The 72,089-nt window shown below is 50.2% G+C and overlaps 1 protein-coding gene across 1 annotated transcript; it reads left to right on the plus strand.

The window, feature by feature from the left end:
• Positions 1-38,005: 38,005 nt before the first annotated feature.
• LOC102406515 (cytochrome c oxidase subunit 7B, mitochondrial-like) lies at positions 38,006-38,380 on the plus strand. Its single transcript, XM_044947221.2, has one exon. The coding sequence runs from the start codon at positions 38,006-38,008 to the stop codon at positions 38,258-38,260; it is 255 nt and encodes an 84-aa protein (XP_044803156.2). The 3' UTR covers positions 38,261-38,380.
• The last annotated feature ends 33,709 nt before the right edge of the window (positions 38,381-72,089 follow it).

Here is a 72,089-nt window from a genome sequence, read left to right on the forward strand (position 1 = left end):
CCGGTCACCCCTTCTATATGAAGTGCTGTGTGTCTGCTGATCCTAACCTCCCAGCTGGCTCTGTTTTGAGTAAAGGTGGATGACGGCCTTCCCTGAGTCATGTGAATGATCCTTCCCAGAAGTTAGGGTACATATCTGGTTCTCACTGTCATCTGCAAACGCCAAGCTTTCTGGAAGGGAGCTGAGCAAAGAACCCAGCCCACGGGATGGCCGGCACCACAATTCTGGCCTCCTCCCCAGACCAAACCCTTGAGGCTGGCTGGACCTCGGCTCCCACTTCAAGAAGCTGGGGCATGGCTATTTTCCCATCAAATTCTCAGGAAAATGTCTAGGTGATGTTGAAAGCTTTAGAAGAAAACCAATGTCTCCCCTTCAATTAACCCCAGTGCCTCAGCAGAGGTTGATGTCACCGCCGTAGAATTGTGTTAAACGTGCTGTGTAAGTGAACAGCTCGGTGACCATGAGCACGCCTCCCGATGCTCACTACCTGCCCTGGGCCAGCTGCTGTCAAAGGCTCAGGCCTGTGCACTCCTGGGCAGGGGCAGGAATGGCTGAAGCCAAGTGTAGCTCATCCAGGGCCGAGGGCTGAGACCAGCTGCCTTTCCCCGTTCCCCTCCGATTAATTCAGACAAACGTGTCCTTTCTCGGCAGACTGAGCCCCAGAGGCAGCAGGTGTAGATGATAATGACATCAAGCAATGTTTACCAGGTGCCAAAATTCACTGGACATTCACAAAATCAAGATGGCTTTGTAACTCGCCGCAGAAGTGTCCATCTGAACCAGGAAGAAGAGCACGCTCTCAGAGATGAGTCTCGTTTTGTTTGAGCCAAATGAAAAGATGGACGTGAGATGAGCTCCGACGGAACAGCCAGCTGCCTCGGAGAAGCCGGCTGCGGAATTCGAAAGGACCACAAAGGTTTGGGCACAGGCCTCACTCCCGGCTCAACATCCTCAGCAGTGGAGTGAAACGCTAAAACGTGGGGCAAAAATCACTCTTTTTCCTTCACGTGGGAAGACGTGTGAAGCACATTTACAGCAGCTCCCGTGGGAAAGACCATCTCTGATCACGTATGGTATTAACTGTGCCAAAGCTACACCGTGCTTGAAAGCTAAAGTATCTCATTATGAAGACAGCACCAAGGAATATGTCATTATATTATAAAGAAATTACCAAAAAAAAAAAAAAGAAGAAAAAGCTGTATCCTATTCTCTATCTTCTGTGCAGAATTAAATTCTCTAAGGACCACTGACCATGTTGCCATCCCTCCCCCGAACCCGCTCCACGCTGAGATCCAGCCCAAGAAAAGCCCCTCTGGGGCAGTTAGTGGGGAGCTGGTTTGCACCCTGGAGGCTGGAAGGCAGGGGTGCAGAGGTGCTGAGAACCCTCATGTAAAGCCTCTGCCCAAAAAGCCTTTTTAAAAGCTGCCACGCAGCAGAACTTAAAACGGGCGGGGGTTGCCAAGAACGAGCTCACAGCCAGACACGAACATCAGCCAGCCGTCGAGACAGCAAGTGGCTCACTGGAACCTGCCCCACCTTCCCTAAAAACCTGGGGTGTGTTTGACTGGTCGGCCCTCACGAGGAACAGCTTCCATCCCAGGGGGCACCCGCCCAGCCCACCTCGGGCTCATGCTCCTGAAAGACAAAGCGCTGGGCTCCGTGCAGCCAGAGGGAGGGGCTGCCCCGCCTCCCCCAGTGCTGGCCGGGAAGCCACACGCCCACCCGCTGCCACCAGCCTGGGCACAGAGTGCCCCGGGGAGCATCTGGCCCCGCCAGGCTGGACCCACCTGTCTGTTCCCCTGCTCTCCACCCAGGATACACAGGAACACACGCTCCTTAAAAAGAAACGCTTAGACGCTGCTTTGAAGCACAACACGATCATACAATTTTTTCCCGGTGAGCGCTGCGATTAGACGGAAGCACAAGGAAGGCTGAAGGGGTCGCCCTGCAACATCCGGCACACGCTCAAGCCCCGCGTGGGCCCCGATGGGGCCACAGTCTGGATCTAAGTTCTCAAGCAAATGAAGTGGACGGGCAACAGCGTCACAGTTCCTGGGGCAGAGCGAAGGCACCGTGGCGGCAAACAAGACGCAGTGCGTCCGGCTCCTCCAGGCCCTGAGATGGAGAAGTGCCTGCTCTGGCCTCGTCCAGACTAGGGGTGCAGATGGCACGGTGGGCAACCATCTCTCAATGCCATTCACTGGGTTTCCTCCTGGAACAGCCTCAGTGGCTAGAATGCGCGGAAAGGAGCTCTCTGTACTCGTTCAACACACACTTACGACCACCTCCCGTGCAGGCCGGCTGAGGAATGGAACAGCCTCGAGAGGCTTAGAGTCCAGCAGGGAGACGGGCAGCAGATCCGTAAGTCAGTCTACACGGGCAAAATGCACCCGCTGTGCGGAGGTGCGGCAACACATCTGTGAATGGAGAACGGCAGAGGGAGTGGGCATGAGGTCTTTCAGGAGGAAGTGTCCCCGCACAGGTCACCCACGGCCGGGCCCCACCCAAGCAGGATCGGCACCCCAGGGCAGAAATTCTTCACTGGGGACTAACAAGCCCCATAGGGGTCACGGAGAGAATTCAAGGGCATGCACACTTAGGCGGAAATTACAACTTCAGTTTGACTAACCTCTTAGGCAATCAAACTGACTACCAGTGAAATCATAGAAAAATTCACATCCCGTGACCATTGTTGGAGATTTCTCAAATACTACTGAGGCTCAGAACTACTTTAGAATGATGGTGATTACAAAATCTGCCACTAGGTCTTGTGATTTGATACAGTGCTCTAAAAGTACATATATTACTACACCACCAATTAGTTTCATATTTTTACAACATGTCTGGTTTCTTTTGAAACAACAGACTACAACATAATTTGTTTCTCTTGAAATCCTGTACATTTTATTTCATGCACCGAGAAATTTTGTTCTGTGAAGATTCCTATTGGCTTCACCAGAGGTCTATGGGAAACCCATCAATTAATCAATAAGAAAAATGACAGTAAAATTAAGAACCTCTGCCTTAAAACAATTGTTCTTACCATTCTTAAGTATTCAGTTCAGTTTAGTTGCTCAGTCATTTCCGACTCTTTGCGACCCCATGGACTGCAGCACGCCGGCTTCCCTTCCATCACCAGCTCCCGGAGCTTGCTTAAACTCATGTCATAGTGTAGTGAATGGATGAACAAAATATCTGATTTCTCCATCCATGCCATTTCTCATAAAGATCTTTCAGTAATAACTGAATCACAATGTGTTCCCAGGTAATCCACCACAAAATATAGGAAACAAGAAAAAGCATCTCTACAAAATTAAAAATGGTCAAGTTCAGTATCCACTTGTAATCCAAGCTTCTAGGAAACTATGAGCAGAACGTTTTCACCCTGATGAAAAGTAGCTTCAAGAAATCTACACCAAACCTCCCAGCTTAACTGTGACATTTTAAAGCTTCTCTACGAGGTAGGGTTGCTCCTGTGCACACCGCTTCTGCTCCGTGCTGCCCTGGAAAGCACAGGTACTTCAATAAAAAGAAATAAAAGGCATAAGGATTGGTACACAAGAAATAAAACTGCTGTTATTCACAGATGATGCAACTTTTTAAGAATAAAATCCTAGAGGCTCGATAGACAAATTATTAGATTAGTAAGTCAACTGAGGAGGGTTATGAGATTGAGATCACTGTATAAAAATCAACTGGATATCTTTCCACCAAGAGCCAACGGAACATTTTTTTTTAAATAATAATGGAGGAGATTCTGCGGTGCTCTGGGATGCAGCTTCGGGCTGGCCTGATTTCAGCACAGCTGCGGTGGACAGCTCCACGCACGCTGGGGCCCCACATCAGGCCGATGCTGCGGGCTCTGAAGCTACACAGGGCCCTGCCGCCTGTGCACAAAGACACCCAGAGGCGCAGCAGCTACACCCTGGGGCAACCTGCACCACCAGAGAACCAGGGCTGCTGGCAAATGCCCCAACCTGTTCTCTGGTGGGCAAAGCCCAGGCCCTCTCTCCTCCGTCTTCGGTGAGACTGGGTCCCAGCCATCACTAACACCCACTCTGGGGGCTCTCGTCTCTCCCCTGGCCCACTCCTGTGCCCTGACTCCTGGACCTGCCTTCTAACTAAACTGCCCACACTTGCATTCTTGCCTCAGGCTCTACTCTAGGGAAGTATACACAGACACCATCTACAATAGCATCAAACAATATCTGTAAACTGTGAATGAATCTTACAGGAGATACGCAAGGCCTCTCTGCAGAAAAATATAGAATATTATTGTAAGTAAGAGGACGGCTAAGTGGAAGCATATAAAGTATTTGTGGATTGGAAGACTAAATATGGTAAATATACTCATTCACCAAAATGGATTTGTATAGTAAATGCAATCCTAACCAAAACCCAAGAGACTATTTTTTTTATTTAGAAACTTGGCAAGCTGATCCTAAAATTTCATGAAAATTCAAAGAGCAAAGAACAGCCAAGACACTTTGGAGACAGGAGACATGCTCTACTAAATATAAGATCTTTTAAAGTTATGGTAGGTATTGATGGAACGATAAACAAATTAATGATCAGACCAGAAACAACAGCCAGAAACAGACCCTAAAGTTTACAGTCACTTTGCATAATACAATTGTTCTGCTAAAGAGTGAGAAGTTATTCTTCCTAATAAAAGAGTTCAGAACACTCAGATATATTTTTAAAAGCCTTGATTATTACTTCACACTATGCATATAAATTAATTACATGGAGTTGACAGAACTAACCACAAAAAGCAAAACAGGAAAGCTTGTTACAGATAACATAAAAAAAATTTCTACTCTTTCTACTTATAACCATATTTATTATATGTCCTTCACTATTTTACTGGGCATTAAAGATGAATGATTACTAAAACAGTGTAGTTTATTTCACGTTTATAAATATGGGACAAACTTCAGTATCACACAGTGATTTTTGCTTTTAATGATGCTTCAGTATTAACGTCATGCCTTTCCTCTGTTTGTTTTCTTGATGTGTTTGGCCTAACCCTTTCCAACGTTTTGTTTAGGTCTGTGTTTCTCATCGAGCATGGTTTTCCTTTCTGAACCAGGATAAAACGTCTGACTTTTCATTCAGAATTTTAACCCACTTGTATTTATTGTTATAACTGATATTTCACTTCTCTCATATTTATAATTTGCATTTTATGACCCCTTGTTGCTTCTTCATTTTCCGTACTCTGAAAAAATAAAATGGAAAAAAAGGTCGAACTTAACCAAAAAAGTACAACAAAATCAGAAATATCTAGAAATACACATCTTAGGAAATGTGCCAGATTCACATGAAGAAAATGTAAAGCCTAATTGAGAGACAGAAGACTTAGAGAAATGGACAGATGCAGCATTCCTATCACATTCGCTAAACTGAGGGCTCTAACACTGTCGACGTTCCTCAAATTAACTCGTGAGCGTCTTGCGATTCTACTCACAACATTAGTTTTATTTGCTTGCTTGATTGCTGTTTGTATAATTAGACAAATGAGTGTAACATCTATATGAAAGCATAATCTGGCAAAAAGAATTAATGCAGCTGAGAATTTCAAGGTAAACCTTCCACGACCAGAGCTTAAAAGAACGCCGTGAGACGACGCAAGAGGGGGCCCGCGGGAGACCACGGGCAGTCTGCAGGGGCCACCGGGGCCGCGGAGGACCACACGCGGGCGCGGGCCTGGGCGCCAGGCCGGTTTAGAACGTCGCTCCGTCCGGAAGCCGGGGGCGCAGTTTCCGGCCTGTCACCCGGGGTAACAGCCGCACGGACCTCACAGCGAGGCGGATGGCACGGCTCACACACGAGAGCGCTGAGAGCTGAGCCCGGGCACAGGAGGGTCAGGGCATTCTTGGTGGCGCCGTCCTCCGAGACGCTGAGCACGGGACAGGCTCCGACAACGCCCACAGTGCGGAAGTCTGGTGAGCGTCGACCAACCCAAGCTTCCCAAAACCAGTGGAGCGAGCATGTTTTTACAAACATCACCTTTCTTAAAACCTCTCATAACCATGGCCTGAAGAGCATGCTCTGGGCAGTGCAGTCCTCGTGGGAATAAGACTTAGGCTCTGATGGGATGGTGTCCAAAATCACCCGGAGGAGGAGGGGGGTTTAAAGATGATCCAGAGAAAGCTCATGAACTATTTGGAAAGAAATAAATTAAGCTATGCATAAAAATAAACTATAAGACACTAAAGAAACGTAAAAGTGAAAGTCACTGAGTCGTGTCCCACTCTTTGGAACACCATGGACTGACTACACCGTCCATGGCATTCCCCAGGCTGGAATACTGCAGTGGGTAGCCATTCCCTTCTCCAGGGGATCTTCCCAGCCCAGGGATTGAACCCAGGTCTCCTGAATTGCTGGTGGATTCTTTCCCAGCTGAGCCAGCAGGGAAGCCCAAGAATACTGGAGTTGGTAGCCTATCCCTTCTCCAGTGGATCTTCCCGACCCAGGAATCAAACCAGGGTATCCTGTATTACAGGCGGATTCTTTACCAGCTGAGCTACCAGGGAAACCCATAGATAAAGTAAAGGAAAAATAAACCAGAAAGAACAAGCTAAAATAATTGATATAATTAATCAATTATAATTATCATTTAAATTATATAGCTATAATTTATATAACTATAAATTATAGTTTAGTTTAATTAATTAATAAAACTATAATTAATTTTAATTAATTAATTAAAAATAAACTGAAAGAAGCCATATTCTTTAAACCTGTTTTTAACCCTGAGGTAAAGTAACTCGTATTAGCAGAGTAGCAAGATAAGACAAAGTAAGGGAAAACCGTGGTAGATGCTATGACAAGACAACTGACAACTGCAAATTGAGACTTCATAAATTCAATGAATCGAAGAATTACCAACATTTTAAAATATCTACAACTATAGTCAACAGGAAAATTAAGAAAACTGTGGTCAAAGTGGCAACTGGCACAAAGAAATACTTAACAAAAAGAGATATAATGTTCAGTCACTAAGTCCTGTCTGATTCTTTGCAACCCCATGGACTGCAGCTCACCAGGCTTCTCTGCCCTTCGCTACATCCCAGAGTTTGCTCAAACTCATGTCCACTGAGCTGGTGATGCCATCCAGTCCTCTCATCCTCTGTCTCTCCTTCTCCTCCTGCCCTCTGTCTTTCCCAGCATCAGGGTCTTCTCCAGTGACCAGGTGGCCAAATTATTGGAGCTTCAGTGTCAGCATCAGTCCTTCCAATAAATATTCAGGGCCGATCTCCTTTAGGATTGACTGGTTGGATCTCCTTTCTCTGCTTTCTCCTATCTCTGCTTTTTAATATGCTAAGTTTGTCAGGGACATGAGTTTGAGCAAGCTCTGGGAGATAAAGAAGGACAGAGAAGCCTGGCATGCTGCAGTCATGGGGCTGCAAAGAGTTGGACACGACTGAGCAACTGAACAACCACAATGGTTTGTCAGAACTCCTTCCAAGGAGCAAGCATCTTTTAATTTCGTGGCTGCAGCCACCATCCACAGTGATTTTTCAGCCCAAGAAAATAAAATCTGTCCCTGCTTCCGCTTTTTCCCCTTCTATTTGCCATGAAGTGATGGGACCAGATGCTCCAATATAATATCCAATATAAAGGTATGAGACAGGTTAATTCAGAGATAAAGACTACAAGGCTGCATTTTCCCTTTCAAGCCAGCAAAGATTAAAACCTACGTTTGCCAGGTGTTTGGGGAAACGGTGTCACATGCTGGGAGTCTGAGTATAACCTTTCTAAACGTCTCTTTGCAAACTATAGCAAAAGGTTTCAAAATATGAAGACTTCGATTTCTCAGGTGAGATGATGTTCTCCATTGGAGCCCCTCTCTCCCCAAAGCCAGGAAATAAGTCAAAAGATGTTTATAGATGCAAAGTCTAGTATAAGTGAACAGACTGAGTATCCTACATTATGGAGGCCCACCTGCCCCCGTAGAACCCGAGAGGATGCAACCGTTTCTAACACTTCTTGTTACCTTACATCATGTCGGCTACACGTTTTACTTTTGATGCGACGCTAGCTAAGTCTTTCTTGTGTTTATTTGATGTTTCTCGGCATGACACTCAGTAGTTTGCCTAAATGGACTAAATAAGACAAACGAAATCACATGCAAATTTCTAAACTGTCCGTTTAGAGAGCAGGGCCATTTCTCTCTGGACCGCCCTGCCCCTTGACGGGTTCTCAGGGACAGTGTATGGGAAACAGAAGGGCTGCCTGTGCTGCGCGGGTCTGACTCGAGTCTCTCCTGCTGCAGTGACGGATCTGGTGAAAGCTCGGGAGCTGTCCCCACAGGAGTATAAGATGACAGGAGACAGCTGAACTGACACCAGAAAGCCTAACAGAGAGGTTATGATGGGGGTTTTGGCAGCAGCGTGGGTTCCATAATGCCTCTAAAATCCAACAGCGAATTTGTAAATCAAATCAAAAGTATTTGAACTGAGCCCGAGTGGCAGGGATAAGTGGGGATGAAACAGAAGAAGCAGTGACGTGTCGCGTCGTGATGCTGAATTTAAAAACGAGAGGCCTTCCTGGAGCCGGCGAGGCCCTCTTTGGCAGAATCGCTTCCTCCCGTGGACGTTCCCAAGTGGACTATCCAGTGTTATTTCAAATGGTTTTGGCCTCATGTCACCTTTCTTGTGATCTTTTTAAAACCTGCCATTAGGTTGAGTTCAGCTCTTACCCCTTTTCTGCAAAGTCACACCCAGAATATGTCACGAGAGGCAATGCCAGTGGAATGCAGTGTGTGGGCTGGGGTCCCAGCCCCTTCCCCAGGCTTGCCCCAGTCCCCTTCTCCCCACAAAACCTTGAAGGGCACATAACACAGCCACACAGACCACTGCAAACGTGGCCTGCTCGGGGCCCCAAACACGCTGCACAGATGCTCCTCTCGACAGCCGACCTCACAGAGGCCAACAAGGGACCGACCGCACAGCGCTCGGGGGCTGTCTGAGCAAGGCACCCGCCACCTCCTCCGCCCTCCTGAGTCCTGGCCGGGCCTCAGGCTTCGTGAAGCTTCTGAGTCATGACGGCAGTCAGGTACGAGCCTGGGGGAGGAGCCCTGGGTGCCCAAGTGCCCCCCATGGTGCCCGGCCCTGACACCCCATCCATGTATACTCACAGCACACTGTCTGCCCCAAAGTGAAAGTAAGCGTGTTAATCGCTCAGTCATGTCTGACTGCGACCCCATGGACTGTAGCCTGCCAGGCTCCTCTGTCCGTGGGATTCTCCAGGCAAGAGTACTGGAGTCAGTTGTCATTTCCTCCTCCAGGGTATCTTCCCAACCCAGGGATCAAATTCGGGTGTCCAGCATTGCAGGCCCACCCAGGGGTCAGTCAAATGGATCTCAGATGCTGACAGTGTAAACTGAGCAAAGGACATGATTTTCACTTTAGTGGGACCTGTAAATGGACAGAAACAAACCGGCGCAGGTGAAATGTGACGGCGTCTGCCCGGCGGTCGGTCTTCCACGGTGCGGTCAGCTGGAGCAGCTGGTTCCCTCGGGCTGTGCCTCAGACCTGGACCCTGGTGTCTGACTTTGGGGTCCACATCTCCCCGGAGCTGAAAGGCCCATTTCCTAACTCAGAGATTCTGCGTTCCTGGAGCAAAGTCTCGGGACAAACAGAAAACACAAACCGCAACAGGACAGGAGCCCAAAGCCCCACATCTTCCTTCTTGGGAGCCCGAGAGCAGGCCCCACAGCCCCTTCTACCCGGGAGACCTTCGGGCGCCGCCCCTGATGGCCCGTCTCCCCGTCCGGGTCAGCAGCTCTCTGATCGGCTCGGCACATCGTCTCCCCCGTCCAGGGCACACAGTCGTGTCTTCTTTTATCCATCTCGCCCACCCTAGGCAAGAGAGCACGTCCTCTCATGAGCATACACTGTGATCATTTTCGTAACTGTAAGGTTTTTTTTTTGTTTTTTTTTAACTGGGAGAGTCTTGCCTCCCGGCTGAATCAAAAGCTGCTCGGGCCGCGTGGGCCCTGATTCATGCCTCGCACCCCTCGTCTCCAACTGCAGGCGAGGCACGCAGCAGGGGCTCGACGAGCGCCCGCTGATTAATGGAACTTGAGCTGTGAACGACAGCCCTCGCTGGGGAGCCCGAGCCTTCAAGTGGGCCAATTAGCGTCTCTGCCGCCATCACCGCTGATGGGGTATTGTGCGCTGCTCACGTCTACAATCAGCAGACCCAGGTACTCAGCACTGCCGACAGCTTTCCACGCTCTCAGGCGGCCAAAAATAGCTGTACGGTAAACTCTCATTATGCAGGAGGATGGTAAATTGGGGTGCTCTAATTAATTAAACATTCTGGTCAGTAAAAAAAAAAAAAAAAAGGACATATATATGCAGAAGACCGGCTTTTCCAAAATGAGAATACTTTTACAAAATAAGATATACTCGGCCCCAAAATTACCCAACCATGTACCCGCATCGTTGGAAAATGATCTAAAGGACTTCACTGTGTCTGATGCAGCGTGTGCAGAAGGCATCAGTCTGGAGGGGAAATCTGTGTTCTTCGTCGCTCAGTCGTGTCCGACTCTTTGTGACCCCATGGACTGCAGCCCACCAGGCTCTTCTGTCCATGGAATTCTCCAGGCAAGGATACTGGAGTGGGTTGCCATGCCCTCCTCCAGGGGACCTTCCCCACCAGGGACTGAGCCCACAGCTCTTTTGTCTCTTGCATTGGCAGGCAGGCTCCTTACCATTAGCACCGTCGCCTGGGAAGCCCCGAGGGAAAGTCTGTGGTCCCTCAAATACAGCAAGCCTCAGGGAGAGCCTTACATCTCCCCTGGCACCAATACCCATGAGATGCCAGTTTAGACATTCCAGTATCAGCATTATTTTCAATAACTGAGGCTTTAACTACTTACATGAACTTTCTGGTTATTGTAGTTCTGCAAAAACAATCATTTAAAGAGTATTATTTCTAGGTGTTAAAATGAATGAGAAGAAAGTTTGAGGGCAGACTTCCTGGGAGTTTGAACGTTAGGGGTCTTTTCCAGTCTCAGAATTCTGTCTTGCAATATTGTCTCTTTAAAAATCCTGCTTTTGGTCGTACGGGTTACCAGCCATTTCAACAAAGACCGAAGCAGTTAACTTTTAGTTTATGCATACAGCTTTCATGCAACTTTCAGTTGCTTGTTCCAAGACTCTCCAGTGTACAAAAACAAAGGTATCAACTGCTGTTTCCAACTTCTCTAGCTTGGGAAACTTAGGCTTCTTTATGCTTACATGCTCAGAAGTATTTGAATGATGAGCATATTTTTAAATGAATAAAATCATATTAAAACCTTGTGTAACTCAGTCAATCTGTCCTGGTCGTACATTAAGGGTGACCTGGGAGCCTTAGATAAGGCCACGCCCAGGCCTGAGAGATTATTTTTTTTTCCACTTAGGTGAATGGGGCTGGGGTCCAGGCATCCACATTTTTAAAACCTGGGGAGATTCTAACCAAAGTTAAAGCCCAAGACTGTGGTAGAGAGAAAAACTGGGCTTCTTTTTTTTTGACTTTAAACTTTTTCCTTTGTCCTGGGGTGTAGCTGAGTAACGATGTTGTGGTGGTTTCAGGAGAACAGTGAAGGGACTCAGCCACACGAATCCATGCGTCCATTCTCCCCCAAACCCCCTCCCCTCCTGGCTGCCACACAACACTGAGCAGAGAGAGGCCCCTGTGCTGCACCATAGGTCCTTGTTGATGGTCCATTTTAAAGATAGCAACGTGTACATGACCTTTCCAAAGTCCCTACCTATCCTTTTCCCCCGGCAAGCACAACATCATTTCTCTAAGTCTATGAGTCTTTTTCTGGAAAAACTGGGCTTCTTAATCAAATATTTATTAACATGAGAAATACCTGTCTCATCCAAACCGGAGAGAAAGAAGCTCACACCTCTGTGTGCAGAGATGCCGACTTGCAGGGAAGGACTATTGAAGCACGTATTTACTGCCAGATTACTGAGGGCTTGACTTACCTCGAGTTTGAGGAGTAAATAAACTCCGAGTTCTTTTATTCTCCCTCCTTAACCAGCCTCCCTTACTTGACTCGAGATGTAATTCTAAACCTTCAAGAAAAGCGTATCAACAAACTCCTCTCATCTTCCTGTTAATTCAGAAGTGGACAAATTCCTCATAAAAAGTACTGAAAGCAGAACCAGCTCGTAATTGGTTCCCACGTCCTATACTGGGCGCACAGGTTTGAGGAGGAGATAGCATCTACGGGGTGAGGCTGGGAGGTGGGGCGGTAGAAACTTCATATCACGACATCAAAGCCGGGGAGAGATGAAAAGACATCTATTTGCATCATAAACAAATTTTACATATTATGATATTCCAAGAATCTTTCATTTTAACAGGTGGAAAAACAAGGACGGAGGCCACGTGTAAAACAGAGAGCCTCATTTGTGGTCGGTGATGAAGTTTATGGGGCTTTGATAGAAGCTCTGCCATGACTGCACGGCAGGCAAGGGCTTGTCGGGCTCTGCCCAGGGCACAGTGTTTACCGATCCCTGGGTGATGCGATAAATCCATCGTCAGTTGGACACAGCTGCAAATTCATTTTTAAAAGGACCATTTTGGTCCCAGTGAACCCATTTCAGATTTTTTTTACCTCCTTTTCTGAAGGGCCGTAACTTAAAAGGGGCAACTTGGTGGGTTTCAACCGGCTTGGCACGAGTGCGGATCTGCAGGGCTGGGTGAGCAACACGGGATGTGGGCACAGTTTTCCTGCAGGTCCCGGGGCGGAGGCCGCCGGGGTGCAGACACAGGCCGGCAGCTGCTTCCCACCGCTTGGCGGTGAGCACGGGCTCGGCGAGCAGCCCCAGCGGGGAGTAGGCGGCTGCATCTGGGCCCGGCACCTGTTCCTCACCCAGGCAAGCAAGGGCACAGGGACAATGGCTTTAATCAAGGGAGAGTGATGAGCGATTAGGTGTCTTCTAATTGTACCTGGAACCTCTGAAAGAGCCCCACTCATGCTTGTTTGATTCCTTAATTACAGAAACGCCTCTCAGAAACGGCTGCCGCTTCCCAGACAAGAACGCAGTCATCTCTGGATGTGATGGTCCACTTTCCGGCGAGAAGGGCTCACATCATGGAGCCCTGAGGCTCTTCCAGCCGAAGGACACGCAGGCTAGTTCACCGAGGCAGTCTCTCCCTTCCAGACGTTATCCGTTGCTGCGAGCTCAGTTTGTCTCAGAGCTAGATTTGGGGTTTTTTCTGACTTGTTTTACTTAGTTTTAAATTTTAAATTTTGTTGACATACAGTTTTAAATTTTATTAGTTTTAGTTGTTAGTTAGCTTTAAATTTTACTGACATGCAGTTGATTTACAATGGTATGCTTAATTTCCAAAGCACTGCGAAGTGGCTTAGTTATACATAATATGCATTCTTTTCCATATTCTTTTCCATTACGGTTTATCCCAGGACATCAGAGACAGCTCCCTGTGCTGTACAGGAGGACCCTGTTTATCCGTCCCTTACATAATCCGCATCTGCTAATCTTAACTCCCTGTCCTTCCCTCCCCACAGCTGCCCCCCCCCCCTTGGCCACCACTGGTCTGTTCTCTATGTATGTGCGTTTGGTTTTGTTTCAGAGACATATTTTGCACACGAGGCACTTGGAAATTTTCAGTAAGTCAGCGACTTTGTGAAAATGAGGGGAAACACACGGCAGGTCAGCACCACGAAACACAAATTACTGTCCCTTCATCAGACAACGAGCAGTGTATGAGAGAGATCGAGGCCAGGTGCGGTGCCCTGGCTGTGCTGCGGAGAGAGCCAGGGGCCCGGCAGGAGCGGCCCTCAGTAAGATTCACCCCCGGGAGATGTGACAACGGCCCAGACCGGGGTGATGTCTTGGGCTGCCCAGGCACAGAGGGGCCCGCCCCACTGCGTGGCACGTCCATCAGCTGCTGCATCACTGGACGTTCACCCGTGTGGCATTGCAGGAGTTTCTGGGGCGGGCCGACGAGACATAAGGAAACACGGCCACCTCTGGTGGCCCCCATGTCAGGAGGACATGAGGCGACAAGACAGTCTTCTGGTGGGCGCTGCACACTCCCTCTCAATACAGCGCAGGATGATATCTCGTGACAAAGAGAAGGCAAGACGCGGGCAACCCACATGCGGACTGAATCCCAAGAAGTCAGGCTGGATGCAGAGACACGTCAGGCGCAGGCCTTTGCTCCCAGTGAATCTGCCATCCTGGGCATGGGGGGCACCTGGGTGCTAGTGGGTGGAGGGCTGGGGGTGGGAGCAGGACGGCAGATTAAAGCAGCCCAGATGTCACCCCAGCCTGAGCCGTTTCCACATCTCCCAGGGGGGACTCTTCCTGCCCCGGTGTCTGGGCCTCAGTGACCCGGTGGCGACAAGGACTAAAGGATGCTGCTCGCAGGACTGTCTCCAGACCACCCCGAGCTGCGATGCTCCAGCCTGGGCACCAGGCTGGTCACTGTTGACCCGCACTGCAACCAGGGCCATCCGGGGCCCCAGGTACGGAGCCCCCAGGCAAACAGCTCCTCTTTGTCCCAAGCCCAGGCCTCTGCCCACCCACCAGCCCAGTCCACAGCTCTGCACACCTTCGGCAGAACCCACCCGGGCTGTGGAGCCAGGCTCCATGTGGGGGAGGGGCGGACACACCTGGTTTTGTTTTTGCTCCACACGGCAGCCTTCTGGAGTCTTAGCTCTGTGGGGACTAGTTGGGATCAGATGCCTCCTGTCTGCTGTCTCCATCACCCCTGTTCACCTGTCTTCCCAGGGTCAGAGGAGCCAGCCATTCATGTCCTGGGCCTCCTTTCCTTGGACACGAGCGCTGCCCCATGGACCTCACCCTCAGCAGGACACTGGGAATAAAGGACCTCAGGAAAGGTGTCCTTTCTTGACAAAGCCTGGCATTCCTGATGACTTTGACATCATACAAATCCCGTTTGGAATGTCTCCAGTCGACAGTCAAGGTCCTTCTTCTCTTTCCTCTCCTGCTGGGACACTCCCAGTCCTCCAGTCACAAACGTACACAACCCGGGAAGGACTGGGGAGACCACACAGAGAGGGACAGCAAAGGGGAAAAGCATGGTAACTTGATTTTACAGCGTTACTGCCGTTTTATTACATCTAGAATTATTATTTGCTTTTCACCACATCACTGGTGGGGTCTGCACAGAGCAGGCAGAGTCTGAACTGGCATTTAAGAAACAACAGAACGTAGGTGAGAATGGTGGACTGGACGGGCCAAGTGGAGACAAACTAGAGCAGAGACCCAGGAAGTCAGAACAACGAGTGCCAACCGTCTGCACGCCTCCGAAGCCCAGATTTGTGCAGACACAGCATCTCCAAAGATCCACCCGAGGGTGGTGTCCAGGTAGACCTACCATCTTAACTTTCTAGCCAATAAGGTATTTTCAAAAATGATTATCACAACGCTTTGCAAGTGCTTCTGTTGCCAAACAGATATGCAACAATTACGCCAATGAACAGAAAGATTTAACTTGACAAACCACTCAGTGTTTGCTATTGGAGTTATGATGCTAAGTTGCTTCAGTCGTGTCCAACTCTTTGCAACCCTATGGACCATAGCCCGCCAGGCTCCTCTGTCCACGGGATTCTCCAGGCACGAATACTGGAGTGGGTTGCCATGCCCTCCTCCAGGGGATCTTCCCAACCCAGGAACTGAACCCACGTCTTACATCTCCTTCATTGGCAGGCAGGTTCTGGTAACTAGTGCCATCTGGGAAGCCCCTATGATGGTATCAGTAAGTACAAAAAACAAACAAACAAACAAGAAGAAAAGAACCACTAACTAGCTAATAAGCAGTGGAGTGGAACTCCAACACCATTTTCCAAACTTTGAACTTGGGATTCTTCCTATTATACAGTATTGTCTCTCTGTCAGCACCCCTAAGACTTTAGAAATCAGAAGACAATGGAGCACAGATAACCAAGAAGGACCTACTGTACAGCACATGGAGCTATACTCAATAACATGTAACAACTGAGAATGGAAGAGAATGCAAAAAAGGAACATGCATGTATAACTGAATCACTTTGCTATATACCTGAAACTGCCACAACATTGTAAATCACCTCTATTTTAATAAAAAATTTTAAAGACAACAGAGCAAATAGCCCCTTTCTGAGTGACTGGCTTTGCTCTAGGCCCACGTGCAGTGATGACCGTACACGGCCACCCTGCTGCTCGGTCCAAACCGGCCACCGCTCCCCCAGACACCACATCCACGGGTCACACCAGGGCCCTCTGGGCACAGACACCTGTGCTGCTTGCTGCCCAGGAACCCACCAGCTTTGGGCTGGTTTCATTTCCGTTTGCATGGATTGAACATGAGGGCGGTGGGAAGGAAGCTGCTAAAATCCCACCGGCTCCAGGAAGCCCCCACGCGTGGACCTCTATCCACCTTTCCACACGGCACGGATCCCCAGACCTGCGTAGAAGGCCACTGGAGATGCTGCTCTGTGGGCTGGCCCAGGGAGGGGGGTGGAGCAGAAATCACAGGGGCTCACGGTCCCCTGCAAGGGGGCTGAGGGCTGCCTCGCCTCCCACGGAGGCCTTCTCCCTCAGCTCCCCATATGAGCAGGTGCAGGCTATACTCCCACGCGCTTGGGGATCTCTTGGGACAGTTCTTAACCCCTGCCTTCACGCAGCCACCGAGCTGTGATAGTGATCAAGACTGAAGAGGAGCCAGGACAGCCAGAGGCATCCCACCTCCCACCTGGACCACTACAGACACTCACATCGGACCGTACACATCAAACTCGCATGACCTAGTTCAACGGTTGCCAACATCGTGCCATTTTTGTTTCCCTATCTTCCACTGGGATCTCAAGGTCCCAGTCAACTCTTATCTTTATATTTTTACATCCTTATATTTTTCTTTGGGGGGGTAAACTCAAACACGCTGAAATGCACAAATCTTCACTGAATAATTGTGACGAATTGAATCACCTGTGAAGCCCACACCCTATCCCCTAAAGAGCATCCCCAGCTGGTCAGAAGGCGGCCTCCTGTTCCACCTCCCAGCAGCAATCACCGTTCGGACATACCTCACCGTTGACCAGCGTAGCTGGGATTCGAACGTCACATAAATGGAGTCATATAAAGCAGGCTGTGGGGGAGAGGCTCGGCTTCTTTTTTCAGCTTCACGTCCACGAGAGTCACCCGCCCGGCTGGTTCGGCCACTGCTTCCTCCTCTCCGGTGGCCGGTGGCGTCCCCTGGGTGACCGTGCCACGGGTCGCTTGTCCTTTCACTCGCAGGTGGCCGCTGGAGCTGTCTCCAGTTTTGTACAATTGTGAGTGAAGGTTCTGTGAACACTAGGATGTTAATATTTTGGACAAATATTTTCCTGTGTTGTTTTGTTGTTTTTATTTTTTATATAAAAACATGATCGCATTACTGGAGTCTAAGGGCATGAGCTTAACTTTATAAGAAACTGCCAAACACGTTCCAAAGTGGTTTCACTGCTTTGCAAACCTAGCGGAATCAAGCTGGAATTGCAGCTGCTCTTTTTCAGATGTAGCCATGCTCTTCGGCGGGTGGTGTTGCGCCCTCGTGACATCTATCTGCACCTTCCTGACAACTACGATGTTGAGCGCTTCTTTATGGGCTCATTTGACCAATGGACATCTTCCTTGGTGAACTGACTGGTCAAATCTTTTGCCTATTTTTAAAAATAAGGTGTTTATTTTTTGTTGTTGAGAATAAGAATTATATTCTTGGTACGAGTCCTATGTCACCTCTGTGCCTTGAGAATACTTTCTCCCAGTCCAGATCTGCTCATTCTCTTTCCTAAAATATACTTTTAATGAACAGGAAGGATTTTTTTAAATGAAGTCTAATCAGAAATTTCCCTTTGAACATTGCTTTCTGTGTCCTATGCAAGAACCTGTTGCCTACCTCCTGGTTAGAGAGATACTCTCCAGTGTTTTCTTTTAAACACTTTATAGTTTTAGCTTTACTTTATATATACATGACACACCTCAGTTTTTGTTTATGAGGGAAGGGAAGCCAAGTTTCTTTTTTATTTATTTATCTGTTTATGGCCGTGCGAGGTCTTCCTTCTGCACAGGCTTTTCTAGTTGCGGCGGGCGGGGGCTGCTCCTGTTACAAGCTGCGGGCCCCAGACACACGGGCTCCGTAGTCGTGGCTCACAGGCTTACTCTGCGGCATGTGGGGTCATCCCAGACCAGGGGTCAAACCCGTGTCCCCTGCACTGGCACGCAGATTCTTATCCACTGGACCACTAGGGAAGTCCAAAGTTTGATTTTTTCCCCCTTTATGGGCATCAAGTCATTTCAGTAATATTTGTCTTTTTACAAAAACTTACTTTTACCATTGAACATTTTAGACGCCTTGGTTAAAAACCAATCGGCCATATAAGGGTGGGCTCTGGAACTCTATTTCACTCCACTGTTTACTAATGTCTGTTTTATATTCTCAGACTAGAGCCACACTGCTTGACTGCTGGACTTTGCAATAAGTCATGATGTCAAGCATCACAGGCTCTCTCACAGTCTTGAGGCTGGCCTATCTTTCCTAGGCTTCTAAATCAATGTTAGAATCAATTACCGAAATGCTTACTGTGTAAGACTGGGATTGCGTTGAAAACATAATCAAATTGGAGATGAGAGACAGCTTACCAGTACTGAGCCTTCCAGCCTTTCACGAACATGGTACGTGCCTCTTCATTTATTGAGGATTGCCTGTTTTCTCTCATCAAAGTTTTGTCATTTCAGTGGGACATACTCTGTATGTCTTTTGTTAACTTTATTTCTAAATACTTTATGCTTTTTTGATGCTTTTACACATTGATTTTTTAAAATTTTACTTTCCAACTGGTTGCTGCTAATTTATAGAAATTCAATTGTATTTTTGAATGTTGACCTTCATCCTAAGACTTTGTTAAATGTACAGATTTGTCCTAGTAAGATATTGTTGTGGTGATTGTTGCCAATAACTTAGGATTTTCTGTGTAAATAATCAGCTTGTCTGAGACAGGACAGTTTTACCTCCTTATTTCTATTTCTTCTTCTTCTCTTTCTGTACTGGGCAGACCCCCATATGAAGCTGAATGTAGCGATGGTAAGAGGTATCCCTGCCTCGTTCCCCGCCGTAGAGAAAAGCATCAGTGTCTAGTAAATGGCTTCCCCGGTGGCTCCGATGGTAAAGAATCTGCCTGCAGTGCAGGAGACCCGGGTTGGATCTCTGAGTCTGGAAGATTCCCTGGAGAAGATTCCCTGGCTTCTCCAGTATTCTTGCCTGGAGAATTCCATGGGCAGAGCCTGCTGGGCTACAGTCCAAGGGGTCGCAAAGAGTTGGGCACAACCAAGCGACCGACACACACTTTTATCAGATTGAGGGAGTTTCCTTCAATCGCTAGATGCCTGAGAATGTTTGTCTTGAACAGGTTTTAATTTTTACCAAATTTTTTTATGAATCTACTGAAATGAATCTTTCTTTTTTATTCAATCTCAATGATTTTCAATTTCTATGGTCTCTGATTTTCAAACATTAAACCAACTTTACATTCATAGGATAAAGCCCACTTGGTCATGATGTATTTTTCACAGGTATTGTTGGATTCAGTGTGTTAACATTTTGTCGAAGATTTCAGCATCAATGTTCTTAGAAGATACTGGTCTATAATTTGTTTTTTTCTGTGACTCTTTTTGTCAGGTTTGGGTATTACAGTTATGTTACCTTCAATATGAATTTAAAAGTTTCCTTTCTCTATTTCCTAGAAGATTATTGTAGGATTGATGATTTTTCTGCCTTATATATTTGAGAAACCCTCTGGGTCTAGGGTTCTCTTGTGGGAAATTACTTTGATAGGAATTTTAAGGTCTGGATAGATATAAACTTACTTGGCTTTTTCCTTTCAGCTTGTGTAATTTTTCATAAGCTGTATGTTTTTTGAGGAATCTGTCCATTTCAATTTTCATTTATTGACAAATGTCAAAAGACAAATGTCAAACTGTCAGATCTATCAAATTTATGGCCATAAACCTGTTTGTAATATTTCCTTATCACACTTCTGCAGGTGCCTGAAGGATCTGTAATGATCTCCCTTCTTTCATGACTAATACCATCAGTTTTTGCTTTCTCTCTTTTTTTCTGAATTATTTTTGCCAGGAGTTTGTGACTTTACTAACATTTTCAGTAGACCTCACTGGGCGTTGTCCTGATCCCGGCTGTTACGGACTGTTCCTGATTTATTTCTGCTCCCAGTTCTATCATTTCCTTCCTTCTAGCTGCTTTGGGTTTCATGTACTCATTTATTTTTTTCTAGTTTCTTGAAGTGGAAAATTAGATCATTGATTTAAATCACTTTCTTTCTAAAATAAGCATTTTGGAGTTATAAATTTCCCTCTGAACACTGCTTTAACTACATTTCATAAAATGTGATACGCAGTATTTTTATTTTCATTCAATTTGAATTATTTCTCTTTCACATTGTGATTTCTCCTTTGACATATGGGGCTTTTTCAAGTTCATCATTTAACATAAAAATATTTGGAACTTTTCTGGAGCTCTTATTCTTATTGATTTCAAATGCAATTCCATTGTTGCCATAAGACACATTCTGTAATATTTCAATCTTCTGAAGTTGATTAAGTGTCATTTTATGGCACAGCATATGAATTATCATGATAAGCATTCCATGTATGCTTGAAAATAATGTGAAATCTGCAGACTTGGGCAGAGTTTCCATCAACGTCAATTAAGCCACTGAGATCCTATAATTTAGGTTTATAATTTAAGTGGGTAAATTTATAAACATATAGATTTATAATCGTAATTCATAATTGAGATTCTCTGTCTTTACTGATTCTTTTTGTCTAGTTATTTTATAGATTCCTGACAACACAGTTTTACTAAGCCTAGTAAATTCTGTCCTTTTTGGTGCAGTTATTTTGAACCTCTAGTCTTAAAGCTTGTACTAAGTGTTTATGGTTATGTCCTCCTGATAGACCGTCATTAGTATGAAGCGGTTTTCTTTATATTTGGTGATATGTTTTGCCTCAAAGCCTATTTTTATATATTACATATTATTATATCTATATATTATATATCTATTTAATACATATCTATTTTTATATATAGGAGTCCCTGGTGGGTCAGTGGGAAAGAACCTGCCTGCCAATGCAGGAGGCCAGGGTGCAATCCCTGGATTGGGAAGATCCCCTGGAGGAGGGAACGGCGACCCACTGCAGGATTCTTGCCTGGAGAATCCCATGGACAGAGGAGCCTGGTGCGCTACAGTCCAGGGGGTCACAAGAGCTGGATGTGACTTGATGACTAAACCGCCACCAGCAGCATTTTTATGAAATATATATATATATATCTGCATTTTTCATCTGCATGCAGACTGGTCCTCTGTAAGTGTTCAACAGCTTCTGCCAGTGGCCGCTGAGCTGGGCAGCTGAGCCCTGGAATGTCTCTGTGCTCTGTGTTGAAGACTAGCTTCCTGGGTATAGAATTCTAGGTTGGCAGAAGCTTTCAGCGCCTCGGTTTAAAATGTGATTCCAGTGTCTTCTGGTCTCTGTTCCAGAAGAGACCTCTGTGGTTGCATCGCCATTTTCCTTACGTAAGATGCCATTTCCCCTAACTGCTTTTCAAAACTTCATATTTATGCTTGGATTTCAGGAACTTAACTATGACATGCCTAGAGGTCTGTGGTTTTGGTTTCTCTTCTCTTATCCTACTTGGAATTCTTTGAGGTTGTTGGATTTGTAAACTTAATGTTTTTTAAAACATTCAGGACACTTTAAATTATTATTTCTTTAAATCTATTTTTCCATTCCAGTATCTTTCTCATTACTTTTTGGAACTTTAATTACAGATATGTTAGATTCCTTGATCTCTATTTAACTCTAGGCTTTGGAAGCTCTGTTCATTTTCTTCAATGCTTTTTCTGTTCTTCAGAATTGATCATTTCTATTGATCTATTTTCTTTTTTTTTTCCTTTTTTTTTGGCTACACTGGTCTTTGTTGTGGCAAATGGGCTTCTCTCTGATTTCACAATGCAGGCTTAATTCCCCTGCAGTGTGTGGGATCTTCGTTTCCCCACCAGGGATGGAACCCACATCCCCCTCGTGAGAAGGCAGATTCTTGACCATTGGCCCATTTGGGAAGTCCTCTATTGATCTGTTTTCAAGTTCACTGATTCTTCCTTCATTTGTCTCATTCTTCTGTGAAGTCAATTCTGTGATGACTTCAGTTCTATTTCTGAATATTTAAAGCCAATAATTTCTACTTACCAGTTCTCTTCCAGAGCTCTCCAGCTATTCATTTACTAGGCCTTTACTTTCCTTTATCTTCTGGTATACACGTTGTTAAGCTCTTTAATGTATACCTATGCTCATTGCAGCATCTGGCTCACTTGAGTTGGTTGTTATTTGCTGTTTCTCTAAGTACAAGTACATTTTGTTGCTTCTTCACACATCCATGGAGTGCTCAGTCACTCAGTCGCGTCCGACTCTGACACCACAGACTGTAGCCCTTGAGGAGCCTCTGTCCATGGGATTTTTCAGGCAAGAATACTGGAATGGGTTGCCATTTACTCTTCCAGGGGATCTTCCCGACCCAGGGATCAAACCCGCGTTTCTTGTTTCTGCATTGGCAGGTAGATTCTTTACCACTGAGCCAATTACTATTAAACACAAGTCACTATGGATGAAACATTGTAGTTTCTGGATTATTTTATGCTTCTCTGGAGAATAATTTTTATTTCAGCAAGCAGTTAGTTTCAGGTCAGTTCAGTTCAGTCGCTCAGTCATGTCTGATTCTTTGTGACCCCATGAACTGCAGAACACCAGGCCTCCCTGTTCTTCACTGTCTACCGGAGTTTGCTCAAACTCATGTCCATCAAGTCGGTGATGCCATCCAACCATCTCATCCTCTGTCGTCCCCTTCTCCTCCCACCTTCAATCTTTCCCAGCTCAGGGTCTTTTCCAATGAGTTGGCTCTTTGCCAACTCAGGTGGTCAAAGTATTGGAGTTTCAGCTTCAGCATCATTCCTCCCAATGAATACTCAGGGTTGATTTCCTTTAGGATTGACCGGTTGGATTCTCCTTGCTGTCCAGGGGACTCTCAAGAGTCCTCTCCAACACCACAGTTCAAAAGCATCAAGTCTTCGGCACTCAGCTTTCTTTATAGTACAACTCTCACATCCATACATGACTACTGGAAAAACCATAGCTTTGACTAGACGGACTTTTGTTGGCACGGTAACGTCTCTGCTTTTTAATATGCAGTTAGTTTGGCAGGGCTCAAAGCCCATACTCTGCAGTGGACAACAGCTAAATTGTCTGTGTAATTGTACTGGTTTCCAGATGCCATTTTCTCACCCTGCAACACACAGCACAGCTCAGCGGTCAGCTGGCAGTTGGGTAGGCTGTATGTGACAGTCTGGGGCACCTCTCTTCCATCATTTTCTAACTTTCTAGATGGTCAGCCAGCCCCAGGATCCCTCAGTCTAGAAACTGCACGTGTCTGCCGTCCCAGCCACAAACTGGGGATCAGGGAGGGCCTTCAGGCAAAGACCCCAAGTGTGAACCCAAAAATATCTCCACCTCTGTGGCTTGTATTTTAAGACTGGGCTCCTCTCCAGCTTCTGCCTATTATCAGTTACTCTCCGTTGACATTGAATGGGTTTTTATTATTATTACATTCTGTTCAGCTTTTGCAGTGATTATCCTTGGGAGAGTTAACCTGAGAAGCTGCTCTGTCATCACCAAAGTCTTGAACTTCCATATATTGTATTTTGAGTATTGCCTATGATAAACCTAGGCTTCCCAAGTGGCTCAATGATAAAGCATCTGTCTGACAATGCAGAAGATGCAGGTTTAATCCTTGGGTCAGGAAGATCCCCTGGAGTAGGAAATGGCAACCTACTCCAGTATTCCTGCCTAGAAAATCCCATGGACAGAGGAAGCTGGCGGGCTACAGTCCATGGCGTCACAGAGTCAAACACGACTGAGTGACCAGGCACACAGGATACGCTGGTAGGTCTTGGCGCCCAGCTCTGACCTGAACCAGCATTAGGTGTTTCTCTTTAATTTCTGCAGCGGGCGCTCCCACAGCACTTTGAGGAAGTCCAGTGGACGGGACTGTGTCGGGATCGCCCATGGAGGTTTCCTCTCAGGCTCTGGAGGCCAGCAGAACAGCAAGGTGAAAAGTGCCACCCAAGAATCCATATAAATGTGCCATCCCCTCCTCAGACAGGTAACCACAGTCACCTCCCAACAACAAGCTCTGTAACAAGCTGGCACCCAGATCAGTTCCCCTCTCAAAATCCTTTGGGAAAAAAACAACTGATGAACTTCAGAAAATCTGTTTCTGTAACAAAACGCTCCTTGCTTGCTGCTTTTTGGCCTGGATTAGAACCAGCCGCTCCTCTTACTCTGCTGTTGTGATAACAGTATGGTAACCTGGCATCTTTACTAGAGACCTAGACGTGGGGACAGCCCCAGAAATAGGGTTTGCTTGAGGCCAATTTGGAACCAACCATCTCTCCAAAGGGCTTCCCCAGTAAAGAATCCACCTCCAATGCAGGAAATGTGGGTTGGATCCCTGTGTCAGGAAGATCCTCTGGAGAAGGGCATGGCAACCCACTCCAGCATTCTTGCCTGGAGAATCCCATGGACAGAAGAGCCTGGCGGGCTACAGTCCATGGGGTCACAAAGAGTTGGGCATGACTAAGAGACTGAGCATCTCTCAAAATCTGGAATCCAGGCTCCAGGTTGCAAGAACCTCTCCTTTCTGCTGAAGTCCTGGTGGGCACACACTATCTAGGAATGGTCACCCATCACTTTGTAGGAGTCGATCTGGAACCTTCACCTAGGCCACAGCTCCCTGCTGACAGGACCCCTTCTCCTCCTGTGGCCTCCACACAGCGAGGGCCATGGGCGAGGTCCTAAACCCTGGGCCATTGCTGGGTTCACAACGTCCAGTACAGGGCTCCCAAAGACGGCCCAGCCCAGCCACCCAGGTGACACGTAAGGAGGACTTGTTGGCATCATTTTGGAGGCAGGACAAGAAGTTTCAACCTCAGATCTTCACACGACTTTAATTTCAACTTTGCCTTAGAGTTAAGTGCCTACTATGTGTCAGATCCCCTGCTTGGGGCCAAGGGATATGAGACAAAGTAAGATCCGTGGTATTAAGAAGTCCACAGTCCAGTGGGGAAGCAAGACAAAAAACAGTGAATGCAAACATATGATTGTAAATATCGGGGATGTGAGTGAAGGAAACAGTGAAAAAGGGTAATAGGTTTGGAGGAAGTAACTTTGCAATAGTAATATTTATTACATTGTGAAGGACAGCTCCTCTCGGCTGCTGCCCCTAACCTCGGGCGTGGGGCAGCTCCTCTCAGCCGTGCTAAGTGCACCAGTCGCTGGGAGGACCTACCCCACGCCCAAGGCCAGGGACCGCGGCCGGGAGGGGCAACCCCACCTCCAAGGAGCGGTGGCTGCGCAGGTGCAGGAGGGCCTAGAGGAGCTATTCCACGTTCAAGGTCAGAAGGGGCAGTGGTGAGGAGATACCCTCGTCCAAGGTAAAGAGCAGCAGCTGCGCTTTGCTGGAGCAGCCATGAAGAGATACCCCACGTCCAAGGTAAGAGAAACCCAAGTAAGACGGTAGGTGTTGCAAGAGGGCATGAGAGAGCAGACACACTGAAACCATAATCACAGAAAACTAGCCAATCTAATCACACTAGGACCACAGCCTTGTCTAACTCAATGAAACTAAGCCATGCCCGTGGAGCCACCCAAGACAGGCGGGTCATGGTGGAGAGGTCTGACAGAATGTGGTCCACTGGAGAAGGGAATGGCAAACCACTTTAGTATTCTTGCCTTGAGAACCCCATGAACAGTATGAAAAGGCAAAATGATAGGATACTGAAAGAGGAACTCCCCAGGTCGGTAGGTGCCCAATATGCTACTGGAGATCAGTGGAGAAATAACTCCAGAAAGAATGAAGGGATGGAGCCAAAGCAAAAACAATACCCAGTTGTGGATGTGACTGGTGATAGAAGCAACGTCCAATGCTGTAAAGAGCAATATTGCATAGGAACCTGGAATGTCAGGTCCATGAATCAAGGCAAATTGGAAGTGGTCAAACAAGAGATGGCAAGAGTGAACGTCGACATTCTAGGAATCAGCGAACTAAAATGGACTGGAATGGGTGAATTTAACTCAGATGACCATTATATCTACTACTGTGGGCAGGAATCCCTCAGAAGAAATGGAGTAGCCATCATGGTCAACAAGACATCGAAATGCAGTACTTGGATGCAATCTCAAAAATGACAGAATGATCTCTGTTTGTTTCCAAGGCAAACCATTCAATATCACAGTAATCCAAGTCTATGCCCCAACCAGTAATGCTGAAGAAGCTGAAGTTGAATGGTTCTATGAAGACCTACAAGACTTTTTAGAACTAACACACAAAAAGTATGTCCTTTTCATTATAGGGGACTGGAATGCAAAAGTAGGAAGTCAAGAAACACCTGGAGTAACAGGCAAATTTGGCCTTGGAATACGGAATGAAGCAGGGCAAAGACTAATAGAGTTTTGCCAAGAAAATGCACTGGTCATAGCATACACCCTCTTCCAACAACACAAGAGAAGACTCTACACATGGACATCACCAGATGGTCCACACCAAAATCAGATTGATTATATTCTTTGCAGCCAAAGATGGAGAAGCTCTATACAGTCAACAAAAAACAAGACCAGGAGCTGACTGTGGCTCAGATCCTGAACTCCTTATTGCCAAATTCAGACTGAAATTGAAGAAAGTAGGGAAAACCACTAGACCATTCAGGTATGACCTAAATCAAATCCCTTATGATTATACAGTGTAAGTGAGAAATAGATTTAAGGGACTAGATCTGATAGATAGAGTGCCTGATAGAGTGCCATAGATCTATGGACTGAGGTTCGTGACATTGTACAGGAGACAGGGATCAAGACCATCCCCATGGAAAAGAAATGCAAAGAAGCAAAATGGCTGTCTGGGGAGGTGTTACAAATAGCTGTGAAACGAAGAGAAGTGAAAAGCAAAGGAGAAAAGGAAAGATATAAGCATCTGAATGCAGAGTTCCAAAGAACAGCAAGGAGAGATAAGAAAGCCTTCCTCAGTGATCAATGCAAAGAAATACAGGAAAACAACAGAATGGGAAAGACTAGAGATCTCTTCAAGAAAATTAGAGATACCAAGGAAACATTTCATGCAAAGAAGGGCTCAATAAAGGACAGAAATGGTATGGACCTAACAGAAGCAGAAGATATTAAGAAGAGATGGCAAGAATACACAGAAGAACTATACAAAAAAATCTTCATGACCCAGATAATCACAATGGTGTGATCACTCACCTAGAGCCAGACATCTTGGAATGTGAAGTCAAGTGGGCCTTAGAAAGCATCACTACGAACAAAGCTAGTGGAGGTGATGGAATTCCAGTTGAGCTATTTCAAATCCTGGAAGATGATGCTGTGAAAATGCTGCACTCAATATGCCAGCAAATTTGGAAAACTCAGCAGTGGCCACAGGACTGGAAAAGGTCAGTTTTCATTCCAATCCCAAAGAAAGGCAATGCCAAAGAATACTCAAACTACTGCACAATTACACTCATCTCACACGCTAGTAAAGTAATGCTCAAAATTCTCCAAGCCAGACTTCAACAGTATGTGAACCATGAACTTCCTGATGTTCAAGCTGTTTTAGAAAAGGCAGAGGAACCAGAGATCAAATTGCCAACATCTGCTAGATCACTGAAAACACAAGAGAGTTCCAGAAAAACATCTATTTCTGCTTTATTGACTATGCCAAAGCCTTTGACTGTGTGGATCACAATAAACTGTGGAAAATTCTGAAAGAGATGGGAATACCAGACCACCTGACCTGCCTCTTGAGAAATTTCTATGCAGGTCAGGAAGCAACAGTTAGAACTGGACATGGAACAACAGACTGGTTCCAAATAGGAAAAGGAGTACGTCAAGGCTGTATATTGTCACCCTGCTCATTTAACTTCTGTGCAGAGTACGTCATGAGAAACGCTGGGCTGGAAGAAGCACAAGCTGGAATCAAGATTGCAGGGAGAAATATCAATAACCTCAGATATGAAGATGACAACCACCCTTATGGCAGAAAGTGAAGAGGAACTCAAAAGCCTCTTGATGAAAGTGAAAGAGGAGAGTGAAAAAGTTGGCTTAAAGCTCAACATTCAGAAAACGAAGATCATGGCATCTGGTCCCATCACTTCATGGGAAATAGATGGGGAAACAGTGGAAACAGTGGCAGACTTAATTTTGGGGGGCTCCAAAATCACTGCAGATGGTGATTACAGCCATGAAATTAAAAGACGCTTACTCCTTGGAAGGAAAGTTATGACCAACCTAGATAGCATATTGAAAAGCAGAGACATTACTTTGCCAACAAAGGTCCGTCTAGTCAAGGCTATGGTTTTTCCTGTGGTCATGTATGGATGAGAGAGTTGGACTGTGAAGAAGGCTGAGGGTTGAAGAATTGATGCTTTTGAACTGTGGTGTTGGAGAAGAGTCTTAAGAGTCCCTTGGACTGCAAGGAGATCCAACCAGTCCATTCTAAAGGAGGTCAGCCCTGGGATTTCTTTGGAAGGACTGATGCTAAAGCTGAAACTCCAGTACTTTGGCCACCTCATGCGAACAGTTGACTCATTGGAAAAGACTCTGATGCTGGGAGGGATTGGGGGCAGGAGGAGAAGGGGACGACAGAGGATGAGATGGCTGGATGGCATCACCGACTCGATGGACATGAGTCTGAGTGAACTCCGGGAGTTGGTGATGGACAGGGAGGCCTGGCGTGCTGCGCTTCATGGGGTCGCAAAGATTCAGACACGACTGAGCGACTGAACTGAACTGAAGGACAGGGAAGCCTGGCGTGCTGTAGCCCGTGGGGCATAGAGTTAGACATGACTTAGCAACTGAACAACAACAAAGGCATCTCTGAGCTCATCTTCATGGCCAGTGACACTGCTTCCGGCAAGCTGTGTGCCTGTAATTCGCAATCAAAGCCAGGGGGACACAGGCGCCTTGATCCCTGTGTAACCTGCGAGACTCCCCACCCAGGGCCTCTCCAGGCCCTGCCCCTGGCCCCCGCCGACCCTCACGTGCAGTCTTGGTAATCAGTTCAAGAAACGAGGCCGTGTCATCCAGGGCTGCGTAAACACACAGGTCAGCCAAGGTAAGAACACCATGAATCTGTGCTTCTGTTCGGCTGAACGCTCTCCATTAGCACACCCATGAGCTCTTCTCTTCTTCTGAGCTGCGTCCCCGCCCAGGAACACAGACCCCACGTGGAGGGGCACCTTGGGGCTGTGACGGAGTCCCATCAGACCCTGAAATTATTTTAAATTCCCTACTAATGTCTCTGGGTATATTCCCAAATCTAGCCCTGAGGCTGGAAAAACGCATCAATCCAGTCTCTTCACACTGCACAAAGGTCTTCATTTCCCAGCTCAATTATAACTAGAAAGTATCTGAACTTGGCCTCGGTGGTCTGGTTTCCCCATTAACATCTGGATCCTTGGAATTAATCTCTTATAAGGACACTCCCCTTTAGACACCTAACTGGTTTCTTAATATGCCACATTTGAGGATTTCTGGTTTCTACAAATCTCAGACCATGTGAAAGAAGGATGGGTCCGGAGGGACACGAAAGTCACCGCTTCTGTGGGCATTAACTGATTGCAGCCTTCCTCGTCCTCCTTGAACAAAACAGAGGATATTTATTGGGAGACGCATAAGAGAACCACTGATAAGGCCAAAATATTATCACAATAAACTAACCAGGAAAGCAACCTGCACAGACAGGTGGGCTTGAAATTACGGGAACCACCGCGGATCAATCCCTACTTTAGCCCAAGCTCCTGGGAAGAAAGACCACACGAGACATGAATGGTGGACTCGACCATGTAGAAGATCCACGTGTGACTATGTCCTCCTGGAGGGAAGTGTCCAGTGGGCTGACATGGGGCTCTGGAGGGGGCCCTGACCCGATGAATCTCTGCAGCAACAATTAGAGGAAACAATCAACAAATGTGTCCATGAAGTGTATACAATCCCGAGGGGACACAGTACAAGTATTTGTAACCTGACAGGCTTTAAGAAAACAATAGCTAAATGACCGAAACTAACTTCATGTAACAAGTCCTGTACTTCAAAAGCTCAATTGCAGAATTAGGGGAAACTGAGGATACTAATTTGTGTTTTTAAAAAAATAACAGTAATAATTGAGACGCTTCCTGAATGATAGCACTTAAACATGGTCCACTAGACGACAGAAGTTCCCCCACCTTGAGGCTGAGCTTTTTCTGTTTACCATCAGATCCTCAGCAACCGACACATGTTCAGCACTTAATAAACCTGTGTTGGGATGGGCGAATGGACAAGGCAGGATACAAAGCGGCCACAAGAAGCAGCTGGATGATCTGTACCAACGCTCTGCTCTGTGCAGCCCAGGACAGGCATGGCCCCAGGGCTGGTGCAGGCCACCGGGGTGCTCGTTTTGTCCAGCACAGGTCAGAGGAGGTGCTGAGTCAGTGCTGAAAACTCAAAGGATGCCACTGACTATCTGGAGGGTCTTGAAACAGCGCTGTAAGATCAACACGGGTTTCTAGAGCAGTGAAAATACTCTGAATGATACCACAGTGGTGGACCCATGGAGTTATCTCTTTGTCCAAGCCCATAGACTGATATGTGGGAGACCTGGGTTTGATCCCTAGGTTGGGAAGATCCCCTGGAGAAGGGAATGGCTACCTACTCTAGTATTCTGGCCTGGAGAATTCCATGGACTGTATAGACCATGGGGGTCGCCAAGAGTCGGACATGAATGAGCGACTTTCAGTTTCACTTAGACTGGACACACCAAGAGTGCACCCTGATGCAAGCTACGGGCTCTGAGTGATGACCACGCGTCCCCGTGGCTCCACTGAGTGTAACAAATGGACCATCTGGTGGGGATGTTGAAAGCGGGGAGGCTGGGCTGGGGCGAGGGGTAGGTGGGAACTGCCTGCACATTCCTTTCAGTTTTGCCAGGAACCTAAAACTGCTCTAAAAATATGATGTCTTTTTAAAAAGATTAAAGTGGGGAGGAAGCTGTAAATGGCAATAATGTGAAAAAGTAAAAGCAAGCACAAACCAAGGCAGTCATGATGGCCAAGTTTTCGACTTTGGAGGGCCACACCCACCAAGGAGACCAAGGGGGAAGCCTGTCTGTTGAATTTCAGTCTCCAAGGAAACCCCAGGGGAGCCTACAGCCAGCATCCCTAGACGGTGGGGGCAGGCCCACCCAGCAAGGCCTCCAGCTTCCACACATTCCACCCACTGGCATTCCCGGGTTCCTCCCGAACACCCACCACCTCATGGACAAGCCCACCCCCAGGACATTCGGGACCGTTCAGTCGTGCGATCCCCACGTTGAAGACCCTGACAGGAGCAAAAGGGGAAAACCGCGTGCCTCTCAAAATGGAAGGCCTGCCACTGGGCCCGCACGGGCCACCAGGAGCCCAGCACACGGCATAGACAAGGTCTTCCCCAACGCGCCTGGTGCGGGAAGAAAGTCACACAGGGTGGCTGGCCGGGCACAGCTCACAGGCAAACATCCGAGCCAAGGGGCTGCCTTGGACGAACGGGCTTGCAGGCGTCGGCACTTGCGGGCATCAGGGAGCTAAGGGTGCCCAGCAGACGCGCTGGGGATGAAAACTCATCCCCCTGAGTCAGGATGAGTTTTATGAGGCTGCCTTTCCTGGGAGGGCTGCGAGGTAGCCGCTTCCCAAATGCATGTGACCTCAGGTCCTTTGTCCCCTGTGGAGCAGTCCCCCCCCACCCGCCCCGGGAAGGCCCTCAGCATGCGCACAGCAAGCGGGATGCCCCCTTCCTGCCGGGCTGTGGTCCAGGAAACCGCGGTCTAGACATGAACGGACAGATCAGATGGCACTTGGTGGGGACAAGTAGCCACCTTGACCCAGAACCGACAGGACACACACAGGTCCCCACCCCGGGGGTCCCTGTAGGCACAGTTCAAACAGCACCTTGCTCCCTACAGAGGTCTCAGATGCGACCCCAAGGAAGACTTGAGGCTGAGTCTGAAGCGGGGCAGGGGCTCCTGTTACGTGGCAGATCACTGTCCTTGCCAGATGCTCGTGCTCGGGAAGGTGGGGCAGTGGGCACACCTCTGTCCACTGGCATCGAGCTAGATTGATACAAAAAATCAGGCAGATGGCCATACCTGCCACCCAGAGCTTCACTTGAGGGACTGAAATGGTTTTTATGAGCATGAATTTAAGTTGCCAGACTCACAAGATAGCCTTCCTCAGACGTTTACCAAAACATTACAATTTTCAGTATTCATGTAAAATTAAGAGGTACTGTTAGTCCAGCTAGTGAGGTTATGCTTCAAATCTTCCAAGCTAGGCTTTAGCATTCCGTGAACTGAGAACTTCCAGATATTCAAGTGGGGTTTAGAAAAGACAGAGGAACCAGAGATCAAATTGCCAACATTTGTGGGATCATAGCCAAAGCAAGGGAATTCCAGAAAATATCTACCTCTGTTTCATTGACTACGTTAAAGCCTTTGACTGTGATCATAATAAATTGTGGAAAACTCTTAAAAAGAGATGGGAATACCAGACCATTTTACCTGTCTCCTAAGAAACCTGTATGCGGGTCAAGAAGCAACACTTAGAACCCTGTATGAAACAACTGAATGGTTTAGGATTGAAAAAGGAGCATGACAAGGCTGTTCACTGTCAGCCTGTATATTTAACTTATATGAAGAGCACATCATTGGAAATGCGGGCTGGATGAGTTACAAGCTGGAATCAAGATTGCCAGGAGAAATATCAACAACCTCAGATATGCAGATGTTACCACCCTAATGGCAGAAAGCAAGGAGGAACTAAAGAGCCTTTTGATGAAAATGAAGGAGGAGAGTGAAAAATCAACATTCAAAAAACCAAGATCTTGGCATCTGGTCCCATCGCTTCATGGCACATACATGGGGAGAAGGTAGAAACAATGACAGATTTTTCTCTTCTTGGGCTCTCGAATCACTGCAGACGGTGCTGCAGCCATGAGATTAGAAGACGGGCGCTTCTTGGCAGGAGAGCTAAGACAAACGTAGACAGTGTGTTAGAAGCAAAGACGTCACTTTCCGACAACGGTCCGTATGGTCAAAGCCATGGGCTTCCCATTAGTCACGTACGGATGTGAGAGCTGGTCAACAACAAAGGCTGAGCGCTGAAAAATAGATGCTTTCCAACTATGGTTTTGGAGAAGACTCCTAAGAGTCCCTTGGACTGCAAGGTGATCAACCAGTCAATCTTAAAGGAAATCAACCCTCAGTATTCATTGGGAGGACTGATGCTGAAGCTGAAACTCCAATACTTTGACCACCTGATGCAAAGAGCCAACTCATTGGAAAAGACCCTGAGCTGGGAAAGATTGAAGGCGGGAGGAGAAGGGGACGACAGAGGGTGAGATGGTTGGATGGCACCACTAACTCGATGGACATGAGTTTGAGTAAGCTCTGGGAGTTGGTGATGGACAGGGAGGCCTGGCGTGCTGTAGTCCATGGCGTTGCGAAGAATCAGACGCAACTTGGTGACTGAATAACAACAAGTTTATCTCAGGTGTCAGCAGCCATGTGGCGCCAGTTTCCGGGGACCACAGGCAGGGTTTGAGTGAGTTCCCTCTTGACCGGGTCCTTTGGTTCCACCCTGACACTTCTGGCTTCACAGGGATGATAGTGACAGGCCCTTGACAACTCTTCTCTCAAATATCCCAATACTAGTTCCTCTCTGTCACAGACCTTGCCACTAATTTTTCAGCAGATGTTGATCGAGTTCTGTTCTGTGTGCCGAGGAGAAAACTGAACAATTAACCCTACCGTCCTGAGGCGTACTTCCTAGAGGGATTATACCCTGACCACAGACCTTGTACATTATTTTTAGCAGAATTTTCTCTCTCCTTCAAAAGTAGAAAAGGACAGTAAGCGGAATACCAGGGAAATACACTCCCAGTCTCATGCCAGTGAAGACATTCCCTGGAATTACAGATTCTAGAATCTTGCAAGGAATTCCTGGGATCAATAGGCCACGGCAGGAAGGGAAGGCCACGGTTTCGGGTTCTCTCCACAGCTTTAGGAAGTGGGACAAGATCTGACATATTCTTATCTCGTTTCATAAAACTCAAGAAGTACGTGGTTTTAGGACAAGTTGTGAGACAGTCTCCGTGTCTTGGTGTGTAGTGGTGCGTAGTGGATAAACAAGTGACCAGGGACAACCTTTAGCTCTTTACAGTCTCCTTTCGCCCGTGAGTCCCAGGCCACCCCGTGGGGCCAGAGTGGGTGCTCGGGGTTTTCCATCCCAGCCCTCCCCCCTGGAGGATGGGGCGTCTGGGCCTCGTCCCTGGGAGTTTCGCAGCTCGGCCCCTGGAGCAGCGTGTTTTTCTGGGGGTCACTACGAGAAACTGCTTTATGAACACTGTCACTCTGAATCCCTCACCGAGAAGCAGGGGCATAAATAATTAAGAAACTCCTGCTGCATTTGTGGTTGAGGACACTGCGCACCAACCCTCGGGGCCTGATGTGAAAAGTCCAAGGTGAATATGTTTTGCATTCAGTTCTCGGAAAAGCCTTGCTCCTTCTCAAGAACGAAGATGTCTCTTCCTTTCTGAGAAAGAGAATTCTGATTCTCGCCCTGTCTTCATATTCACTGACCTCACCAGAGCGGAAGAAGGTGGAGAAGAAAGGAAAGCAAGGCCAGAGAAGAGGAAACAGGACATGCTGAGCTGGCAGAGTGCAGGGGCCGGCTCGCCGAGTGCAGACGGTCCTCGGGCCTTGGACTGTGTTGTAAACACCACGGAAAGGCCCAAAGTCTTTTGTGAAGAAGAAACGTGAGCTCATAGCACAGGAAACTCTACTCAATACTCTCTGATAAAAGAATCTAAAAAAGAATGAATATACATATATATATAACTGAGTCACTTTGCTGTACAGCAGATATTAACAGCATTGTAAACTATACTCCAATAAAAATTTTAAAGTAAATTAGAAAAACTCAGGGTCTTCAGCAGCCTCTCGGGAATCCCTCATGCCCCAGTGCCACCTGTCCCACCCACCTGGGGACCATCCCACTGCAACCACCACCCTCCAAGGAGCCCAGGTCACAGAGAGGTGACGAGGAAGCCCCCGTCGGGAGAGGGAACTGGGTACCACTTGAAGCAAATGGGGTTTCTGGTCTGGGTCACCTGCACAGCTGGGAGTCGGATGCACTGTGCCACGGCCACATTTCAGACACGCCCACGAGAATTAACCTGAAATGCAACCATGATAACCACTGGGATCCTACTGCCCACCCATGATGGAGTTCACAGACCTTCTGTGAGGCTGGACCAAATCTGCCCGGAGCTGCATCTCCCAGGAGAGGGAGGCCAGCACCTGCGAGGACAGCTCATTAGCGGAGCAGACGCAGGATGCAGGCTGGAGTCCACACCGTATCCTCAGGAGCGTTGGGTCCAGGGGACCGGAGGTGAGAGGTGGGTTCTCAGGCTCTGGGGGCTGGGGGTCCAGGCCTCACCCCAACTCTCCCAGGTGGGCTGGTCTTATCTGTTTTCTCATGGAGGCCCTGAGTGAGATATAATGTGAAAACGGGATTATACTGTCCCCAAACACTAAGATGGCAGAACGAGGTGACCCCAGGGGACACGTGATCCAGTGATCTGCCGCCTGTCACTCAGCCTACCTGCCTTCCTCACGGCTCGGGTCATGACCCCCAGTGACCCCATTTGCAGACTCCTCACGGCTCGGGTCATGACCCCCAGTGACCCCGCCTGCAGACTCCTCACAACTCGGGTCATGACCCCCAGTGACCCCGTCTGTGGGCTCAGTGACACTTTCCCATCTTTATCCTGACACAGCGACCCGCTCCCTCTGTACGGGACTCTCTCCTCACCTACACTGAGCCCTCGACTGCTTCCCCACCCTGAGCTGCTCTGACGCAAGCCCTGCCCTCCTTGGTGCCCCAGGCAGCAGCCAATGGCAGCCCCGCTGGGCGTCCACTGCCAAAGACAATTGGCGTGAGCACAGCTGGACTCGGAACACGTCCCAGAGCCTGGTTTCCTCCTGTTCCCCTGTCTCTTGAGGTCACGGGTAAGACTCCTGGTGCTGAAAGTCTTCTGTGTTGTGGGTTCAGAAGCATTCTGTATGCACACATGTGTGTGTGCATGTACATGCCTGCTTTTGTGTATGTGTGTGTGGGTGTGCTCAGACATGTTCAACTCTTTGCAACCCGATGGGCTGTACCCGCCAGGCTCCTCTATCCATGGGCTTCCAAGGCAAGAATGCTGGAGTGGGTTGCCATTTCCTCCTCCAGGGGATCTTCCCCATCCAGGGATAGAACCTGCATCTCCTACACTGGCAGGCAGATTCTTTACCTGTGAGCCACCTGGGAAGCCCTATGTTGAAACACTAACCCTCAAAGTGACAGTATTGGGAGGTGGGGCCTTGAGCAGGTGATCAGGCCACAAGGGTGGGGCCCTCATGGTGGAATCAGTGCCTTTGGGAGAAGAGTCTCTTGACCCTGTAGATCAACCATCAGATCAGATCAGTCACTCAGTCGTGTCCGACTCTTTGCGACCCCATGAATCGCAGCACGCCAGGCCTCCCTGTCCATCACCAACTCCCGGAGTTCACTCAGACTCACGTCCATCGAGTCAGTGATGCCATCCAGCCATCTCATCCTCTGTCGTCCCCTTCTCCTCCTGCCCCCAATCCCTCCCAGCATCAGAGTCTTTTCCAATGAGTCAACTGTTCGCATGAGGTGGCCAAAGTACTGGAGTTTCAGCTTTAGCATCAGTCCTCCCAAAGAAATCCCAGGGCTGATCTCCTTCAGAATGGACTGGTTGGATTTCCTTGCAGTTCAAGGGACTCTCAAGAGTCTTCTCCAACACCACAGTTCAAAAGCATCAATTCTTCAGCACTCAGCTTTCTTCACAGTCCAACTCTCACATCCATACATGACCACAGGAAAAACCATAGCCTTGACTAGACGGACCTTTGTTGGTGAAGTAATGTCTCTGCTTTTCAATATGCTATCTAGATTGGTCATAACTTTCCTTCCAAGGAGTAAGCGTCTTTTAATTTCATGGCTTCAGTCACCATCTGCAGTGATTTTGGAGCCCAGAAAAATAAAGTCTGCCACTGTTTCCACTGTTTCCCCATCTATTTCCCATGAAGTGATGGGACCAGATGCCATGATCTTCGTTTTCTGAATGTTGAGCTTTAAGCCAACTTTTTCACTCTCCTCTTTCACTTTCATCAAGAGGCTTTTTAGTTCCTCTTCACTTTCTGCCATAAGGGTGGTGCCATCTGCATATCTGCATATCTGAGGTTATTGATATTTCTCCCAGCAATCTTGATTCCAGCTTGTGTTTCTTCCAGCCCAGCCTTTCTCATGATGCACTCTGCATAGAAGTTAAATAAGCAGGGTGACAATATACAGCCTTGACGTACTCCTTTTCCTATTTGGAACCAGTCTGTTGTTCCATGTCCAGTTCTCACTGTTGCTTCCTGACCTGCGTACAGATTTCTCAAGAGGCAGATCAGGTGGTCTGGTATTCCCATCTCTTTCAGAATTTTCCACAGTTTATTGTGATCCACACAGTCAAAGGCTTTGGCATAGTCAATAAAGCAGATGTTTTTCTGGAACTCTCTCGCTTTTTCCATGATCCAGCGGATGTTGGCAATTTGATCTCTGGTTCCTCTGCCTTTTCTAAAACCAGCTTGAACATCTGGAAGTTCACGGTTCACAACCATACTTCAATAAAATAAATTTAAAAAAGAGGAGAGTGTGTCTGCCATGTGAGGACACAGTGAGAATACAGCTGGACTAGACGCCGAATTGCTCGAGATCAGCAGCTGTAGTTGCAGCCATTTTATGTTCAACCTCAGCATGTTTCCGGCCGAAAACGCACCAAGTCGTCTGAGAGTTCAAAGCATTCAGCAAGCAGTGGCAGGGCAGATCCATCAAAAGCGGGCCCCTGATTTCCATGACAAATATGGTAATGCTGTATTAGCTAGTGGATCCACTTTCTGTGTTGCTGTATGGGTATGTATGGCAACACAAATTGAAATAGAGTGGAACCCATCGCCTGTTGGCAGAGTCACCCCAAAGGAATGGAGAGAACAGTAATCATCCCAGCTGATTTAATACTGAATTGTTTCAAAATCAACTCATAATTAATTCCAAGTAAAAGTACTATGTACCCATTAAAATATAGCATGTTTGAAGAAATAAAGTATATCTGAAACCTTCAAAAAAAAAAAAAAAGAGAATACAGCTGGCTATGAATAGGCTGTGGGCTCCCAGCAGACTCCCAACCGGCTGGGCCGTGACCGTGGACTGCAACCCACAGAACCACGACACACGTGGCTTTGTTTAAGCCGCCCGGGCCCTGACATTTTAGTTACAGCTGCGAGTTTAAGACAAGGGAAGGGAAGGTGAGTGTCTAACACGGCTGACTGTCTGTCCACGTCTCCAAATGTCACAGATGGACAACTGTCTGCACCTCATCTCTCTGATGAAACATATATAAATATCCATGCGTAAATATCCACATCCTTAAGAACTATTTCAGTAACTTCACAGCACCCTGACAATTTGGAAGTGTCTGTCCAGTGGGTGTCATGGATGAAAAGCACTGATGAGGTAGAATCCACCATGAAAGCGTCATCAGAAAGGGCTCAATGCTAGAAACTGCCTGGCCAGGAACCACTGAGCCAAGACCAGAGGAGGGCGGCTTTGAGAGGCTACGACAGCTGTCCTCAAACACCTGCAGGGTTACACAGAGTAAGAGAAACACCTCTAGGTCCCCTGGACTGCAGCGGGGGAGCCACGGATGCAGCTGCTGGACTCTGGGTGTGAGTCCTGACTCTGGACGTCAGTGGCCATGTGACCTCGAGCTTCCTGGTCTGAGATTTGGGGAAGCCTCAGCCTGTGTGGGGCAGCCTCACGAGACAGTTCATGAAAACGGTGCTCACAGTTCTCGGCATCTAGGAAGAGGCTCAGAAAAGAACAGTTACTGGTATCGTATTGATGCCTAGACTCACCAGCTCTAATAGAGCAGGATTATGAAGCTATGACCTGCAATGAGATTATGGGCTGAAATCAAAGGTAACTCTGGTTTGTTGATCATGGACAAATCTGAGGCCTGCCATGAGGTCATCTTGACAAATAATATAGTCCACAGCTGTCTGCCATGGTACATCTTCCATACAAGGCCTGAACTTTCCTAAATTAAAGCGCTATTGGGTTAGCTGGGATTCCCAGGTGGTTCAGCTGATAAAGAATCCACCTGGCAATGTAGGAGACACAAGAGACACAGGTTCGACCCCTGGGTCAGGAAGATTCCTTGGATAAGGAAATGGCAACCCACTCCAGTATTCTTGCCTGGGAACACCCATGGAGAGAGGAGCCTGGCAGGTTCCAGGGGGTTGCAGAGTCGCACACAGCTGTGTCTGAGCACAGCACACTGGGTTAGAAAATGAAAACTTCCCAAAGACCCCTAGTAAGGAGGTCTTTCCACCACCCATACACCATTCAGGTCTGAGAATGCCTGCCTCGCCCCGGGGTGGGGTCAGCAGGTGGTTGCAAATATCTGACACCCCCGACGGGGAGGTGGGCTCAGGGTGGCTTCCACCAACGGAGGACAGCAGAAATGAACGCAGCAGGCAAGGTCTGAGCAGGAGAGAAAAGCACCAGTCACTTCAACCGGGAAAGCTTAGTGCAAAGAACTGGGGACCAGGGTAACGGGGGACCTCAGTGAGGAGCAGGGAGAACCCTGAGAGTCCAGGAAAGCAGGAGCCACGGAGCGCCCCACCCCGGGGCCGGGATCCAGATGTGCGGGTGGGTCAGCCCATGGCTCTCACGACCCAGCTGCCTCAAGCCCACCTTGAAACGGGGTTCTCTTCTCCCTCCCCGACTTCTCAAGGCCTCACCTGGCTCCTTCCAGTGGGACCTTCACATCCTGCGTGTGCAGCAAGCCTGGCGCCGCCGTGGGCAGGACCAGACATCAGCCGTGGAAATGGGCTCACGACTGATGGCCCCTCCTGGGTCCAGGCCAGCAGCCCATCCTCCTGATGACCAGAGCAAGTCTTGTATCTGTTCCTGTGGCTCCGGGAAGCTGAGCACCCAGAGCCACTGGAGATTCTCCTGCAGGCTCAACCACTGCTCGGAAGGCATCTGGGTCAGGACCCAGCGCTTGTCAGGAGCCAGGCATGTTCATTCAGTGTACAGTGGTAAACACGAGGCCTGAGCCAGCGCAGAGGTGGGCGGCAGCCAGGGCAGCTGGGACAGCCCTCAGATGCCCCTCCCAGAGTCTACGGGCTTCCCTCTGTCCAGGGACCCTCCCTAGTCATCACCCCCATGCTGTCCTTGGGCTGTGAATTGATCCCAACTTGCCCTTTGATGCAAACTGGTCCCTCTGTCTTCTCTGTCTTTGAGAAAAGTCTCAAATCACTGAGGTATGGCTAGTGGACTAATCAATATCCCAGGTTAACTGCCAAGAAGGGGCGGAGGTTGCCTGCGTCAGCTCCGCGGAACACCTGTCTGCTAATGGGGCGCTGCCGGGGGACTCTAGGCAGTGTGCCCAGGACACACCAGGGCAGAGGGGGGTCATCCTCCAGCCCCCAGGCCACTCCCCGTGGCCTCCTGCTCACGGCTGTGGGAGGTGAGCGCGGATGGAAACTGAGGAGGAGCCAAGCAAATGGTCCACATGTGACATAAGAGATGATCTAACAAAGGAGAGGATAAGACAGCTCAAAAAGAACTCAATGAGAAAAGTGACAGGAAAACACGTGTCAAATTTAAAATTCCATTATGGACAACGCGCATCACCTAGAGATGAGTAAGACAATCGCTTCCCTCCGGCCTATCGTCCTCTTAGAGGAGCAGCAAGAAGCGGGTGGGTGCCTCTGGGATCGGACGGGCCACGTTGGATGTGGTCAGAAAGGGGAGGGCCTGGCTGTGGGGGTGCAGGTGCAGCCCTGGGTGGCCCCCCAGGGATGGGGACACCCAGAAGAGCAGACACGGCCAGCCAGGTTGGGGCGGGGGGACGGTCACTCCCGGCAGAGGAAACGGTCTGCAAAGCCCAAGGGCAATCAGGGCGATGACCAAGCATCCCGCAGAGACAGGGCCCCAACAGCAGAGGCCACACGGCAGCGTGTTGGCAGAGGGTTGGGCACCACACTGCTGCTTAGAGCCAAGAGGAAGCTTAAGTAATCCTAGGCTGGAGTCTGTCACCTGGTGAGAATGGTGATGTGCAGATACAAGGGTGGAGCAGTGTGGGTTCTGAAGAGGACAGCGTTTGGCTGGTTGACAACTTCACATCATCTGTTGAAATTACAATCTGGGATCCAGAAGGCTTCCCTGAGGAAGTGATGTCCGAGTGAGACCCAAAATGTGAAGAGTTAACGATGTGAAGTTCAGGGTGGGAAGCAAGGTCGACAGAGACACAAGGCATTTGAGGACCAAATTACGGATGGGTGGATGGATGATGGATAGATGGAATGGTGGGTGATGGATAGATGGATGGATGGAAACAGGGTGGCTTCAGCTTTTACAGTCATTTATAATCAGCCAAACACACGTGCACACACACACATCACATGGATACCGTGTGCCTACAATTCTTTCCTGTTTTAATATCAGACAAGGAACAGCAGCCGTGACCTCCCATACCTCAGCCCAACCTTAAGATCACATTCGGGAGGAAAAATAATATCTCCTAGAAAAACCCAGTTGAAGATGAACAACCAAGTATTTTACTAGAGATAAGAGTTACGTTAGATGATATTCAGCACTTTACCCCTAACTCCAAGAGCAGAATGTGACACGTATCTGCCAACAGGAGACTTTTATAGAAACTGCCTTCAAAATTCCTTCATCATCATTAAAATATTTAAGATAGAAGTTAATTAAGAGACTGTTCCCCTTTTAGGTTATTGTTACAACAATAAAACTAGAAATGACCAAGTCTCCCAAGTCAAAAGAGATAAAAGCAAAAATAAATAAATGGGACCTAATCAAACTTAAAAGCATTTGCACAGTAAAGAAACCCCATCCACAAAATGAAAAGACAACTTATGGACTGGGAGAAAATATTAGCAAATGATGCAACCAAGGGCTTAATTTCCAAAATATACAAACAGCTCATGCAGCTCAATATCCCAAAAAAGGCAAACAATCCAGTAAAAAAATGAGCAGAAGACCTAAACAGACATTCCTCCAAAGAAGACATACAGATGCCAACAGGCACATGAAAAGATACTCAACATCATTAATTATTAGGGAAATGTACATCAAAACCAAAGTGAGTCAAAATTACCAATTACACAACAGTCAGAATTACCATTGTTCAAAACTCTACAAACAATGAATGCTGGAGAAGGTGTGGAGAAAAGGGAACCCGCCTACCGTGGTGGGAAGGTAAATTGGTGCCGTTACCCTGGAGAACACAATGGAGGGTCCTTAAAAACTGAAGACAGAGCTGCCATACGATCCCGCAATCCCACTCCTGGGCATATTTCCAGAAGAGGCAAAAACTCGGATTTGAAAAGATCCATGCACCCCAGCGCTCACAGCAGCCGGGCACGGAGGCAGCCTAAGCGTCCACCAGGAGAGGAGTGGGCAAAGAAGACGGGGCGCACACGCAGTGGATGCCACTCCGCCGTGAAAGAGAATGCCACAATGCCATGTGCAGCTCCAGGGGTGGACCTGGAGATGCGCACACTAGCTGAAGCAAGTCAGAGACAGGCATCACACGATGTCGCTTACACGTGGAACCTTAAACCAGTGACACAAACGAGCTTAATTGCGGAGCAGAAACCGACTCACACAGAGAACCGCCTTGCGGCCAGCAGAGCCGAGGGGGCGTCAACCAGGAGTTCGGAACCAACAGACACACACCGCTGTACGCACCACAGCCAGCCACCAAAGACCTACTGCACAGCACAGTTTTGAAAATATTCAAGGTTTTTTAATAACTTCTAGTCAAAAAGACTCTCGGACAGCGTTAATGTGTGTGTGCGTGTGTGCATGTGCGTGCGCACGTGTGTGTGTACATGCGTGTGTGTAACTGAACCACTTCGCTGGACACCTGAAACTAACACAGCAGTGTAAATGCTTCAGTTTAAAACCAGGCTGACAGTGCGCAGGTCGCGAGTGTGCACCATGAACGGGGCTGCACCAACGCCTCGGATAGTCACTACCCTGCTCAGCCCCCCAGCCGCCTGGAAACAAGTGATAACACCATCCCTTCTCATAGGCGAGGAAGCAGGCTCGGAAGGGTGTCTCGTGTGCTCAAGCATACAGGGCTGTAAGTAACTGAAAGATTCGTGCTAACACCTATTAAAATGTCATTTTTGAAACAAGGGGAAAAAACACCCACGTTCAACCCTCTGGGTCCCTCCTCGCCGCTCTCCGTGTTGCTGTGTCTTGTTTCTCTTGAGTAAGCAGAACCCTGTCACTGGTTACAGGCTGTCGCCCTGGCAGGGCACTCCCACCCAGAAAAGAAAAGGACCCCAGCACCCCGGAGAACCTCGCTGTCCCAGGATGCCCGCTCCTGCTGCTCAAGGACCCTGCGGGTGGGGAGCACGGGACCCGGCCCTTCTCCCGTGAGCCCGCCGGGGACACGGGCCGCCTGCCCGGACCCCACGATGGGAGGGTGTGCAGCCCGAAGGCTAGAGGGAGAAAGAGCCCCTTGGGGCTCATGCGGGGGCTGCAGAGGGCCTGGGGCAGACACAGCCCAGACGGGCCCGCCTGCCACCACGTCGGCTCCAACAGTCCCACTCACCCGGAAAGGGAGACGGGGAGACGACGGGGAGGGGGTCTCTCGGTAGAGGAGGAGCCTGCTCATCTGCTCCCCCGGAGCCCCAAGCCGAGAGAGGCCACAGCGCTGCGTCCCCCGGGAGCAGGACACTCAGAGCCCTCTCCTGACTTGGCCTCGAGGCCTCCGAGCCTACCGTCGCCCCAGCTCCCTTCTGCCTGCGTTCTGTGAGAGCCCAGTAAAGCTCGACACTGATATCGGTGCTTCTGCCTCGGAGATAAAAATAACCGGCGGAGCTGAACGGAGTTCTGTCCCAGTTTATTTAAGGCATAATCTCAAGCATCCCTTTGTCCTAATTACGGCGCCGCGCCCCAAAGGAGGGAGCACAGAGAAAGCCTGAGAGCGGGCCACGTTGTCTTGCCGATCTTCGGTGTGACTCTCTCAAATATTTACAAACCTCCCTAGAGCGGGGGCTTCCCGGGTGGCGCTGCGGTAAAGAGCCCGCCTGCCAGTGCAGGAGACGTAAGAGACGCGGGTCCATCTCCGAGTCGGGAGGACCCCCTGGAGGAGGGCATGGCAACCCGCTGCGGTATTCTTGCCTGGAGAGTCCTGTAGACAGAGGAGTCTGGCGGGTACACTCCACGGTGTCGCACAGAGTCGGACACGACTTAGTGACTCCACACACACACAGTGGAGGGGTAAGAAGGCTCAGCTTTGCCTCCTGGAGAAGAAAGTGGGGAGGAGATGAAGCCAGGCCTTCCTGAGGAACCAGAGGCTCAGTTCTTCCAAGTTCAACAGACGGTTACGCTCTTTAACCGTGGTGACAGCCTCTCCGTATGTGTCGCCATGGTGCCACCTTCATCCTTCATGGGGCCGTTCACACAACTGGGGCTCAGAGCACTATGGGCGATGCCCAGCGCCAGCCACAGCCATTGGAACCCGCCGCCCAGACAGTGGTCCTCTGGGTTGTGAGCCTGTGTTAACATCTGAACTTCTCATCTCACAGCAAATTTCATGGAAATCCATTTTTTTAATGTATAAATATATATATATATGTATATATACACTCGAAGGCTACTCCAGCTCTAATCCGCCTGCAATGCAGGAGACATGGGTTCAATTCCTGGGTGGGGAAGATCCCCTGGAAAAGGAAATGGCAACCCATTCCTGTACTCTTGCCTAGAAAATCCCACGGACAGAGGAGCCTGGCCAGCTACAGTCCCTGGGGTCATAAAAAGTCGGACACGACTTAGCAACCTAAACAATGATATATAATTTATGGAAAAGTGCTTAGGCAGATGTTCTGTTTCTGGATGTTCTGCAAATCCATCTGAAGGTATAGCTTGAGGCCCTGAGTAAGGTAACTTATTCCATTAAAAGTAGAAAAACCCTTCAAACAGGGCTGCGAACAAACAAGCGGGACATTCCAGCAGCCTGAGTCACTTCCTGCCAGCCAGCCCCGCCCTCCCGCACTTCAGGCCCGTCCACCACTTCAGAGGCCTCCCAGGTACAGGTCTGGGTGGACCCTTCTTGCTCAGAGGCTGAAACGAGCGATACCATCTAGGAGTCCTCCCCTCAAGCCTCCCCACGGAAAACTCCTGAAGAAGCTGAACCTTCATAAAATAGCTGCTCTATCCTGATGCAGGTGGCTGGTGAGCGTGAGTTCACTGATTCAGTGAAAGTGTTTCTCAAGCCTCCACTATGTGGAACGCAGCCCACGCGGGGTCCTAGGGTCTGGGGCTTGCTGCTGCACTGTTCAGTGTGATAACAATTAACCTTCTCTGTGTCCAGAATGGTTCATAACTTGCTCAAAGTGCTGCCCGCAGAGGGTCCCTTCAGTGTGCCAGCCGCAAAGAATGTCATCACTTACTGTAAATCACACACATAAACAAATAAGAACATTATTTAAAGGGCCTTCACTTAGAGAAACCATATCACAGTTACTTCAGGATCCAATTAGATTTAAAGCTTCGTTTGGGAAACAGAAGATGAAAATGAACTCTTCTCCTAAGGCCGTCTGGATCGGGGTCAACAGTGTGCCTCATTTGACTCCATCGAGCAGCAAGTCTGCCCAGGTAACAGTTGAGCCGAAGGGCTCTGCCCGGGACCGCGGCACCAGGGAGGGAGGCGGGGTGGGCCGTGCTTACCACGCTCACAGTGACTCCTTTTTAACCGCTGTTTAGGAAAAGAACAGTCTACTTGGGGCTTCCCTGTGGCTCAGACGGTAAAGAATCTGCCTGCAATGCAGGGGACCCAGATTCAATCCCTGGGTTGGGAAGTTTCCCTGGAGAAGGAAATGGCCATCCACTCCAGGATTCTTGCCTGGAGAACCCCATGGACAGAGGAGACCGGCAGGCCACAGTCCCTGGGGTCGCAGAGTCAGCCATGACTGGTGATTCCCAGTACATTTGAGATGAAGAAATTCAGGGGTTAGACTAAAGTTCCTGAAACAGAACACCCTGACATGTAAACACGCAGATGTCACACTGAGGAGTCAGCATTGAGTTTTCGGAAAGTTAAAATAAGCCTTAAAATCACACGATGAGCCCCCTGACCTTGGCAGGACCTGTGAGTCCCTGAGCGTGTGACGAGCAACTCAGGTATCTGCAGACGACCTCCTAAGGCTTGCCTGCTTCAAAAGCACACGGCTTTGCCGTAAGCCCGTTGTATCAGCTGTCATTACTGCTTGAAAATAATGACAATGTTAACTGTCCTCTGCTTTGATTTAAAATATATATAATATCAAGGTGTATTCGCTCAGTCGTGTCCAACTTTGTGACCCCATGGACTATACAGTCCATGGAATTCTCCAGGTCAGAATACTGAAGTGACTAGCCTTTCCATTTTCCAGGGGATCTTCCCAACCCAGGGATCGAACCCAGGTCTCCCACAGTGCAGGTGGATTCTTTACCAGCTGAGCCACCAGGGAAGCCCATATATAATACCTCATATAACAGTACATAAGTATATGATATCAACATAACACATTCATAAAACAGGTCATATGAAGAAAGGAAAGGCCAAACAGCAGGGATCATCCATCCGAGAAAAGATTCTTTACATTAAAGGAGTTGCTGGAAAGGGTTTTTGAACTTGAAGCTTCCGGAGACATTGAAGCATTGGTCTGTAAAGCAGGTGCTTCTTGACAAACCCCAGAGAAAGCAGCTAAGGCCGAGGGTGGCCGGACCCCAAGCGGGGCCCCTAGAGAGGACACTGGGGCAGGAGGGATTGTCTGCAGGCTCTGGGGAGACAGAGTCCCTGGAGCCAGGCCTGGTGCGGAGAGCGGAAGCGGGTCACGGGGCTCCTCACAGGTCCCAGCCGCACCCACCTGCCGCTCCAGCCAGGTGGCCCTGGCCCGCAGGTGTGGGGTCCGAGACCGTGCGGTCACCCTGCGTGGACTTGAGGGCCGGGAGCAGCAGCGTGGCGTGGAGCTGCTGAGGCTCCCCGCCTCCCTGGCCCTCCCAGTGGGCACGCTCTCGCCTCCCCGCCTCTGGGCTCAGCCCCACGGCCAGATCAGGGCTGTCCTGCTCTGCTCGCGTGAAAGCCCGCGCCAGGCTCCAAGCTGGGGCCCCAACAGCAGGCCACGGGAATCCCCTCCGCCAGAGCATCCTTCCCCCCGGCTCTCTGCCTGAGCCCAGCCCCCTGTTACAGACAGACTGTGGGCACTGGACCCAGCACACCATCGGCGGGGCTGGAGCCGGACGCTGGGGGGAGCTCAGGCCTGCTGACCAGCTGGAGAGAAAGGCAGAGCTGCAAAGGCTGGCCCTGGGAGGCTGGCCATGGTGACCACGGGGACCAAGGCGTGGTGCGGTCAACCACCATCCCCACGCAAGAACGGGGGTGCCGGCACACGGAGACCCCAGAGGAGGGTGTGCCCCTCAGTGAACGGCCCGTCCCGTCAGCCGAGGGAAAAACGTGCTCCTTCCCCAGGTACGCACGGCGTGTTTGGGGGAAAAACCAACAAAAACGTGCTGATTAAGATGTCCAGCTCTCTGAACACGATCTGCGGTTACCAGACCACCGTCTCCCAGTTCCACCGGCTCTGAACGTTAAATAACCCGGGACGTCGAGCTGAGCCGTGAACCTCTCCCTGGGAGGGGGAGGAGGACCCGGGCCCCAGTGGCACTGTGCCCACAGCAGGGAGCTGCCTGCCGAGGGCAAGGAGGCCTTCTCGGACCCGGGGACACACCTTTCTCCTTTCCTGACCTCCCTGACAGTCGTCTGTGCCGGCCAAGTGATGACAGGTCTTACGGGGTTGCATTTCTGCCTGATGGCTTCATGTTCGAAAATCGCCATGAACCAAAACACAGTAAGACCCCCAGACCACTTCTGCCGTGCGCATAGTGCCCAGCTCAGCAAAACTGCACACGATTTCAGGGTCAGAGTCGATGGCGGGGGCGTTGGAAGACTCTGGAAATAAGTGACAACTTCCTCCCCCGTCGGCCTCCCCCGAGGATCCCTGCCTCACCCCACGGCAGCGGCCATACCCCAGGGCTCCTTCTAGACGCCCCCCTCTAGAGCACCCCAAATTCACGTTGAAGCTGCTCCCAAAGGCCTGCCGGGTTTCCAATAAAGGGGCCACTGTCGTGCAGTTCCTGACAGTGCGTCTCACCAGCTGAACCCGAGGCCCCGCACACATGCCCGCCCCCACCCAGCGGCCTCAGTGATCTTACGACCACAGTCTGAGCTGGTCACCGTGTGCCCCAAACCTCCAATGCCTTTCCAAGACCCCCTAGATCAACCCCACACCTGCCCCTGCCCCTGCGTGAGCCTCCGCCAAGCCCACACCCCGCGTCTCTGACCCTCCTCCCACCCCAGGGTCTTTGCACAGGCTGCTCCTCCCACAGACTCCTCCGCCCTGGGCTCTGCTCCACTGAATGCCGCACACCCACGAAGCTCCCCCAGCCCCTCTGTGCCCTCACACGCTCTGCTTCTCCAGGCAGGTGACACTCACGTTCTAGTGGGATTAACTGACTAACGTCCACGCTCTGGCAAGAATGCCTTCTGATGTTTGCGCGTCCTCTCTGCCCAGCACAGCCCCGCTTCCTGCTGAAGTTCCCAGTGGGTGAACAAGCAAGCCAATCAAAACAATCGATACATTAATTCCACGGTGCATGCGACCCAAGTGACCTCCAGCGGGGGAGTGGATTTCTCGCCAGGGTCGTGTGCTTACTAAGACGACCACGGCACATCGGGGCTTAGTCCTAGGACGATGCATGACCGCCTGGGTGAGGCGGTCTGTGGTGTCAGCACAGACGCAGTGGGGAGAAGAGTCCACTGTGAACAGAGCAGCTGAGCACGCGTGCGATCCGGGCCCTGACCGTGGAGGTGAAGCGCCCCCGGAGTCAAACCACGTGGGCCACCTGGTTGCCAGCATCTGGGGGCCAGGGAGACCCGCTTCCAAAGACCACTGGCCCTGGAAGGAGGACGGACCCCAGCAGCCCTGACCGGGCAGGGAGGAAGCCGGTCTGCCGCTGGCCCGTCACCACCCCTCGCTGCTCCAGCCCAGGAGAATTCAGGGCCCACAGAGGGTGGCCCCCAAGTCCAGCACAGAGAGCCCGAGAGTGGCCCAGAAGGCTCGAGAGAGGGCTGCCAGCACCCTTGTCACCCCTGCGGCCCCAGCTCCAAGGACCAAGCATCACCCTTCTGACCCCTGCAGCTTCCTCACCCAGCGGGTCCTCGCGGGCACTCGATGTGAGACTTGCACAGACGGGCCTCGTGCCCAGTGCTGAGGATGGGCACCCCAGGGCCTCCCCTGGCTGGCACGCTCCCCCACCCCACCGTCAGCACAACCCCTGATGACGGGCTGGCATCCTAACCTCTCAGGGGCTCATGTCTCTTTCCCTTTTCGCTCTTAGGAGGTCAGCAAGAAAACTGCAGGCATTTGAGAGCAACTTGCGCGCCTCCACACTCCCAGGACACGCTGCCAAGCCAGAGTTCTAAGCTAATCAGGTGAACTGACATGATGGCACGCTGGGTGAGTCGAGGGCTGGCCCCCGGTGCATTAAGACATTTTAGAGCTCGCTGGCAAGCCCCAACCTCAAAACCCTGATTATTTATTTATGCCCTTTTTTGTCTAAGAAGTTAAATCCCCAAAGCATCTCAATTTAGATCAAAAGCAATTTACCAAACTTCACCTGGCACACCTGTGCCTGGTGACTCGTTAATTACCCGCTTAGCATTTCCAGGGCTGCATGGAAGCGCAGCCTTACCGGCCACAGGGGGAGCCTCTGACACCCGCTCCCGGGACGGAGCCTTCCAGAACGCCTGAGGTGTTCACCCGAGGAGGCTCCCCACAGCCACGTGCACTTCTGCAAATTGCTTTTATTTTCCAGGGCGAGGAACTCAGAGCACCCAGCAGACAGACCCATAAATGCAAGTGAGCTTGCTGACATGCTTCTTGGCTACCTGATCAAATTATATAATGGCACTAATATATCTTATCACCCGTGATCTATCGCACACAGGATCATTAAGTCCTAGCACCCCATTTATTTCTCCAGAGCCCTTGGTTTACAATTTGGCATTAGGATATTAGGAATAACAATAATTACTTGCTTTTTACATCGCTTCAAACGAAAGAAATCATTAAATTGCACACATGAAAAGATGATCTCATTTCTAAGATGTCTCTCTCAGCTTGCCTGCCCTTTGGTTTTCCTTTCCTCCTTTCTTCTTTTTTCTTTTTCTTTCTCTTCTTTTTCTCCCTTCCTTCCCCCTCTCACACAATCTAAGCAATCATCAAAGTATCTTCTTCTGGAGCATAAGCAGTGGTTACGAATGCCAAGCAATTAAAAAGACAGGGAGTTTATTACAGCAACCCAATGCAAAAAAAATTTTGTCTTTTCGGTGTGACGAGATGGAAAGCATGACCTTTACTGGGCTTCCAGAGGCATGCGAAGCGCTCAGTGCAGTGCGGTACACCGTGTCCCAGGCAAGAAGCTTCTCCATCTTAATTTGCTCCCTGCTTTTTAAGTTCAACTCAGAGAGAGCTGAATAGGCTGCCTGCTTTGAGAACATCTAGAAAATTAAGATTACAAAATGTATTGGCTTCTGGAAGTCAGTAGCAAAGCCACAGCTCAGTGCCTCGTGACAGGGGCTTTCTGATCCTCCCCAAAGAAGAAACCACTCCCCCTTAAGCCCCCACAGTTCTTTATTTTTATCCCTCCCACAAAACTCGCTGCGTTTTAACTTGTAATTGTAATTATGTCCCAGCTCATTCATTATGCCGTAAGCCCCTTTAAAGCCAGATTCTATCGCTGACTCCTCTCTGTATCCTTCCCTGCCCCAAACTGCCTCAGTCCCCACCCAGGGAGGAAGCAGTTGGTCCAGCTGCGGTGGGGCCACTAGGGTCTCACCCCAGGGTCTTTATTCCCCTTCAGAACTTGAGGCATCTTCCCTACCAGCATGTATTTCCAATGGTGCTTCCTGTTCTAAAGCTTATCTGGAATGTCTTCACAATAATTGGGATAATAATACCCCACCCCACCCCACGGCAATCCTACCCAGAGACAAGATCCCGATGTGTTAGACTGGAGATAAAAAGTACACAGAGAGGAAAAGAAAGCAATCCTGACCATCACAATCAAGAGAATCTTATCACTGTTGTTGTTCAATCGCTCAGTCGTGTCCGACTCTGAGTGACCCCATGGTCTGCAGCATGCCAGGCCTCCCTGTCCATCACCAATGGACAAAGCTCCCAGAGATTGCCCAAACTCATGTCCATCAAGTCGGTGATGCCATCCAACCATCTCATCCTCTGTCACCCCCTTCTCCTCCTGCCTTCACTCTTTCCCAGCATCAGGGTCTTTTTCAATGAGTCAGCTCTTCTCATCAGGTGGCCAAAGTATTGGAGCTTCAGCTTCAGCATCAGTCCTTCCAGTGAATATTCAGGGTTGATTTCCTTTAGGATGAACTGGTTGGATCTCCTTGCAGTCCAAGGACCTCTCAAGAGTCTTCTCCAACACCACAGTTCAAACGCATCGATTCTTCAGCCCTCAGAAAACAGGAAAACAAATAATCTCAAAAACCATCTGTGCAGTTCAGCTCAGTCGCTCAGTCGTGTCTGACTCTTTGCGTCCCCATGGACTGCAGCACACCAGGCTTCCCTGTCCATCACCAACTCCTGAAGCCTGTTCACACTGATGTCCATCGGGTTGGTGACGTCATCCAACCATCTCATCCTCTGTCGTCCCCTTCTCCTGCCTTTAAACCAACTCCCTTATAATTTACACTGGAAGTGACAAATAGATTCGAGAGATTAGATCTGATAGGCAGTGTGCCTGAAGAACTATGGAAGGAGGTTCATGACATCGTACAGGAGGCAGTTATCAAGACCATCCCCAAGAAAAAGAAATGCAAAAAGGCAAAATGGTTGTCTGAGGAGGCCATACAAATAGCTGAGAAAAGAAGAGAAGCAAAAGGCAAAGGGGAAAAGGAAAGATACACCCATTTGAATGCAGAGTTCCAAAGAACAAGGAGAGACAAGAAAGCCTTCCTCAGTGATCAAAATCCATAATGAATAATAAATCCAGAGGCTGCAGGAATGACCTGCCTGGTGCATGTCCCTGCTCTCGTTCAGATACAGTTTGCCTGGATGTGGAACTAACAAAATACAATGTCCGCAGAGCGTCCTAGAACCCGTGGGTGTGTGTGCACCAGACAGTCCTCACCATGATCTAGATTGTTTGAGCAGAAAAGACGTGTCTGTGTTCACTGTGTTCCACGGGGTAACTGATATCACAGCCACGCGTGGTCGCTGTGCTGAGCCGCAGCGAATGAAGCTCTGGCATGGGAACCAGCGTCAAGCCCCCTTGCACGTGGAGACCCCGGGCATCCCATGCCACGTCCACAGCCTTGGCGCCTTCCTCTTACTCTGTCGATGGACAGGGCTGGAGTCAGAGCGCTTCAGACTGGACTGCAACCGTCCAAGGAGAGTTTTATCCTAATAGACACCCCAGGGCCTCCAACGGGTCAGGTAAACACCACGGGTACTGGCGGGTAGACTCTGCTCCCCTCTTCCATCTCAGAGGAGCTCCAGGATCCAGCCAGAGGTGGGAAACAGTCATTTGAGTTACAGCCGCTCGACACACCGAGGGTCCAATCACCCGGAACTGGTGAGGGAGGCAGTGTCAGCACCCAACCTTCTGGGGGGACACATGCCCCCTACTCCCAGCCAATGGACTTTACACAAAGTCGGGTTCCCTGCATGGCGTGCCCAGAGCTCTTCCCTCTCCACTCCTGCTTAGAAGTAAGCTGCTCATGGCTAAAAACACAACCAAACAGACCAGGCAGCAGCCGCTGAGCTGAGTGAGTGAGGGCACCTCCGGGGGATGCGGGCCCGTGTCCTTGGCCAGTCGTCCATCACGGAGCTGCACGGCACGAGCACACAAGGGCCATGAGAGGAAGGCACTGCAGGTGAACGCCGCCCCACTTCTGGGGCACTGAGCTCTGTGATCCAGGCGTCGGTGGGTTGCCACCAGCAAGCCCGGGCACTCCCGGGCTGTACCCTCTGCCCTTGGCATCACGGGCTTCCACGTGCGCCTGTGCGTTTGTGCCCTCAGGTTTAAAGCCCACTGGTTAACCTAGGCTGGCCGCGTCTTGAGATCCTGAACTGAGTCACATCTGCCACGACCCTGTTTTTCAAATCAGGTCGCGTTCACGGGTCCCGGGTGACGGAAGCCCACAGAGCCCACACGCGCTGTCTCCCGACCCTGCTCCCTCCTGGCTGCGCCTGTGCTGGGCTGTCTTTGCTGTGCTGGCTCTGCCCCAGCTGCAGTGAGCGGGCCGCTCTTGGCCGTGGTGTGCGGGCTGCTCGCTGCAGTGGCTTCTCGGGTTGCGGCTCCCGGACTCCCGAGCACAGGCTCAGTGGCCGTGGCACCAGGCTCGGTCATTCCCAGGCCGTGTCTCCTGCACTGGCGGGCCGAGTCTTCACCGCTGAGCCCCAGGGAAGCCGTCAGAACCCTTAAAAGCCCTGGAGCCTTTTCCCTTGTGTCTTCTGTACCTTCTCGGGAACCTAACAATGTGGCGATCTCCGTGAGGACATCCGATCTCAGCCACTGCCTGTTGACACCACCGCTGACTGGCTGTTCCCGCAGAGCAGGCTGGACTTGCCCGTCCAAACTCCTGGAGAGCGAGAACAAAGGGGTTTTTCCCTACAGAATGGGCATACATTAGGACCTGAGCGTTGAAAAGTTTTCTTGTGATAGTTTGTAGTGGTTGTTGTTCAGTCGCTCAGTCGTGTCCAACTCTTTGCAACCCCATGCACTGCAGCAAGCCAGGCCTCCCTGTCCATCACCAACTCCTGGAGTTTACCCAAACTCATGTCCATTGAGTCAGTGATGCCATCCAACCATCTCATCCTCTGTCATCCCCTTCTCCTCCTGCCCTCAGTCTTTCCCAGCATCTGGGTCTTTTCCAACATGTCGGTTAGCGGCATTGTTTCCATAAGATCGGATGTTGTGAATGTGGAGAAGAGAGAAGAGAGGCAGGAGACGAGGAATCATCTCTCCAAACAGTCACTCCACCCGGAGCTGGGCACTCACCCTGCGCACACCCTGCACAGAAGAGAGGAGGGCAGAAGCCGGGCTGGTCCTCAAGCTTGTGACCTGACTGGGGGCTCACCCTGGCCCAGCAGAATCGGGGTACTCGCACGCCCATGACGGGACCCCTCGCATGGCTGTGACCAGCACAGAAGGGCAGAGAGTCCCTCCACAGACAGGACAGGGGAAGACGTCCCGGAGGAAGTGGGCTGCGGAGGGAGAGGACACTTACTGCCAACGACCAGTTTGTGAAACGGTTCAGGGAGATAAAGCTTGGGGGATCCTGCAGGTTTGTGTTGGGACAGAAAGCAGGAGAAGACGAAGCTTAAAGCGCAAACTGCAGCTGGTCTGGAAGCCGCCTTGTGCCTCTATCCTGCAGGCAACGGAGCTTGTAGCGCTCCTCCACCTCCTGGGCCTGTGGAGGAGCCCTGCCTGTCCCTCAGCATCTCTGCTCACAAAGGGCAGGCTGCCGTGTCCGTGGTGGTCTGGGGGACCAGCACCCCCAGACCTGTGCACTCTTCACCCACGCAGTCACCCCACCTTCACTTTCACTTTCCGCTCAGCGGCCTTTTGTACGCAAGGCCAGTTTTGGCAGTCAGCTATTTGGGGACTGGAAGCAAGCCCCGGTCACACATTAGAAGTAATCAGAATAAAGCAGGTCATAAAACCTCGCTTGGTAACTCACGCTGTATTTATAACATGTAAATAAGTCATGGATACTCCACCTGTGCAGAAAGGCTGAAATGACAGGGTGAATAATAACACGATGAAAGGTTGTCAAACTGCAGTGTGTCTACCGCAGGAAAGATTTTAAGGCTTCATTTAGGAAGAGAGCATGACACCAGGTTTACGAAAGGGGAGGAGGTCCCAGCCGGCCGCTAGAGCAGACAACGCTGTGAGACGCACGGTGGGGCAGGACAGCGGGTGACCGGAAGCAGCCCGCTGACCCTCCTTCTAGAAGGGCCTCAGGTTACCACGCGTCTCGCAGGAGACACTCAGACCTTCGAGCGAGAGGAACTAGAGGCATCTTGCATGAAAACTCTGGGAAAATACAAAGGGATAGTTTCATGTCAAACAGTTCTTGTCAGGGAAAGAGAAAGGAGCCTCCAGGCACTGGAAAGACAGTGGAGGAAGGTCCCCCTTGGGGTTCCTGCACTTCTTTCTCCTCCTGATTTGAACGTCAGTCTCTGGGTGTCAGGAAGGTGTTTGGAAAGCAACAATCCCCCATGAAAAAAACAGGGCTGGCAGAGAGCAGAGGTCATGGGGCAGCGGGGGAGGCTTGGGCCAGAGCCTGGCAGGCTGGGGGCACGTCGGAGACTCTGCACCTAGAGCAACATTGCTTCCGGCTCCCCCAGCCCAGCAGCTCAGTGCGAGACAGACAGACGGCTTGGACGAGGCTCAGCGCCGAGCGCAGCAACAACAGTACTAAGAGGCTGGCTTCAGGGATTGATTTACGAGGAAAAGATTAAGGCCGCCAAGTGTGTACAGCGCTCCTAATCGTGGACTAAGCGAAGACAAGATAAACATCATCAGATATTTAAAGGGTAGAAGCAGCGAGGATAGAAGGGGATTATTTAGACGAGATTCTCCATTTATGCAACACGTTGTAAACTGTCATAAAGAGCTATCAGATGAGGACTTGGCTCCCTCAGAGGACTCGGGAGTGAACTTCAGCGGAAACTCCAGAGCCCGCACCCGCCGCCCTCCCGAGAAGTAAGGAGGCCGGAGGGCGGCCCTCCACCGCAGTGTGAGCGGTGCATTCACACTGGGACACGGGAGTGACCTGGAGTCGACGCTCCGCCCATCGTGATCTCCGGTTCTTTCCCGGGGCCTGGGTGCGAAGGGGAGGCTGCCGTGCTGCCCCGCCCCCCGAGGAGGCCACGCCCCTGCCCAGCGCTGCCCCGCCCCCCGGGGAGGCCACGCCCCTGCCCAGCGCTGCCCCGCCCCCCGGGGAGGCCACGCCCCTGCCCAGCGCTGCCCCGCCCCCCCTGGGGAGGCCACACCCCTGCCCCTGGTGCTTGGACCGCAACTTCGTGTGCCTCCGTCTCACCCACCCACCCAGGTACCGCCGTTTCTCACCATCAGTGGACCTCCCAGCGCTTGGCCAGCTCTGGTCACCTTCACGGTTCCTCTTGGGCTGGGTTTGGTTCTGCCCTGCGTCTGCTCCGGCCCTTTAGTGACCCTCGATACGTGGCAGGGGCTCTCTCTTCTGGATGGTCATGTTCATCAGCCTGCACATGAAACCAGGATATCCTCCCATTAATTAAAACCCCCTTTTGTGCTCCATGAAAGAGTATTTAAATTTTCTTCTGAAGGTCTTTATGCATTCTCTGGTTAAGTTCTGGATGCCGAAGAGCTGGTGGCTATTCTGATGGTGCCTTATTTATACTATATAATCCAACTGTTTGCTACTGATGAGGAAAAACACTACTGAGAACTGTAGGTTAATTTTATTAATAACCCAGGTTCCTTACTAGGCCCTGTTTGGTTTCAGTAATTTATTCATTAATTCTGCTGGGTTTTCTCTATAGATAATCATATGAAAAATGACAGTTTCGCCTACCTTCTCACATTTTTATACCATACATCCTTGTATTTGACATGTACTATTTCTCTGTTCAGGAGAGATGTTGAAAATTAACACAGATAACAGTCATCCATGTCTTAATCCTGGGCTTCCCTAGTGACTCAGAGGTAAAGAAACCACCTGTAAAGCAGGAAACACAGGAGACGTGGGTTCGATCCCTGGCTAGGGAAGATCCCCTGGAGGAGGGCATGGCAACCCACTCCAATATTCTTGCCTGGAGAATCCCATGGACAGAGGAGCCTGGCGGGCTGCAGTCCATGGGGTCACAAAGAGTCAGGCACGACTGAAGTGACTGAGCGCGAAAGCACATGTCTTGATCCTAATCACAAAGAAATAATCTAACGTTTTTCCACAAGCCACAGTGCTCACTGTTCATTTCCGTTTATGCAGACCTTCTTCCAGAGACACAAAAGGGCGGGCTAAGTCACTCAACCACGTCTGACTTGTTTCGACCCCATGGACTGTGGCCCACCGGGCTCCTCTGTCCATGGGATTTCCCAGGCAAGAATACTGGAGTGGGTTGCCATTTCCTCTTCCAGGGGATCTTCCCATTCAGGGATTGAACCCAAGTCTCTTGCATCTCCTTCATAGGTAGGCAGATTATTTCCCACTGGGCAAAAGGGACCAGGTACCAAGGAGCTACTGTGACCAACGCAGTCCTTACTCAGAGCAGGGAACAGAAGCCACCAACAAGACCCGCTGGGAGGCGGCTTCGGTTTGCAGTCGCCGAAATGAACAAGCGGTTGTTAGCTGTTCATTATCGACTTGGCCAACTAAAAACTGAATCCCTCACACCATTGGGAAAACCTCTCACTTCTCCATATTTTGTGTGCTTCCCACAGACTTTGCTGAAATGCTGACGGCCTTCACACCATATGATCAAGGATGGCTTCTCCCCCATTATCCAGCATGCTGTGTCCGTCCTTAACGGCTTGGATTATGTTATCTATTTATTTAGCAACAGATGGTGTGGTTTTTTTGAAGGCAAGGATGAACTCAGAGGCAGGCTAGTATGTTTTTTTAGTTCTACAACTTCTTGTGATTCTAGAAACCGTATCCTCAATCTGCACTGAGTGCAATCTCCAGCATCCCTGTTCTCCAGTGCGTGTCCTCAGTTCACCTCGTCAGGTGTGTGCAATGGCTCCTCCCCAGCACGGAAGGCCAAGAGGTTGGTCCCCCGAGAGCAGACGGGGCCCGGCCTGGGGTCCCTCCTGCACTGCGTCCTCTGTCCTCTGCTTATGCATCTGGGCACACGTGGTAACACCCTTCCGCACTCTGCCCCCTTCCGCCGTCCTCAGGGTGAGAAGGTCCAACAGGCACGTCCACACTCATGTCCAGACCCTCCTTTCCTCTGTGCTGCGTGCATGGAGATGCCGCCACTTGAGTAGATTTCTGAGGATGCTGTGAAATCAAGACCACACGAAGACCTGCAGGGCCCAAGAGTTCCCCAAAGGATTGTTGTTCCCCTGTATTTAATGCAATCAAAACACTCATTCTGCAAAATAAAGAAGCTCAACAAGACCTGGGGGTCTCCTGACAGTTCAAAGCTTTAAAAAAATCAGTTCTCCCCAAGACTGCTTTTTCTGTCTGGACTGTGGAGCCTTGGTTTGGGGGGACCTAGAAAAGACCCTGATGCTGGTAAAGACTGAGGGCAGGAGGAGAAGGGGGCAACAGAGGGTGAGATGGTTGGATGGCATCACCAACTCAATGGGCAAGAGTTTGAGCAAGCTCCGGGAGATGGTGAAAGACAGGGAGGCCTGGCATGCTGCAGTCCATGGAGCCGCAGAGAGTCGGACATGACTGAGCCACTGAACAGCAACAACCACCCAGATGGCCCTGGGCTGGAGGGAGGGCTCCTCCTCCGTGTGAGCTGAGGCTGCAGCTGAGGCCCTCCCCAGGCTCTTCTCCAGTGGCAGGAGACTCAGGCTGGGTCTGGGTGTCAGAGTCTCCTCTTTACCGGGACTCAGCTCTCACTGGACCCAAGAAGATCATTCTAAAAATCCTCGCATAAATCCACAGTGCCTGGAACCTGGGCATCTGGGAACACACCTTCAGAGGCACCAAGCTCAAACATCGATGAAGAAAGAAGGTGAAAGAGTGATGGCTACGGTCACGTGCAAGCCCCCCACGTCTGCGACGGGGACGCAGGAGAGCAGTCTGGCTGCAGTGTCTGCAGGGAGCCTGTTGTGCAGGGGAAGGACAGCCTGGGCCGGGCTCAGCAGGGCGCCCACATGGATGCAGAGACCCCCACCCACTGGCCCACCCTCCCGGGGAGCACCCTTCCCAAAAGCCGTCACACACTCTAGCTTCCTGAGCTCCAAGTCCCTGGGCGGGTCCCGTTGCCCCATCTTACAGGCAAGGACACTGAGGCTCAGCACAGTTAAGATCCCTCCTATTCCAAGGGCCAGTGCCAGCTGATGACCAGGCTGGGAATCCGCATCCCTGGCCTCTCCCAGAGGTTGGTCCTCAGTGCAGGGCCTCCTTTCCGCCCGCACAGTGTTCACACCATGCCCAGCAGCAGGCTGCCCACCACCAACAGCGCGTGAGGCTAAGGCTGGGCCCCTGCATGCAGGCTCAGGGGCCAAAAACAAACCCACCTCCTAATGGGCACAGCGATCAAATAAACATGAGGGAGAAAGCCTCGTGCGCTGATGTCCTGACTTCGGGTCACATTAAAGTGCTGTGTCACTGACCGCACTGCTGCAAGGCCCCCGCTTGACCTAAGGATGCAGCTGAGGACTTTAAAGATCCGTTTGGACCCACCAGGGAGGAGGGGGCCACCGCCACTGATCTACACCCAGGACCTAAAGGACCCAGGTAACTACAGCTCATAAAACTGTGCTACCCCTTCATGCATGTGAAAGGGCAGCTGACGCGAGGTGATGGAGACCAGGGCAGAGCTTTCTGGACGTGACTGCAAGCACTGGGGGGTTTCTGTGTGTGGGGGGGGGTGACATTTAAATACATATGAAGCCCTTCAAATGTGATGAGAATGTTGGGAATAGTGGAGGAGGGAATAGTAAACCTCCAGTATTCTTGCCGGAAGAATCCATGAACGGTGTGGTGTGAAAGGGCAAAAAGATATGACACCAGAGATGAGCCCCCCAGGTCAGTAGGTGTCCAAGATTAAATTACTGGGGAAGAGCAGAGAAACACTCCGGAAAGAAGGAAGAGGCTGGGCCAAAGCTGAAACGATGCACAGTTGTAGACGTGTCTGGTGGTGAAAGTAAAGACTGATACTTGTTAGGTCCATGCATCAAGGTAAATTGGACATTGTCAAGCAGGAAATGGCAAGAGTGAACAGTGATACTTTAGGAATCAGTGAATTAAAATGGATGGGAATGGGCAAATTTAATTCACATGACCATTATATCTACTACTGTGGGCAAGAATCCCTTAGAAGAAATGGAATAGCCCTCAGAGTCAGCAAGAGTCCAAAATGCAGTATTTGGGTGCAATCTCAAAAACGACAGAATGATCTCTTGTTCGTTCCCAAGGCAAACCGTTCAATACCACAGTACTCCAAGTCTATGCCCCAAGCACTAATGCCAAAGAAGCTGAAGTTGAACGGTTCTATGACGACCTGTAAGAGCTTCTGGAACTAACACACACACACACACACACACACACACACAAAGATGTCCTTTTCATCACAGGGGTCTAGAATACAAAAGTAGCAAGTCATTTGGCATTGGAGTACAAAATGAAGCAGGGCAAAGGCTAACAGAGTTTTGTCAAGAGAACACATTGGTCATAGGAAACACCCTCTTCCAGCAACACAAGAGATGACTCTACGCTTGGACATCGCCAGGTCAATACCTGGTCAATACCTAAACCAGACTGATTTTATTCTATGCCGTTGAAGATGGAAAAGCTCTATACAATCAACAAAACAAGACTGGGAGCTGACTGTGGCTCAGATCATGAACTCCTTACTGCAAAATTCAGGCTTAAATTGAAGAAAGTAGGGAAAACCACTAGACCATTTAGGTATCACCTAAATCAAATCCCTTATGATTATACAGTTCAGTTCAGTTCAGTCACTCAGTCGTGTCCGACTCTGCAACCCCATGGACTACAGCACTCCAGACTTCCCTGTCCATTACCAACTCCTGGAGCCTACTCAAACTCATGTCCATTGAATCAGTGATGGTATCTAACCATCTCACCCTCTGTCGTCCCCTTCTCCTCCTGCCTTCAATCTTTCCCAATATCAGGGTCTTTTCCAGTGAGTCAGTTCTTTGCATCAGGTGCCCAGGAGTTTCAGCTTCAGCATCAGTCCTTCCAGTGAATATTCAGGACTGATTTCCTTTAGGATGGACTGGTTGGATCTCCTTGCAGTCCAAGGGACTCTCAAGAGTCTTCTCCAACACCACAGTTCAAAAGCATCAATTCTTCAGTGCTCAGCTTTTTTAATAGTCCAACTCCTGCATCCATACATGACCACTGGGAAAACCATAGCTTTGACTAGACAGACCTTTGTTGGTAAAGTACTGTCTCTGCTTTTTAACAGTGGAAGTGACAGATAGATTCAAGGGATTAGATCTGATAGACAGACTGCCTGAAGAGCTATGGACAGGCGTTCTTAACATCGTACAGAAGTGTTGATTAAGACCGTCCCCAAGAAAAAGAAATGCAAAAAGGCAAAGTGGTTGTCTGAGGAGGCCTCACAAACAGCTGAAGAAAAAAAGAAGTGAAAGGCAAGGGAGAAAGGGAAAGACACACCCACCTGAACACAGAGTTCAGAATCCTAGGCTTATAACCATGACTGTCTTCCCCAATCTTCATCTATAATAAGGAAAAAGTACAAATCAAAAGACATCTCTTCTCAGAACAGACACAATTTTATAGTAAATATTTCAGACTAAAGGCATCATTGGCTCAAAGGACATGAGTTTGAGCAAACTCCGGGAGACAGTGAAGGACAGGGAAGCCTGGGGTGCTGCAGTCCATGGGGTCGCAAAGAGTCGGACACGACTGAGCGACTGAGCAGCAACAACAAACAGCAGCAGTGCGATCCAGAGGCTAAACTGGAAGCCCCATGGGACAGTGGAGAGGGGTTGTCCACCCTGCATGCATGGTGTGCAGCTGGGAGGAGAAGGCAGCTTCCCAAACTGGAGAGGGGGTTTACCTGCGGTCCCCACAGACGAGCATGACCACGGGCTCATGACTGCCCCACAGCACCGCGTGGCGGACGGCAGAGAGGGTCGAGTCGCCCCGCTGACTGCAGCCGAGGCTGGTGCCGGGGACGCGCTTGTCCTCCAGGCTCTGGGAGGAGAAGCGGCACAGAGAGCCGGGCTGCAGGCTCCAGCCCCAGAGCGCCTCCCGCCCTCCTGCAGTCAGCACAGTCCCAGCGCCCTGCCCTGGGCCGCACGTGCCAGTCAGGACGACGCCGTAACGTACAGCGCACAGCAGGCGAGACGCTGGCGCAGGGGTGCGTGCCCGTCAAGAACGTTCCCTTCAACGCACCGACAGCCAACGTGGAGGTTTGCAGTCTGGGCTCCTACGCGCTCCCGCTTTACACCCCAGTTCACGACAAGGGACCTTCACCAGCTCCTGGGTGGGCTGTGGACACACATGTGGGATGTACCACCGATGGCGTTACGCTCTTGGTTCTGTTTTCATAGGATATGCGTTTCCATGTCACAAAACCACACCACTAAAGGCAGTGAGGGCTGAGCCCGCAAGAGTGGACACTTAGTCAGGAGGCTGAGGAGTGACAAGGAGACAGAGGGGGCACAGAACCACCCCAGAGCCCAGGGGCGTGGGAGGACAAGGCTGAAGGAGACTGGACTGAGCGTGAAGGGCGGTAAGCGCTGTAAGAACACGGCCACGAGACTTGGGACTTAGGAAGAGATGTGCATGCCTGCTTAGTTGCTCAGTCATGTCCAGCTCTGTGTGACCCCATGAACGGCATCCTGCCAGGCTCCTCTGTCCATGAGATTCTCCAGGCAAGAATACTGGAGGGGGTAGCCGTTCCCTCCTCCAGGGGATCTTTCCAACCCAGGAGTCAAACCCAAGGAAGCCCACCAGGGCTTCTCCCCCCAGGGAAGCCCAAGAATACTAGAGTGGGTAGCCTATCCCTTCTCCAGGAGATCTTCCTGACCCAGGGCTTCCCTGGTGGCTCAGCTGGTAAAGAATCCACCTGCAGTGCAGGAGACCCTGGTTCAATTCCTGGGTTGGAACGAAACCCATCACCAAATAAGCATGAGTGGAGATCTTGGACAAGATGCTGGTCCTCCCGAGGCCCCAGTCTACTCAGCAGAAGCAAGAGGAGCCTGGGATGTGAGACCAGGAGCTGTGCCAGATGGCACCCCCCTCCCAGGCCCTGGGCCCGCAGAGCCACTAACCTCCCAGAGGATCTGGAGGGCTGACCTGGAAAGACAGAGGGCACGCCACAGACAGCGTCAGTGCCGCTGGAAGAGTTTGATCCGAGGGCCAGTGTCTTTTAAGAAAGAGACGGTTGCTAAAAGCGTGAGGACCAGAATTATAAGACTAAGAGACAGAAGGCTCAGAAAATTATCCCACGGTGACCTGGCTGGCCCACCACCCCGGGTCCCAGAGGCTCATGGCCCAGACCACTGAATTCCCTCTGGGTCCCCAGCCTGGCCACGGCGAGATGCGTGTCCTGCTCCCACGGGCCCCGAGACGCCTATCCTGGCCCTTCCTCGTGATGATGCCCTTTGTCTGCATTGTCCGAACGTCCACCAAAGCCCACTGATGCTGAGATGTCTGCCGGGCCCCAGCATCGGAATTAATGCCTTTCGGGAACTGAGTGAGTTCCCTCTGCCCAAATCCCGGCCTCGGCTGCCACGGCTCTGTCCCTGGGCCAAGCGCCTGCCCCACAGGGGGAAGTGTCTGTTTTGTGGACCAATGACTCATGGCATCCTCCCTGAAGCCGGACCTGACAGCCTGCAACACAAAGTTCATTTAAATCTCCATTTACGGGATCAATCACTGAGCTGGCATAAAAGACACTTTTTTGGATGCTCGTAATATGGTTAGAAAACTACATTTCAACAACAACACACAGAGACTCTATAGGAATTCAGCGGAAAGGGAAGAACATTTCAGGAAGATTTCATGCAAGGAAATTTCAGGGACTTCCCTGGTGGTCCAGGGGTTAAGAATCCACCTTCCAACACAGGGGACGAGGGTCCGACCCCTGGTGAGGGAAACTGAGATCCCACGTGCCACGCAGCACAGCTGGAGAAGCCCGACCATCACAAGGACCAGCCTGTGTGTCTCGATGAGGACGCAGCGCTGCCAGAACAAATCAAATCAAATCAAATCAAGAGGAAGTCTGAGCAGGAACTTCAAGAAGGGGATCAGTTTTGGAGAGTTGGGTAAAAAGTAAGGATTTTTAGCAAGAAAACATCCCATTGAAACTTGTGGAGTCAGAAAGCTCCAGGTGTGGCCGAGAAGCCAGGCGGTCACCCGACACAGACCAGGAAGCCAAGGGGAGCAGGCGTGCCCGGGGGCCCAGTACCTCAGTGGACAGGACAAGGCCCCCACCCTGGGGCAGATCACGTCCTCGTGACCAGGTGCCTGGAGGAAAAGGTTCACAGAGGCGGCAATGGGACGGGGGCAGTGAGAGGAGGGCAGAGCAAAGAGGAACCCCAACCTCGGGGGCCCCAGGCCTGCTTGCCGACGAGAGCTGGGGTCACAGCCAGAATCCCTCAGGGCCTGGCACTGGAACTGGGCGTTTACAATCTTCATCTGTACCATGAACACATCTCACGCAAAAACTCTATGACCATGGCTACATCCTGGTGTCCAGGTAAAATTTCTGGGATTCACAGGAGGATCTAGACAGCTGTTCATCGTGGTTTCTGCACAAGTGGCAACCACGTGTATTTTTCTCCTGTGGTGAAGGGAACCTCTGGACACATATGCCTCTCACAGAGGGAGTACAGGTGAGCCCTGCATGCCCACGGTCTGAAAAGGACTGCAGGTCCCCCAAAACCATTTCCCGTCTCCTGGAATCTGTGACTAGAGCAGGGTGAAGTCCCAGCCCCGAGCGCACACCTGCGATTTAGGAAGCGTTTTGGTTAGGAAGCCTGGAGGTTGGTCAGGAAAAGTAGCGAAAAGGCGCGGACAAGCACGGGGGCTCCAAGGGGCGGGGCTCCAGGGGGAGGGGGTTGCTCCTCCCCTGGGGGTGGGTGCAGCGGGGACCAGGGTCCCGGGACAGCCCCAGGAATGCCACCGTTCCCGGCTCCATCTTTTCCTGCTTCTGCCCTGGAAGGACAGCTCCAACCTCAAGACCCTCGGAGGCAGCGAAGACGCACAGGGTGTTAGGAAGTGACCTCAGCACATCGGAGACCCCAGGTCTTGGTGGAGATGATGAGGAGAGGTGAGGCTCAACCGGGGGGGGGGGGGGGGGGGGGCGGTGGCAGCTGGGCCCCGGCAGGTGAGGGCCTGGAATGTGTGAGGCCCTCCGACAGGTATCGAGGAGCAGTTGTAAAGAGATAATTCAGGCAGCGAGGAATTGCAGTTCAAAGCCAGTGACACAGAGAGAAACCTGAGATCCCAAGTTCAAAGTCGCAGCAGCGAGAACAAATTGCCGTGCGTCTCAGCCGCGAGTGTGGCTGGGTGCGCGCTCCGCGGGCTCCCGGGGTTCGGGTGGGGCCAGGCTGGAGGTGCGGCTCAGCTTTGAAGTCCCCAGAAGGCTGGGGGCCTGCATCCCGGCGGGGCGGGGCCCAGGAGGACAGAGCATCAAAGACGCCTCCCTCCACGTTTGCTCAGGGCCGGGCTTTCTCCAGTTACAGCTGCCGTAACCCATTGTGTAACCCACTGTTTGCTTAGGTTTAACGCAGAGTTAGAATTCTGGTTTTGTTTCTCACTTAGGAAAGAAAATCACTTTGTAGAGGGAGGTTACTAAATAAAACTTGGAGAACTGTATTCAGCCTCATAAGATGACTTTTGGCTTGAATTTGATCCCTGGTGGGTGACTGAGAGGGTATAGAATTTCCAAGAGACTAGAAGACATTTGAAAGAAATTCCTCTTGAGTAGTAACCTGCCGTGGTAACCACAGAAGACATTTCTGCCTGCCCAGCTCCAGGCAGAGAGTTCTGGGGGGGGCCACATCATGGCATTCCTTCACTGGTTCAGGAAACACGATGGTGCCCGTTGTCAACTCAGCTCTGTGCTGGGTCCTACGGATCCAAGGGTACAGAAAACACGTCACCACCTTCAAGGACTTAAAAGGTAATAAAACAAGCATTTTGAGTGTTTCCAGCAGTTAGTTCAGTTCAGTCGCTCAGTCATGTCTGATTCTTTGCGACCCCATGGACTGCAGCACGCCAGGCCTCCCTGTCCATCACCAACTCCCGGAGTTTACTCAAACTCATGTCCATTGAGTCGGTGATGCCATCCAACCATCTCATCCTCTGTCATCCCCCTCTCCTGCCTTCAATCTTTCCCAGCATCAGAGTCTTTTCAAATGAGTCAGTTCTTCGCATCAGGTGGCCAAAGTTTTGGAGTTCTAGTATACTGAAGCCCAAGATAGTGAAGTGAAAGTCACTCAGTCATGTCCAACTCTTTGCAGCCCCATGGACTACAGTCCACGGGATTCTCCAGGCCAGAATACTGTAGTGGGTTGCCTTTCCCTTCTCCAGGGGATCTTCCCAACCCAGGGATCTAACCCAGGTCTCCCGCATTGCAGGTGGATTCTTTACCAGCTGAGCCACAAGGGAAGCCCAAGAATACTGGAGTGGGTAGCCTACCCCTTCTCCAGCGGATCTTCCCCACCCAGGAATCAAACCTGGGTACAGGGCTCTCCTGCATTGCAGGTGGATAGCAGCTGAGCTATCAGGGAAGCCCTCAGACCAATTAAGAAAAGTCAACCCCCCGAAAACTAGACCTTTGAGAATAAATATAGTAGAATAGGGGTGAGCCCCAGGAGGAGACACCATGACCCACAGGGGATCTCAAGAGCACTTCCCACAAAGAGACGGTTGGACAGTGCTATCTGCAATGGGAGAGGAGGCTTCCACACGGAAACATCTGGTGTCGTCGCGGACACAGAGGACTCACAGTGCACACGTGTTCAAGGCGCCTGGGACGACGCCTTCATATGTACATTCTGTCTACTGAGAGTTTAGGCCGCCCTGAGGTCTAGTCCACAGCTAGGCTTCCGTTGGAGCACGTGACTAAGTTGGAGCCTCCTGGCGTGAGTTCTGTCTCCAGATCAAGACGCTTGAGCTGACGTCAGACTGGATGTCACCCAACATCCCCTGCAGAGACAGGACCATGGTCGCCCAGCATAAAGGGCCTGCTTATTCCCTGTATCACTTATTTTACAATGACCCATATGTCTACAGGAAAGAAAGTCTGAGGCCCCAGGAGTACGACGTGTGGGAAGGAGACCCTTTCCCCTCAAGTGTTCACTGAGCACATCCTTATCTGTCTCCCACTGAGCTGCAAGATGACAGGGAGACAAGACAATCTGAGAGACCGCTCCCGTCCCCAGACACCCTGACCTTGCAGCTGAGATGCAAAATGCGCCTTCACAGAAGTGCCAAATGGCTTGAAACTGGCAAAAATAAAAATGCAGTGAGGTTTCGGAGAACAGGGAAATTAATACAGGCTGCAGTGGCCAGATAAGACCTTATGGAAGGGCAGGTACCGGAAAGGCCCTGAGAACTGCAGAGTTCCACAGATGCAGGGGGAGAGGGTGACCAGAACTGGGTTTCATCGCGGTGTCATCTAAACCAGAAGAGACTGGAGCGTGGATGGGAGAGGGAGGGTGGGGAAGGGAGATGGCTCGGCAACTGGAGGACACCTGCCTCTGGACAGGTTCCTGCGTCCCTCGCTGGACTCTACTGTTCCCAGGACACTCACACCTTACACTCTGGAACCAGAGATAAACTTCGGATCGGAAAGAGCAACAGCATAACATGCATTGCATCCTTGGCCTAAGAGCTTAAACAATTAAGTATCAGTGGCTACTGGGGAAAGCTGAAATCATACATGGATATCACCACACAGATGGGTGGGAAACCACAAAGACCAGAGGGAAAGCAGAGGTACCCCCAAGGGAGATCCTGGCCCCAGGGAGGGATGGACTGTCCTCAGGGACAGGGACTGTGGGGGGCAGGCGGGAGAAGGAACAGGCTCAAGGGGACCAGGGTGGTGAAAAGCTGAGCCTCTTCTGAACCACCGCCAGGCGACAGGCCCAGCACTCCCATGTCATGCTGGGCACCTGCTCTCGGGACACCAGTGTTACACGTGACGGCTCAGGATTGGATCAGAAACACACCGATTATACCACAGCTCTTCCTAGTCTTACAGGCACACGAAGATGACTTATAATACACCCAAATTCTATCTCCATCTCAGCAAAGGGAAATGCCCTTCCTGTCGGCCACTCTGCCAAAATCACCAGGCTCCTCCAGGACATTTCTTCTCCCAAACCCAACATCCATCAGCAACACACGAGATGGTGCCTGCAAAGCACACCTGGGTACAACATCTGGTGTGGCCCCACCTGAGCCGCCACGGTCACTGCTTCCCTGGGTTCGGGCGTACTTCCGCCCTGGCCCTCCGACCCATCACCAAAACACAGAACATAACAAGTGGTGAGCACACGGAGAAGTTAGAGCCCTGGGGTCTTCTGGTGGAAACAGCCCATAAAAGACTAAACACAGAATTACTGTGTGACCCAACCACTCCCCTCTGAATGAATTACCGCCGTGATGCCACTCACCTCTGAAATCCACATACCACTGAGACCCACCCACCCCTGAGACCCACTCACCCCCGAGACTCACTTACTACTGAGACCACACCCACCCGAGAGCCACCCACCACCAGACCACACCCACCCCTGAGACCACACCCACCCCTGAGACCCACTCACCATTGTAACCCCACTGAGACCACACCCACCCCTGAGACCCACCCACCAGTGACCACACCCACCACTGTGACCACACCCACCACAGTGACCACACCCACCACTGAGACCACACCCGTTGCCATGGCTCCACCCACCACTGAGGCCCACCCACCCCTGTGACTCCATCCACCACAGACCAAACCAACTGCTGTGATTCCACCCACCCAACCGGCACACACCACCTTTATTTTCTCCACTTAACCACTTTGACATATTTTACTTATTTGCTTATTTATTATCTGTCTCCTCAAATAAGAATTTAGGTCCTATTAAGGCACAGATTTGGTCTCCTTTTTTGTTCCAAACACCCCAGACAGTGCCTGGAACACACCTGCCTCTTATAGCTGTTGGGTGAATAAATGGATGAGTAGGTCAAGCTTGACTATATAAAAAAGAGAAGAAATCTTTTCCTTAATATTAGCATTTTCTAAAACTCTGAGCCTGGTTATACTGATTTTTTCCTCCATGTGAAGGTGATGCTCTTTTCAAAAATGTATATGGTCCATATGTGTATAAAGCACAGAAAAAAATAACTAGACAGAAATCGGCTCTACAAGGGCCAATCTCTATTCCCCATCTTTACTGTAAATCTCTGTATCACAATGACTTTATCACAAATGTATGGAGCATGGCACATGTGCGTGTGCATGTACCTATGAGGCTTTGACGAGCTTGCACTAAGAAGCTGTTGGAAGAACACTCCGCATTTTCCCTGTGGGTTATTTCTGTGAAAAAATGTCCAGCTCTGGTTGCCTCACTAGGTTTCACAGGCTTCAAAAAACTGAACTCAAGGACTCCATATTTGAAGTCTGCACACATTCTAAAACCCCTCTTGAAAAGTCGATAATATTGGAACAATGGCTGATGTTTGGAAGAGAAGAGCATTCTTTACTCTGCAGCATTTTCTGCTAAAACCTCAGCTGTCAACACCGGCTGAGATCCTGCCTATCAGATGCCCTGGCCGCCTGACTCCCCTCGCCCACCAGCCACTTAAAATACTTTGTTTCCTTTTAATCAGAATAAGCTCTGATTATCTCCCTTCAGAGCCAGGCCGCTGTTCTATCACGTTGACAGGCTGGGGAGGGCTGCTGCGCTTTCACACGTGATGCGGGACAGACACAGGTAGACACCCAGGAGACAGACAGAGCTTCACACAGACAATGGGGGAAGATTTCGTAGCTCCAGGGAGCACAGCGTGCTCCAAGAGAACACAAAGGAGCAGTGCCTTTTTGCTCAGAAGCAACGCGTTTCTGGATGTTTGTTTTCGAGGAGGTGAGGGAGGCGGGCAAGCCAGAATTTGGCTTCCCCAGCTTCGCTCTGAGTTGGTGGGGATTTAAATGGCAGCTCACTTGCTCTGAGCAGCACAGGCCACTATCAATCTGGAGACAGATGGCACGAGGCAGGCTCCCTTACATGCGGCTCTTGATCACTGGAGACCCACGGGGTGAAGAAGTGGTTTCTGTGCCGTAAACAGAAAGCAACAGGAGAACGCTGGCTTTTAGTCCGCTACGGAAAAACACATTGTTTTCGGAAGAAGCAAAGCTCTATTACCTGCACAGTCTGGTTACCTGAGGACAGAAGAACGGTGGCTCTTGGCCCGGTACTGGTGTTTGCAGGAGACAGTGAAGGAGGAGATGGGGCTGTGGTTCCCCCCACCCCAAGTTCAGCCCCAAGGACCAAAACAGACGCCTCCCAGACCAGCTCCCAGAATGGCCCACGGCTGGCACCACTTCCTCCGAGAAGGCTTTCTCTCTGTTAAATGGAGTGGTTCTTCATCCATAAATTGCCCCAAATCTGTTTATTTGGGGAAGATAATAGGAGCCAGAATAGGGCTTCCCAGGTGGCGTGGTAGTAGAGAAACCACCTGCCAATGCAGGAGATGCAGGAGGTGTGGGTTCAATCCCTCAGTCTGGAAGATCCCCTGGAGGAAGGAATGGCAACTCACTGCAACATCCCTGCCTGGAGAATCCCATGGACAGAGGAGCCGGGCAGGCTGCAGTCCACGGGGAGTCCACACAGAGTCGTGCATGACGGAGCGACTGAGCACAAACAGGAGGAGCCAGCACGCTAGTGAAGAGCACCAGGGTCTCTAGGACGAAGCGTCGCCCGCCAGGGGCGCAGCCTCCCTCAGCACGTGTGTGCATAAGTTGCCCTGACCTTCCAGCCGTCCAGCTGGCCCCACAGCCTTGCCACTCCCTCCCCACAGGTCTCCGTGACAGCCCAGTGGCAGAAGCAAGAGCGAGCACTAAATGAAATCCTCTGCTAATTCACTAGCACAACCAGCATCGGTACTTATTAGACGCAAACTAGGAAAATCAAGTTCCCACCTAATTAGGAAACCCACTAACTGTGGAATACACTATCGCGATAAAGTTCTAGCTGAAACGACTAAGATTAATGGAGTGGTGGCTTTTTGCATTTTTTATTGTTGCAACCGTACCTTCAAGCATAATATTATATTCCCCAAGGCTTTGTCTCGGCAGCTAACCTGTTAGTACAAAGCCTTGACGATAGTTTCCCATTGAAATGGGTGTTTTTCAAGATTTATGTCACATCATTGATAACTTCTTTCAAAGACCACATGTCTCTACTTCAAATAAACCACTCAGTCACGTAGCCAGCAGCATATTGCCCTTAATTCTAAACAATCTTTGACCGTTCAGCAGAGGTAGGAGTACTTATGGACAGTACTCCTGTCTTTACTGACAAAGTACTTCATTCGCTTTTGCTCTTGTTCAGTCTCAGTTATATCTGACTCTGCAACCCCATAGACTGCAGCACGCCAGGCTTCTCTTTATGGATCACAGCCTTGTCGTGGCAAAGGGGCTTGCATAGCTCAATGAAGCTCTGAGGCATGCCATGCAGGGCCACCCAACATGGACGGGTCGTGGTGGAGAGTTCCAACAAAACATGGTCCCCTGGAGGAGGGAATGGCAACCCACTCCAGTATTCTTGCCTAGAGACTCCCATGGACAGAGGAGCCTGGTGGGCTACAGTTCATGGGGTTGCAGAGTTGGACATGACTGAGCAACTAACACACTTTATATATGTTGCTAAGTATCCTTCCATGGCTGCACAGGTAGGGCATATAAGAAGATGCATCTGTGTCTTTAAAATTATTTCATAAAAATGCATGTAGATAAGTATATGCATAGAGGCACGTGCTTTT

The sequence above is a fragment of the Bubalus bubalis genome, chromosome 8 (assembly GCF_019923935.1).
Source record: "Bubalus bubalis isolate 160015118507 breed Murrah chromosome 8, NDDB_SH_1, whole genome shotgun sequence".
Taxonomy (NCBI): domain Eukaryota; kingdom Metazoa; phylum Chordata; class Mammalia; order Artiodactyla; family Bovidae; genus Bubalus; species Bubalus bubalis.

Bases quoted from the DNA above. Each gene is read 5' to 3' on its own strand.
- LOC102406515 (XM_044947221.2), top strand. From the start codon at position 38,006: ATGTTCAACCTCAGCATGTTTCCGGCCGAAAACGCACCAAGTCGTCTG.